Here is a 72,089-nt window from a genome sequence, read left to right on the forward strand (position 1 = left end):
GCCTCCTTCTATTTACCTTAGTCTCCCTTTGTGTATGAAACCTTCAGAGTTATTCTGGAATAGTCTTGTGGATAGATTCAGTAAGAAGCTGGTTGGTTGGAAAGATACCCTTCTTATTCAAGGTGGAAAAATCCATCTTTTAAAATATTCTCTCTAGAGTCTTCTGGTGTATGCTTTAAGCCTCTTCAAAATCCCTGGAAAATTTGTTGAAGCTATTGAGAAAATCCAGAAAGCCTTCCTTTGGTCTAGGGTTGAGGAGAAGAAGAGAATGGCACTCATAGCCTGGGATAATGTGTGTAAACTCAAAAAGAAGGGGGGTCTGGGCTTAAGAAATATCACAACCTTGAACAAAACTCCTCTTTCCAAACAAATCTATAGAACCTATTAGGGAAATGGAGATTAGAGTGATATCTTGAAGGCTAAGTACTTACGGAAGGTTCCTACCATAGAATATTTTCTTGCCTCTGATCAGATACCAAGTGGCTCTTTTATTTGGAATAGTGTTATTTAGGCTAAAGGTATTTTTAGTTTAGGCAATGTTTGGGCCATAGGTGATGGCAGGAAGGTGGATTTTTGGGCTGATTCTTAGATTGGAGGAGCTCCTCTTAATAAGTGTGCTTCTCAGATGCTCATCCAGAACTGTAAGGAGAAGTTCGGTGCTAAAGTGGTTGATTACTGGAAAGGTCAAAAGTGGGTGGACCTCAGCTCTATTGATCCCAACCTAAAGTAGGTAAACTTAATGATCAACCATGTTGTCTTAAATACCAGAAGAGAATACCACATGGTGTGGAGTGGGACCTCTTTAGGGACTTATTCTATTTCATCTATTATCCTTTTGTTGGCTCAGTCCCAAAACCCTACTCCTTGCTAGGCTAAGGCATGGTATCCAGGTTTGACTCCTAAAATCAATATCTTTTTAAGGATTCTTTTGCAAAATAAGATTCTAACTACTGATAATTTGAGAAAGAGGGGCTTTTGTATCCCTAGCAGGTGCTATCTTTATCTCAATAATGAGGAATCTATGAACCATATTTTTATACATTGTACTTTTGTCCTTCCTATCTGGGGGATGTTTTTTTAACTTTGGGGGTTGAATTGGGATTTCCTAGAGGAGATTCAAGACTATTTCAGAAGGTGACACTACACTACCAATAATCCAACCATAAGAAATTTATAGAATTTTTCCTTTGCTCATATCCTTTGGGGTATATGGAAAGATAAGAATAACAAAATATTAAGGAATGATATTAACACCTCTGAAGTGGTGTGGGCCAAGATAAAATATAATTGTGTTCAAAATGTGATGGACAGGGGAGATCATTTTTGTAATAATAAGGAGGACTTTGATGTTCTCAGGAGCTGGAATATCCCAGCCTACATGGGCACCAACATCAACCAAATCAAAATAAGTTTGTGTAGCTGGTCTTTTCCACCTAATGATTGGTTTAAGGCCAACTTTGATGGTGCTGCTAAAGGGACCCCTAGACTTGCTGGTTGTGGTGGAGTTATCCGGAATGGTGCTGGCTTTTGTACTAGGGTGGTTTCCTATCCCTTGGGGATTTGGAATAATCATTTGGCTAAAGCTATTGGCACCCTCCAAACTATTAAATTAGCTTATAATTTGGGTGTCAAAATGTTATGGTTGGAAGGTGACTCTAAAAACATTATTAATTGCCTCCTTGCTAAAAACCAACCCTCGTGGACAATTAAAAACATCAATGATTCTGCTAGGGAGTTTCTTCAAGGTTTTGATAAGTACCACATTTCCCATGATTATAGAGAGGCCAATAGGTGTGCTGACTGGGCTACTAATGAGGCCGTATGGAGTGAGAAAATCAAGATCTAGAATTGCAAGGGGGAGCTCCCTTGTGCGGCACATGATATCTTAACTTATGAAAGATTTCATGGTAAGCAGTGCCAGATTTAAAATCATCTCTCAAGATGATAGGGGAGGTCTTGGTAGCAGGATTTGGTTTTGTATGCAGCCGAGAAGGAGGTGCAGTAATAATTGCAAGATCACTTCACATGCTTTATGGGCATTTTTTCCCCCTATAGAACGAAAGTATTAGAAATTTTCATAGGCTTCTAGTGGTTTCTCACTAAAATTTCATTGTGAAGAAAGGTATTTGTAGGAATTTACAATTGATAGACATCAATAATAATATGGGGGGAAATTGCAATAGAACAGAGGCTACCACTATTGATAAATGGAGGAACTGTCCTCAAGTCTGGGCAGTACTTCAAGCTACCAAGATGACTAATTTCATGGAGAGAATGTAGGAGAAATGACTCAAAATTACAAGAATTTGCAAGAAGGTTTGGAATAAAGGCACATTGACCATTGGCAACATGAAGGTCAAGGTGACTGAAAATATGATCACTAAGGCTATGAGTCTTCCAATAGATGACATCAAGTTCTATACATATAGGAATATTTTAGATGTTGCCGTGAAGAAATTTCCAAAGGATGAGGAGGAGAAAGCTATATTGGTGAAGGGAAGCCATATTTACTACTCGCCAAAGGTAATTAAGATAATTTGGTGAAGGGTTTTGCTTGCTATTATGGAATTTATCACTCTAGATGGTAGATTTACTAGGGTTTACAACTATCATTTTGTCATTCTCAACTACTTTCGATATAAAAAGAAAATTTTCATTCCATATTATCTTTTATGTGCCCTAAATGTTGGGATCAAGGATGCAATATCCAACCCCAATACCAATCTAGCAATGCACGAGGGTTTGATGGTGATTCTATATAATCACATCAAGAACACTACTGTCCATCTGAACATTGTTGAGGTCTTTGAGTCCAAAGAGGATCTCGATGACTTTGATGATGAGGAAGGCGAAGGCTATGACACAAAATCTGAGGCAGAGGATGATCCTTAGATTGTTGGGTTGAGTAGGAAAAAAAGAAAAATAGGGCATGAGCTATAGAACAAAGGGTCAACCAAAAGGAAGTAGAGAGGGGAGGATAAGGATAACTAGTATGAAGAGGATAATGAGACTGATAATGACATGGATATTGAAAGTGAGGAGGTCAAAATCCTCTCGATCTAGAAGTAAAAAAGGAAAAGTCCTAAAATTAAGGATGTGGGAACCAAGAATTGGTCGCCTCTCAAGATTGAGTCTAAGGATAAGGGCCTGATGGGGGAGGACATGGCCATAAAAGAAGCTCAGAGCTTTGATGTTAGGGAGGTGGGTTTTGAGGTGAATTTAGAGTCTAGTGGAGACAAGACCCGGGAAGATCATCACCTAGATATCGACCTATGCATCAATAATGGCACGGGTATCTTCAACAAGGTGCTCCACTGGATGCAAAAGGAAATTACTGACATAAAAACCAAGAAAACCCAGGAAGCCAAAAAAATTGAGACTTTAGAAGCTGTAGGCTCGAGTAAATTCAACTCCCTCCCAAATTATCTCAGCGAGCTTACCAAAGCTATTAGTAATGCAGAGGAGATCATCAATGCTAATCAGAATAGCTTTCTTACCTTGGAGAACAGAGCAGGGGCTACTGAAAAAAGACTCAAAGGAGTTGAGAACATGCTCAAAAATATTGGAGAGCAAAGTCATAAGATCCTTAAGGCCACTTTAGCTAGTATGAAGGCTCTTATTTGTAAGCTGAGGGTATGATGAAAGAATAATTATCTGATAGATTACTGAGAGGGGGGGTGAATCAGTAAATAGAAAAATTGATACAAACTTCCCAATCTCAATCTCAATCACACAAAGTAAACTTATCAAATGAAATACCACTATAAATACTCATAAGAAAATCCAATTGACTATTACAACAACTTAATAGTAAACAACATTAAACTTGTAAACATCCAAATGCTTTATCATATGTCAACATATTCTATTTCTCAATGCTTCCAGTTATCATGCCTTATCAGAATAGTTAAGTAGTTAATCAAATCAACCATAATATCATAACCACAAAAAAAAACATTCACCATATGACACAAATATTTTTCATGTGGAAACCCAAATAGGTAAAAACCACGGTGAGATGGGACTCACAAGATAATATTTGAACTCTTCTAAATTTTGCCATGTTAAAAGCCAAGCCTGTTAAATCATGTTAAGAACTAATCCTTTTAGGAATCACCTGATTAAGGGATTGACTACAAATGCCTTGTTATAAGAAAATACCCTGTAAGGAGTAACCTCAGTAGAGGATTTGAAAATCCAATATAATGGATCACCTTGTTAGAGGATTCAATAAGTAACCAAGCTTGTTAGAGCTTTCCCGGTTAGGGGATTTTAATTATGCTGTAATTGTTAGAGAACAATAGGAGTTTTCTTGATCTATCTGAATATCACTACACTTTCTTGATTAGATCCTTTTAAGCTCCTATCTACCTTTACTCAAACTATAGACTCATTATCTAGATTGGCAACCACACACTCAATTGATTTCTGCCAACTCTTGCCAACTCTAAACAAAACAACTTCATCAACCTTCAATATAAATCAATTAGGTCAGTAACACAATAAAAACCTAATTCTCTCATCAAGATTACAAACAAGTCGTTACAAGTATGACCCTTGGATTTCATAGCAATCTCTACACATCAATTAATAAAACCTCAACCGCTCCTTGACTACCGCATCATCGAGCTTAGTAACTCATCACATGCTTTGCATTAGATGCAATAAATTTTTCTCATTCCCTAGACAAAAAAATGTGCCAAAACATTTTGAACTTGACTTCATACAATGGCCATACGTGTCACCATCATTACTGCTTAACATTAGATCATAACTTACATACCAGTTTACAATATCCTTCACAAAGCTCTTCCTACCGATTACAAGACATTATCAACAATATCAACAATATCATTACCAGATAATTGACATCAATGACAACATGACATATCATTAATACAACCTTCATGCAAATTCCAATATAAGCTTAAGACTGACCATGGGGTCAAGGCTTTTGCGAGCATCAATGATGTGAAGGAAGATACCCCTGTTGATAAGGAGACTGGGCTTGGTAGAAGAATGTGTGCAAGCAGAATAAAGATGCAAACCCAAAGAAAGGAAATTAAGGATATCAAGCGAGCAGTTGATAATATGGAACAATTAGAGCTAGAATCCACTGAGATGCTTTAGAACTTAACCTAACATTGGGCTCTTTCTTTGTCGTTCATGTTTGTTTTTGTTAGTTATCTCTAGTTTGCTAGCTTTTTGCTAGTTAGTTGTCATTTTCTTTGTTGTTGTCTTTTGATCTTTTGGTTGTAATGGGTTTCAGGGGCCCAGGAAAACCTATTTTCCCTTATTTAAAAACATTTACTACCAAAGATTCTAAAATACCTAACTGTAGGTGTAGTGTCAAACCATAATTCACAAGGTGTCTTATTGGTTTCCCCTTTGATATGAACTCTGTTGAATGTATAGACTGTTGTGCTCACTGCTTCTCTCTAGTAGATATGAGGTAGATTAGCTTCCATCCTCATGGTTCTAGTAGCATCCAAGATAGTTATGTTCTTTCTTTCCACAACTCCATTCTACTGTGGTGTCCAGGGAGCAGAAAATTGTCTCCTTATGCCATGCTTCCCAAAAAAGTTATTAAACTCACCAGATGTGAATTCTCCACCATGATCTGACGTTAAAAACTAAATCTTTGATCATGTCTTAGTTTCAACATTATCTTTAAATATTTTAAACTTTTCGAAAGCCTCATATTTCTCCCTTAGAAAAGTAACCCACATCATTCTAGAATAATCATCAATGATTAGCATAAAATATCTATCACCTTGAAAACTTTTGTTTCTAGTAGGGCCACACAAATAAGTATGAATAAGATCAAGAACATCATGAGATTTGTCTTGTATAATCTTAACAGAGGTTCTGACCTATTTTCCCATTTGACATTCCTTACATACTAGATTATAGGGCTTCACAATCTTAGGTATATCTCTAATAGCCTTAGTTGAACTGATCTTTACCATGTAATCAAAATTCACATGACATAGCCTTTAATGGCACAATAAACTCTCATCAATTTGTGCAATCAAACATGTCTTCTCACCAGAATTCAAATGAAATATATTACCTTTTGTTTGAGTACTGGTTGCAATCTCCAATCTAGATCTATTAATGATTTTGCATTTTCCATCCTTGAATTGTAATTGAAATCTCTTATCCACCAATTGTCCTACACTCAAAATATTATGCCTTAAACCTTCAAAATAATAAACATTATCATTATTTTTCTTACCATCTAATGATATAGTTCCTTTTCGTTTGATCATATATTCTTTGTCGTCTCCAAATCTAACCAAACTGCCATCAAATTCTTGCAAAGATGGAAACTTCCTTTTATCTCTAGTCATATGATGTGAACATCCACTATCAATTACCCATTCATCCTTATCTTCAATTTTAGCAACAAGTGCCTTCTCTTCAAGTAAATTCTCTTCCAGTGCCATAACATATTCCTTGATATATAGGAACACACGTTCCTTTCTATTGCCAGAACCACTAGCAAAGTCTTGTGTCGGTTCATCATCAGAATTAGTCACACCTTCCTCATCCACAATGTACCATGATTTATCTTTGTTTTTCCTATACTTATACTTGTTTGGATATCCAGGGTTAGGATTAAAAGATCTTCTATCTCTTTCTCCAAATCTTGAATTCCTTTCAAGACATCTAGATGCAAAATGACCTATCTTATTACATGCAAAACATTTAAAAGGTCATTTTCATTCATACTTACTTCCTCTAAGTCCTTTAGGTACTCTTCTAGCAAATAGGGCTTCAAGCTGCTCAAATTCTTCATCTTCTCTCTTCATATCATCTAGTTAATTTTCATACAAAGGTTTCCAATCTTGCATGTTGGTTGATGAAAAAATGCATGAAAACAATGTTCAAACTTCACAGCTCCAGAAGGTCCAAATTATTCAAGCTCAAAAGAAGATAATTTCCCAACCAAGATATCTCTATCGACAAAAGTATTAGCCATTTTTCTCAATTCATTACTTGCAGTAGCCTTCATCTTGTAAGTCGGTGGAAAACCTATAAGAACTTTAGAAACTATTTCATCTTCACTCAGAGATCCACCACAACATTGAATTCCCATAACAATTTCATTTACCCTTTCCATGAATGCAGTAATCCTTTCATCTTCTTCCATCTTCAAGTTTTTATATCTCACTCGGTAACCATCAAGTTTACCAATCTTAATAGTAGGGTCACCTTCATTAAGAGTCTCCAACTTGTCCCATATAGCCTTTCTTGTTGATTTGTCAGTTAATCCTATTATTTATTGATCAGAAAGTACACACAAGAGGGCTTTTCTAGCTCTACAATCATTCTCAATCTCCTTATCCAAATTTTCCTAAGGAGGATTGCCAGATACCAGATTAAAAGGTGTAACTCCATTCTCTATGATCTCCTAAATTTGCTTACCAAGACATCTTAGATGAGTCTCCACCTGAATCTTCCATACTCTATAATTTTTTCCATCAAGCCTACAAATATCTCTCTGAAAGATAGCAGCTGATGAACTAGATGAACTTGAACTGCTAGTAACCATAGGATCTTCCTCAAGCAGTTAAGCTTCTATAGAGAGGACCACCGGATCTCTAATACTAGTTGTTAGATAGTTCAAATAACTGGAAGACAACTCAGAGGGGGGATGAATCAGTTGTCACCAGATTACCAGAACCTTAGGCAATTAAAACTTTAATACCAAAACCCAAAAGATCAATATCAAAATGCATAAACCAATTACCGAAATAGTAGATATACCAATTAAGTATAAACAATAATTAGAGAATAAATACCATCCACATGACACCAAGATTTGTACGTGGAAAACTCAATAAAGTGAAAAACCACATTGGGAAGCCTATCCATAGTCAAATAATTCTTCTATAGTAAGTACGTGAGTACAAATAAGGGTCCTGCACTTGTAGGAAGGCCAATAGCCTAGAGCACACTACTCATTACAAAAGGAGTCTCACTAACTACATAAAAATCCAGACTGCAATCCGGAAGAGTGAATGAACTGCAATGATAGCATCTCATATGCCTGAATATAGTTCTAGTTAAGCTCAATACCAAAGGAGTTAATCCTCTTAAATAAACCCAACTTGATCACCAATGATCGAGTAAATATTTTGCATGAATTTTTATTACATTATTTGCTAATTACATATCCATACATCTGCATATGATCTACAATGAGATCCTATATCATAAATATACAAACCCCCAACCACAAACAATAAGGTTGGCCACCTGACAATAAAGCATTTACATAATTACAAAATATGTTGGCCTAAGACCAAACAAATAATATCCAACCCATAAGGAATCCCGAAGCACATTGAGAAGTCTAATCAACACGTTACATTAAGCTGGTCCAAATCCTAGATAAACCCAAACCCAATTTAGGTCCACACATGCTAAAGAAATTATCCCAATTAGCCAAGTCTTGAAAATGATCACCATCAGCATCCTGAATCTCTACTAGAAGCTGCACCAACACCACTTATGCATAACATCAAAGATCTTCAACAAATCTCTCCTGGTGAAACCCTCACCAGATCAACAAACCAAGCTTACCAGCATACAAGATAACATCTGATCACTAAATCAAAACCAACTGACTAAACATGAATTTGAGTAGCATGAATAGTAGATCCAAGCCAATTTCCAAAAGCCAAAACACATCGAAGCATACCGGATCATCATGATCTAATCCAACCAGAAACCAAATAATCTACTAGGACCAGAAGCATACTGGTAAAGCAACCAAAACAGTTAGTGTTGACATCAATGACAAAACATCAATGTAACACATAATCAATTCCTCCAAATGGCCAATAATCAAATCTCTGGAATCAGTCTTGGATGCTTATTCTGGATGGTTACATGATTTCTATATTCTATTGGCTCATGATTTGGTGCTTTGGCTATTATCACTTTTGGTATTTTCTTTTACCGGATTGCCTCTAGCTATCCCATCTAGCTTTACTGGTATGCAGTATTTGGTGACTTGGTCAGTGGATTTTGGGTCCGGCTAATGGAATTAGTTTCTTTCATGCTGAAGGTGTTTCTTTCTTAGGACAAATTTTGGTGACTTTTCATTGGATGGCATGTTGTTATGATGGTCCTATTTGGATCCAGTTAAACTTTTTGTTATTTCACTGAGGGTTTCTACCGATTGGTGAAGCATGTTTGATTTTGGTCTTAGTGGAATTTTCAGTGGATATAATTATTTGGATATTTGATTTAGGTCCATGTTATGTAATTTAAATCATAATATTAGTCTGGTGGTATCATGTGATGTAATTTTTGTAATTATGGGTTTATGGGTTTAGGGTTTAGCCAACCTTGTCAATAAGGTTGATGATCTGTATTTATAGGTAGCTTATTCATGTAATTTGGAATTGATGGTTATGGGAGGCTATGTTTTCATTATAAGTGAGAGGATTATGTGAGAATAGAGTCATATCCTTTCAGTGAAGGTTGGAAAGATTTTGTGTTGCAGAGTAGACATCAGTGCTTAATCAGAACTATATCAGGCATTAGTAGATGCTACTTTCATGGTTCATTTATTTCTGGATTGTAGTCCAATGTTTACGTAAGTCAATGATACTTCCCTTTGTGATGAGCAATGCGCTCTAGGTTGTTGGTCTTTTTGCAAGTGCAGACCCCATTGCAATTATTCATAATACTACTCCAGAGTATTCCTTTGATTGTGGGCAAGGTTTCCCACCATGGTTTTTCCCTTTCCGGGCATTCCACATAAAAATATTGGTGTTATGTGTGTTGTGCTCTGGTTTAAGGTTTTCAATTGAATTAATTGATGTACTTGTGAGTAAACCGATTCACCCCCCCCCCCCACTCTCAATTTACTGTCGGTATCAATGCATTCCAATAATTGGTATCAGAGCAAGGTCCCCTTTGCAGAAGCTTAACCACTTGAGGAGATCTAATGGCATTAGAATCTAGTTCTACATTCAATCTCTACCAGAAGGAGAGTCCCATATTTAATGGTACTAATTATAAAATATGGAAGGAGCTAATGAAGATCCATCTCAGATATCTTGGAGCTAAAGTTTGGGAGATAGTGGAGAAAGGGCATATACCTCATGATCCTAATTCTAGAACACCGACACCTACTGATGAACAAAAGAGAGTTGAAAATGATGTGAGAGAAAAAGAAGCATTGTTAAGCACCCTATCTAATGAAAAGCTATTGAATGTCATAGAATTGGAAAATTCTAAGCAGATCTTGTTGAAGCTTGAAACTCTTTATGGAGGTGACCAGGCAGTAAAGATTGCTAAACTTGAAGGTTTCTGGGTAAGGTATGAAACTTTGAAGATGGAAGAAGATGAGAAGATAAGTTCTTTCAAGGATAGAGTCAATGAGATTGCCATGGGTATCAAATCCTACAACGGATCAATTAGTGAGGATGACATAGTGTCAAAAGTTCTAACATTTCTACCTTCATCTTACAAGATGAAGGCTACTGCTATCAATGAACTCTGGACAATGTCAAGTACCCCTATGACTAGAGATACATTAATTGTGAAATTGACTACTTTTGAACTTGAATAACTTGGAGATCAGAGTGCTACTAAAACTAAGACTACATTTAAAGCATCTACCTTTGGTAAGAAGAAGATAGATTGGAAAGAGATGTATGCTAAGGATATGGAGGAAATTGACAAATAAGAAAGAGAACTTGAAGAGATGGAAACCCTGATTACTAGAAGAATTCCTAAAGGACCAACAAGAAGTAAGTATGAAGGAAAAGTCCCTTTTAAATATTTTTCATGCAATAAGATTGGTCATTTTGCATCTAGATGTCTTGAAATATTTATGAGGAATTATAAGCCTAATCCTGAATATCATAGTAGACTTAGATTCAAAAGAGATAAGAATAAATCATGGTATTATGTTGGTGATGATGATGGTGATTAACCTATGAGTGGATCTGGTAATGGAGCCTCATCTAGAAAAGATTGGGTCTTTATTGCTATTAAGGATGATTCTCCAAAATCTATCATTGAAACAACTCATACTGAAGAAAAGGCTTTAGCTACCAAAATTGAAGAGAAGGATGAATGGGTTATAGAAAGTGGATACTCACATCACATGACTGGTGACAAGAGAAATTTTTTATTATTGCAAGAATTTGATGGTGGATTGGTCATATTTGGAGACAACAAGGCATATAAGATCAAAGGCAAAGTAACAACATCATTGTATGGTAAGACTAATATTGATAATGTGTAATGCCCCACCAGGAACCCTAAAGGAAAACAACACAAATAGGCAACTAAAGGGTGAATTTTTTTTTTTAAAAGATAAGTGCATTAATTATAACAATTGCACGTTTAATAACACATTGGAAGTCTAACACATGATTTCCTAAGGGTTACCAACAAAGATTAATTCACAGATTATATTAACACCATGGTTAATCCGATTGTCCATCTAAATAGGAAAATTAAATGCCTAAATTAAAAACATACTCATACATCTAAATTCCATAATGAAAGAATCAAAGTATTCCAATGCATTTATTTTTCCATGGATCATTTATACAAAAGATTAAAGCAACTGAATTAACATACATTCCATTGATATAATATTACAATATCTATAAATACATGGCTTCCAAAAATACCACATAATACAAAAGTTACAATGCCAAGGTAACATAAATGTTTGATACAATGATCGCAAGGTCTCAACTGAACAATGATCATGAACATGAGCTGGTACATGAACCATGAACTAAGAAACACCGGCGAAGCCTTTCCTCACCTGAAGATACAATCAAGGATATCCGATGGGAAGTGGCATTACCACCCGACCATGTGATCCCAAAATGGAACCACCCCACCATGCTAGGAGATAGTAAAAGACACTCAAGCAAGCAAAATAAGACAAGTATAATAGAACTACATGACTCTGTAACCTCCATGTGACTCAACTCACAACACTAGTGACTCTAAGGAGAGAGTGTCATCGCATGGCTCATGGTGGTTACCCTAGGTAGGCCTCCATAGGTCCTGACCCCCATCCTGGGTTATTCTGGTAACCTCTCCTGAACCCCGACTCCATCTAAGCATCATGCGGACCCTACCAACTCTTTCGTGAAGACAAGGTGATAGGTTTTCTATTCTAGGTCTTCTCACAACATCCTAAGCCTATACAAGCACTCAACCATGTGCGAGGCACATTATCTTAATTTAATAATTTAGCTACCCACCCCCTAATTAATTATTAGGTTATCACTTCTTAATTGACTTTCGAGGGGTTATCCTGCCATCCTCTTTGGGCGCGACCCCCGCTCAAAAGCCACTCTCTCTCATAGGACACTAACATGAATGTTTTCTCTCTATGAGAACACTATGGCGAAACTGATAGCCATAACTAATCCTGACCAATTACAGGTGAAAGGTACACTATCCATAAGCCAGGATTGACCATATGGGATAGACACACAATGGCTCACATCGATAGGTTTACAAAACAACACCTAACCATGGGGTATATCCATAGATGACCTGACAACAACTCAACCAAAATTGCAATGAAATAACACTTGACTGAAAATGTCATTAACACTAAGATTCTAAAACAGGCAATCTTTTCATAAAATAGCCAAAAGCATAATTAATTTGCAATTTAAGTTATTTCAGAAAATAAGATAATACACTCTATCATAAAGGAAATTCCATGTTGCCATTTGTACAAAAGCTAAATTTATCACATTGAAATAATCTCCCCTAGTCATATGTTTAAGAACAATATCCAAATATTCCAATTAAAAAGGTTTCCGTATCCTAGATTATATTCCAAATTAGAATATATATAATAATATAATATAATTGCATGAGTATATATATTCTTCGAATATAAACCATGTAATTAAATCGTATTTAAAATATATATGTTAAAAAGAATATTTAATTTTCAATAATAAAAATTTGCATACTGAATTCAAAGATTTTCTTTCCAAAAATAACATCTACATATTAAAAGAAACTTTAACTTTCAATTTCCAATATTTAAAATTTACAAAGAAATCATATTTTAACCCAAAGCATATTAAACAAAATGCTTTTAATAAATCTATGTTTATATACCCATAAATATATATTTTTTTTTGTTTATAAAAAAAAAGGTAGCTACGAGCTACCACAAGGTAGCTGCTACCATATGGTATCATGTGCTACCTGTAGTAGCATAGGTACCATATGGTAGCAATTACTACCTTATGGTAGTGCCCGCTACCCTTGGGTAGCGGTGTTACCTTATGGTAGCATCTATTACCGTGGGTAGCAGGCTCTGCCTCCCCATAGCACACAAAACCAAAAATCCACCTCCCCACAGCACACAGAACCAAAAAAAATTAAATTAAATTAATTCCCCAAAATAATTAATTAAAACAAATTCCCCATAACTTTTAATCAACCAATAATTAAATTTATTGCCATAGTAAACTAAGTAATTTACACAGAGATGCACAAATATTTAAAGAACAGCCATAGCAAATAACATAGATAATCAAATCTCTGGATAAATCTCTGAGATAGTATAGGGAAGAGAAAAACTCCATCACAGTCCAAAATATCGAAACAAATACCAAAACAAGAAGACATTTTCTTTGGTAAATCCCATTTCTCCCAAAACTTGCAGCTCTTATGCACAATAAAAAAATCTTGGCAAAATTTTGTCAGAATAAATTTTCCAAATTCCTCAAGATTTTTAAATATACAAACACTCATGGAAATAACTTCTTTCCAAAATCTAAAAACAAATTTCAAGAAAGGATTTTAGCCGAGAACAGGAAATAACCAGAAAGGGATTTTAGATTTGAAAATTTATTTTTAACATACAGAGACTGAAATTTTTTAATAACTTTCATAGTATTCATTCCAAAACTACTACACACATTCTAACCATCTATATTTTTTTTTAAAAAAAACACACATCATTCATTATGAGGGAAGAAATAAAAAAAATTTCTTTAAAAACAACCAGAAAAGGCCACCCAACCTATATAGCTTTCCTAGAAGAACTTTGTTGGAGAGATTTTATCCTTCAACAAGCTTCCAATCCTGAAGTCCGAACCTCCTTCCCCACAACTCCAAAATCTTCACCTTCTCAAGAACAAGCACTCCAGAAAATTTCAAAAATTCCTTTCATGCACAACCGCCTCCTTCCCGTGAACTCTCAAAAAGAAAAAGATATAATCCCTTTAACCTAAACTTTTAGGTTGCACAAATTTTTCCCAAAAAACCTAATATTTAATTTTAGTAATAAAAAGGAATTTTATTTTCTTTTCTAATTCCCACCAAAAGGATAAATTAAAATGCAATAAGCAAAAATCATAATACTTTCTTTTTTTTGTTTTTCTTTTCTTTTGTCATGCTAAATAATTAATTTCCTTAAAAAGAAATTAAAGCAATACTTTAATTCTAATTTATTATTTTATTCATTTATTTTTTATTTTTTTTAAATCCTAGGAAATAATAAATGAAATTAATCTAGTTTATTTTTCACCAAAATTTAAATAAGATATATTTCTAATATAATGCAACTTGCAACTTAATTTAATAACTTCTTTTAATTAATTAAATTTATAAACTCAATGCATAAAATACATAATTCAAAAATACCAACTATGAGATACCTCCATAAATTTAATCAATTAATCAAATCTAATAAACACACACACAAAGCAAACCCCAAGCAAGGACTCAGAAAAAGTCAAATGACAATACATGAAGGCCGAACAAAATGACAGGACGACCAACTGACGACACTCACAAGAGTGTAACTGGGTAAAATAGGGTCAACTACTACCTCCTCCACTTCCATCAAACAAATATAAAGCACACTTAGACCTGTGAAGCCAGGTGGAGATGATACCCCATACCTACCTGATACTTGTACCTGCAATATCCTGCATCACCGAACCACACCTACATATATACAATATAGAAAACATGACATGCACACCGATGAAGGAGAATCATGGCATTCCCTGTCTCACCAGAGTGAGTGAAGGAAAATCATCCCCTCACATCCAATACACTTGTATACATGCAACAAACAATTTTACATCGCATAGATAAAGTAAAGTGTGAGTACATAACAATAATCCATAGAATACCACACATCATAAGTACTGAAATACTGCAAATAAATTATGCATCTCATATCAAATAAAGCATGAAATAATGTCATATAAGTCTGAATAACACATAATGGTAATGTATCCACTGAAAGTAAACAATAATAAAATAAGAGTCTAAAGAGTTCCATCGAGGAGGGGTACTACATAATGTTTATTATGTTGAAGGCTTAAAGCATAATATTTTAAGTGTAGGTCAGATGGTGGATACAGGATTTCATTTACAATTCAAGGATGGAAAATGTAAGATCATCAATAGATATGGATTGGAGATTGCCTTCGGAACTCAGACCAAAGGTAATATCTTTCATTTTAACTCTAGTGAGAAGGCTTTCTAGATTGATCAGATTGACAAAATTTGGTTATGGCATAAGAGGATGTGTCATGTAAATTTTGATTTCATAGTAAAGATCAGTTCAATACCAGTAGTCAAATATTTTCCCAAGATTGTTAAACCTCATAATCTGGTATATAGAGAATGTTAAATGGGTAAGCAAGTTAGAACTTCTTTTAGAAGTATACATGATAAATCTAATAAAATTCTTGATCTTATTCATACTGATTTGTGTGGACCAGCAAGGACTAAAAGCTTTCAAGGTGATAGATATTTTATGTTACTTATTGATGACCATTCTAGAATGATGTGGGTAGCATTTTTGAAGGAAAAATATGAAGCTCTTGAGAAATTCAAAATCTTTAAAGCTATGGTTGAGATTGAGAGAGGGTTGAAGATAAAATGCTTGAGATCAAATCATGACGATGAGTTTACATCCGATGAGTTCAACAACTTTTGTGAAAGGAATGGTATTAGGAGACAGTTTTTTGCACCTAGGACTCCACAACAGAACAGATTAGTGGAAAGGAAGAACATAACAATATTGGATGTAGCAAGGACAATGATGACAAAAGCTAGATTACCTAATATCTATTGGAGGGAAGCTATCAATACAGCTATATACACTTTCAATAGAGTACACATTAAAGGTGATACTAATAAGGCCCTTATGAATTATGGTTTGATCATACTCCTACTACCAGATATTTCTGAATTTTTGGAAAAAAAAGTTACATTAGAAGAGATGATGCATTAGGAAAGTTTGATCATAGAAGTGATGAAGGAATATTTTTGGGTTATTCTACTAAGAGAAAAGCATATAGATGTTATAACAAAATATTGAATAGGATAATGGAAAGTATAAAAGTCAACGTGGATGGGCATGGAAGTAATTAGACCAGATCATTTGATTATGGACCGGAAGATGAATTTATCAGACCAGAATTGGTAATGCAAGAATTAGTTCACAACAATGAACCAGTGACATTGGTAGCATCAAAAAATTCAATGATGACAGATGAACAACAGAATGAGTCAGCAAATCAAGAAAATTCAAAGACTCCCAGGTATGTAAAACTAAATCATTCTGAAGATCAAATTATTGAAGATAAAAGGAAAGGTGTGATGACTAGGAGAAGGTTAGGTGCTAAAGAGTTATGTTTAATTTCTTAAATTGATCCGGAATCATTTATTGAAGAAAGTAAGGATATAAATTGGATAAAAGCAATGGAAGAGGAATTAGATCAGATTGAAAGAATAAGACATGGGAACTAGTACCTAGACCTAAAGACAAGAACATTATTGAAACTAAATGGGTTTTTAGGAACAAATTGAATGAGGAAGGTCAAGTTGTAAGGAACAAGGCTAGATTGGTTTGCAAAGGTTATTCACATGAAGAAGGAATTGATTATGGAGAGACTTATGCCCCGATTGCTAGAATTGAAGCGGTAAGAATTTTTCTTGCTTATGTTGCACACAAGAACTATAAAGTATATCAGATGGATGTTAAATATGAATTTCTGAATGGATATCTTGAAGAGGAAGTTTACATTTAGCAACCAGATGGATTTTATTTATTAGAAGACAAGGACATGGTTTGCAAACTGAAGAAAGCTTTATATGGACTAAAATAGGCCCCTAGAGCATGGTATGCTAGATTGGATAAGTATCTTTCAAAAACTTGTTTCCAGTAAAGGTAATGCTGATAGTAACTTCTATTAAAAATTTTATCATGATGACATACTGATTATTGAAGTCTTTGTGGATGATATCTTTTTTGGAGGAGAAGAAGGTCTATGCATGAAATTTGCTAATGATATGAAGAATGAATTTGAAATGTCTATGATTGGTGAGATGAAATTTTTCTTAGGTTTGCAGATTACTCGAACTGATAAAGGTATTTTAATTTTTCAAACTAAGTATGTAAAGGAGTTACTTAAGAAATTTGGACTTGATAAATCTAAACATGTCTGTACTCCTATGATAACTGATTGAAAATTATCAAAGGATGATGAATCACTTAAAGTGAATCTGAGCAGATACAAATCAATGATTGGTGGTTTGTTGTACCTAACTCAAACAAGACCTGATATAATGAATGCTTTTTGTATTGCCTCTATATTTTAGGAAGATCCTAGAGAAACTCATGATATTGTTGTCAAGAGGATATTCAGATATTTGGCAGGTACAACAGACTTTGGGTTATGGTATCCAAAGAATGATGACTTCACATTATGTGCATATATAGATTTTGATTGGGCATGTGGATGGCACTACATATAGTGCATTCTTTCTTGGGAAGAAGTTAGTTTTATGGTTGAGTAAAATAATCATGCACTTCATTATCTACTGCTAAAGCAAAATATGTTACAGTTGCTACCAACTATACTCAGATTTTATGGATGAAACAAATGCTAAAGGATATAAAGATAAGTTATGATGAGCCTATTATTATTCATTGTGATAATACTGTTGCTATTGATATGTCAAAGAATCTAGTATTTTATTCCAAATAAAAACACATTTCTATAAGGTATAATTCCTTGAAAGAAAAAGTTAAAGCAAAGGAAGTCAGATTGGTTTATGTGCCTACTAAGCAACAGATTATAGATATTCTAATAAAACCATTTCCTAAAGAAACTTTTGAATATCTCAGAGATTAGTTAGGGGTTACCAATCCTCTATAAGAGAATTAGAGATGCAAAGATGCATCAATCCGGTGAGCTTATCGGACATACTTTTCTAATCTAGGTTGATGATGTTGGGATCCAAGAACATTGAGAGGGGGGGTGAATCAATGTTCTACCAAAATGGAGAAATTTAACCTTATTAACACAAAAACTCAGCAATCGATAAACATAAAAAACATATAATAATAAGTAAAAATGCAACCACAAAGATGAACACCATAACATCACATATTTATATGTGGAAAACCTCAATGAGGAAAAACCATGATGGGATTGAAGACCAACAATATCTATCCACTGATTAGATGAATAAATATTACAATAAGGGGCTTGCACATGCAGGAAGGCCAACACCCTAGAGGGCACTACTCATCACAAAAGGAATCTCACTTACTACTAAAAACATCGGACTACAATCCAGAATGAAGATTGAATTGCAATAATAGCATCTCCTATGTCTGAGTACAATTTTGCTTAAGCTCAATACCGGAGGTCTTAAACCTCTTACACAAACCCAATTCGATCACCTATGATCGACCAAAACCTCTACATATGATTAAAACCTTATTCACATACAAATAATCTCGTAACCCACATACCATGATCTACAAAGAGATCTTACATCATATTTATACCAACCTAGGACCTAAACAATTAGGTCAGCCACCTAAAAGATAATACAATAAATTTGTTACATAGTCCTACAAACCAATGATAAAAAAAGTCAGCCTAAGACCAAAACAACATAAACCAAACAATAAATCCAATTGGTAACGCATCTGGAGCATCAACCAACATGTTACATAAATCGGTCCATAACCTAGCAGAATAAGATAGAATAGAATAGGTCTAGTGCTAACTACAATACCACCAATCAACTGGAACACGAACAAGATAAACATCAGCATCCTGATAACCTTCTAGAAGTCGTACTAACACCACTTATTGGATTCATCAAAAAATATTCAACAAAGCTATGTCGATAAAACCCTTATCGGTAACCAAAAGGCTTACTAGAAAAAATGATAGCATCTGGATCATCGAGTCCCAAACCAACTGAATGTGATATGCATCTGGAACCATGAATAACCAATCCAAACCAATTCCACAAGTCAGAGCATACCAGAGAAGATCTCCAGGTCAACATCACAAACCAACCACTCTACCAAAACCCGATAGACATCAGAATAGCTATTGTTGACATCAATGACAAACATCAATGCAACACATAATCAATTCCTTCAAATTGCCAACAATCTCCCCCTTTGGCATTGATGGCAATTCTAGATGTGAAAAACATCCAAGTGTGAAGAAATGCCAAACAAGTCTCCCGCAAAGGAAGACATCCAACAATCTCCCCAAAATGATATGATAATGTTCTGAAACAAATATATTTGTACCAATTAATTATCCATAGACCTGAACCAAACTCCCCCAATGGGATACAACCAATCTGAAATTATCTTCCTCCCCCTTTGACTAATATCTTTGTTAAGATTTATTTTTCACATATATATCTCTCTCCCTTTGACATCAATGCCATAAATCTAACATAAACATCAAAGAAAAATCATAAATCCTCTGAACCACACAACTGACTACTCCCCTAGAGTAGTAGCACCAACTCATCAATCTAGAATGAATAATAGCTCTAATAAATGCATACCAGACTGATGTTAATCAACATCACTCAAATCTCTATCGGAGGGGCAAAGACCCCCAATTTGTCTTTGAAGTACATTCCATAGGAAAAGGTTTAGTGAAGATATCTGTAATCTTCTCTTTAGTGTTCACATGAACCAATCTGACTTCATTTGCATCCACCTTATCCATCAAAAAATTATACTTGATAGAAATTTACTTAGTCATGCAATCAAATACCAGATTCTTTGATATGTCAATAGCAGCAGAGTTATCATAGTGAATAACTGTCGGTTCATTACAATCTACCTTTATGTGCTTTAACATTTGCTTCATCCATAGAACTTGTGTACAGTTAGTAGAAGCAGCAACATACTCAGCTTCAATAGTAGATAAAGAAGTACATGACTATTTCTTATTGATCCATGAAACAACTTTATTTCCAAGAAATAAAGCTTTACTAGATGAGCCTATACGGTTATCTATATCTCTAGCCTAATCTGCATCTGTATATTATGCTCATAGTGTAAATTCATCATAAACCAAAAACCATACTTGAAAATCCTTGAAAATATCTTAAAATCCTAGCTACCCGAGCAAGGATTCAACATAATCAATTCCTTCCTTTTGAGAATATCCTTTCTAAACTAGTCAAGCCAAGTTCCAATAACATCCAATTCCATGTGTTGTCCTTTCCTATCTAATCCAATTCCCCTTCTATAGCTTACATCCAACATCCATCCTTATATGCTTCATCCACTGATGTTGGTACAATTAAAGAAATTAAGCATATCTCATTAGCTGCCAACCTTCTTCTTGTCAAATTATCTGATCTTGTGAATGATTCAACCTTACATACCTAGGAGTCTTCTGACTTTCTATTCCTCTTCCTTGATCTTCAACTACTATTGAATTTTTTGATACTGTTGGAGTAACTGGTTTAACATTTTGTTCTGGTACAAGTGCTACTGGTTCAGTTATAACCATTTCCACTTTTGATTCCCTCTCATAAGTTCTTGTTTGACCTTTGTACTAGTCATCCATCTTGACATTAGCACTCTCCATAATTCTCTGCAATCTTTTGTTATAACATCTATATACTTTGCCTCCATTATAATAACCAAGAAATATCCCTTCATCACATCTAGGATCAAACTTTCCAATGGAATCATCTCTTTTGATATAACATTTACTACCAAAGATTCTGAAATACTTAACTGTAGGTGTATGACCAAACCATAACTCATAAAGTGACTTACCAGTAAACTAAACTAGATCCAAGAACCAACAAATCTTCGTTAGTTATCCTTCAAACTGACTTCTCCAAAGTCTAAAATAGGCTTTTAGACTACTACCAGGGGCAATGCAAGATTTTTCATCAATTTGCCTCCCCCTAAGGTGAATGCCTTAGTTACCAGATGAGTTTCCTATCGGTGCAGGAACATTTTTCTCTACCGGTTGAGTAATCGGGGAATTTTCCTCTGTCGATTGATCTTTAGACTTCCTAACCCAGTTTTTAGCATAAGCTTGCTGGATTTCATCAACTTTTTGCTTTCCCTTCTCATTAGATTTATCACTTCTTGCTGGTAGGTTCTTGCATCTGCAAAATTTAGCAATATGTCCTACTTTGTTGCATGCATAGCAAGTAGCATTGTTCTTTTAAATTGTCATGTTGTATCCTTGATCATTCCTTTACCTATATTTATTAGCCATATGTCCAAACTTTCCACATGCATGATATCTCACATTCATTCTACAATATTTTGTCCTATGACCATACTTTTTACAATTTGAACACTAATCGGAAATTGAATTATTCTTCTGATTTTCTCTATTCCTGCATTGACTTGCTCTATGACCAAACTTATTGCAAACAAAGCATCTACCATTAAATTTATGTGCATTGGGTTGTCTTACTAGTGATTTTTTATTTCACTTGACCTTCTAACCGGATGTATCATCCTAATTTGCAGTACTGGAGCTTTCTCCATTCTTGAATCTAAGACCTCTAGTGTCTCCAGTGTCTCTTTGATCCTTCAATAATTCATCAAGCTTTGCAAAACTAGCCTTAAACTTGTGTTTGTATTCATTTGCAGCATCCAGTTCACTTCTTAGGATTATCCCCATTCTTTCCAACTCTTGCTCATTGTTCTATGATTGTACCAATTCAGTTCTCAACACATCATTCTCATGTGCCAACGTAATGCATTCCTCAAATCTATCTTTCAAAGATATAGCAAGATTTTATTCATTCTTATTCCAGTCTTTAATCTCCTTGGACATCCTCATGGTTATGGCTTGCATTTGATTCTTCATGACACCATTCTCTTGACTCAATTTCTGACATAATTCCTTTAAATCATTCTTCTCTCCATCATCCCATTTTTGTAATTGATCCCAAAGCTCTTTCCTTTTATCTTGTGCAAATGACAACCTCTCCTACAGAGTAAAAATGAATTCCTTCACAGATCTCAGCTCATCGTGCAACTTTATGTTCCTCAAACTTTTAGCATCATAGTCTTCAAGTGATACTTGAAGTTCCTTCCTCAAAATTATCTCCATGGATTCTGGATACATCTTCCTCAAGCTATTATACTTACTCCAAGGCACCAAGCTTTGATACCGATTGTTGGGATCCAAGAACACTAAAAGGGGGGGTGAATTGGTGTTCTACCAGAATGAAGAAATTTAACCTTGTTAACATAACAACTTAGCAACCGGTAAACATAAAATCATATAACAATAAGTAACAATGCATCCACAAAGATGAACACCATAACATCACATATTTATACGTGGAAAACCTCAATGAGGAAAAACCACGGTGGGATTGGAGACCCACAATATCTATCCACTGATTAGATGAATAAATATTACAATAAGGGGCCTGCACATGCAGGAAGGACAATAGCCTAGGGCACACTACTCATCACAAAAGGAGTCTCACTGACTACATAAAACAACATACTACAATCCGGAATGAAGATTTAACTGCAAGAATAGCATCTCCTATGCTTGAGTATAGTTCCGATTAAGCTCAATACCAGAGGTCTTAAACCTCTTAGACAAACCCAATTCGGTCACCTATGATCGACCAAAACCTATGCATATGATTACAACCTTATTCGCACACAAATAATCCCATAAACCACATACCATGATCTACAAAGAGATCTTAAATCATATTTATACCAACTCGGGACCTAAACAATTAGGTTGGCTACCTAGAAGATAATACAATAAATCCATTATATAGTCCTACAAACCAATGATAAACCAATTTAGCCTAAGACTAAACCAACATAAACCAAACAATAAATCCAACTAGTAACGTATCGGAAGCATCAACCAACACATTACATAAATAGGTTCATAACCTAGGAGAATAAGATAGAATAGAATAGATCTAGTGCTAGAACTGCAACACCAGCGATCAACTGGAACACGAATAAGATAACCATTAGCATCTTGATAACCTTCTAGAAGTTGCACCATCACCACTTATTAGATTCATCAAAAGAACTTCAACAAAGCTTTGTCAGTAAAACCCTTACCGGTAACCAATAGGCTTACTAGAACAAATGATAGCATCCAGATCATCAAGTCCTAAACCAACTAAATGTGATATGCATCAAGAACACATGAATAACCAATCCAAACCAATTCCACAGGCTAGAGCATATCAGAGAAGATCTCTAAATCAAAATCATAAACCAACCACTCTACTAGAACCTAGTAGACAACATAACAACTAGTGTTGACATCAATGACAAACATCAATGCAACACATAATCAATTCCTCCAAATTGCAAACAAATGAAGATGATGCTACTACTCAGGGGGAGTAGTCAACTATTTGGTTTAGTACTCTTGGTTTAGTATCCACCCTTTTTCATTGATGTCAAAGGGGGAGAAGGTATTCATGTGAAAAATTGTCACATCTTTAGGGAGATGGTGTTTATTTCAGATCAATCTTTTCTCTTTTGGGAGATTGTTGGCATTCCTTGGCACTTGGATGTTTTTCACATTCAGTGCTGCCATTAATTCCGAAGTGGGATATTTTTTGAAATATGTTGGATTTGGTTAAGTATTGTCATTGATGTCAACACTGTATCCCAATTGGAGACTATCTCGGTTGGATCTATCTCGGTTAGTCTTGGTGATCTTCTTGGTTTCAGCTATGATTCTAATCCGGCATTATCTGATCTATGGAATTGGTCTTTTATGCTTATTCTAGATGATTACATTCTTTCTATATTCTATTGGTTCATGATTTGTTACTTTGGTTGTTATCGCTTTTGGTATTTACCTTTATCGACTTCCCTCTAGCTATCCCGGTATGCGATATCTGGTGACTTGGTCAGTGGATTTTGGGTCTGGCTTATGGAATTGGTTTCTTTCATGTTGAAGGTGTTTCTTGCTCAGGACAACTTTTGGTGACTTCATATTGTATTACATGTTGTTATGATGGTCCTATTTGGATCCGATTAAACTTTATGTGATTTCACTGAGGGTTTCTACTGGTTGGTGAAGCGTGTTGGATTTTGGTCTTAGCGGAATTTTTAGGGGATATAATTATTTGGACATTTGATTTAGGTCCATGCTATGTAATGTAAATCATAATATTGGTCCAGTGGTAGTGTGTGATGTAATTTTTGTAATTATGGGTTTATGGGTTTAGGGTTTAGTCGACCTTGTCAATAAGGTTGATGATCTATATTTATAGGTGACTTATTCATGTAATTTGGAATCAATGGTTATGGGAGGTCATGTCTGCATTATTAGTGAGAGGATTATGTGTGAATAGAGTCATATCATTCCAGTGAAGGTTTTGTGTTGCAGAGCAAACATCAATGTTTAACCGGAACTATATCAAGCATTAGTAGATGCTACTTTCATAGTTCATTTCTTTCTAGATTGTAGTCCGATCTTTTATGTAAGTCGATGAGACTTCCCTTTGTGATGAGCAGTGTGCTCTAGGATGTTGGCCTTTCTGCAAGTGCAGACACCATTGTAATTATTCATAATACTACTGCAAAGTATTCATCTAATTATGGGTAGGTTTTCCCACCTTGGTTTTTCCCTTTTTGGGTTTTCCGCATCAAAACATTGGTGTTATGTGTGGTGTGCTTTCATGTTATATCTTTCATTTTTTTGTGTTCTGATTTAAGGTTTTCAATTGAATTAATTGTTGTACTTATGAGTAAGTTGATTCACCTCCCCCGCCCCCTCTCAGTTTACTGTCGGTATCAGTGCATTCCAACATATTTTCCCCAAGATTTATTCATTCATTGGTAGACTATACTTGCTATTGTTAAATATGCAAATAAAAATGGTGACTATATGTGTATAAATCTATGAAACCATTTCCCATCAATGTTAAGTGAAGTTTAATACATGGTCATTAAAGGCTCGGGTTAATTTATAGTTGATGAATGATAATGATGTAACTTATTATTGTTAATTAGAGAAAGAGTAGTTAATCAACACTTCGACTTGCTTGGGAAGAGGTTTCATTAATTAAGTAAAAGAGATAGGATTGTAATTATTATACTATTTGAAGTTTAAATAAATTCTCATTATATTTTATTGTTTAAACCAATACTGCATTATAGGCTATCCACCTTAGATGAACCGGTCATTTTATGTTCATGGTAGGTTGAAGCAATCAAGTATTTGCCTAATAAATTATATATTGAATTTAATAAGAGTTAGAACCATACATTCAGATTTGTCTCTTGTGCTAGAACTTAAGAAGTACAACCATATTCTAGTATATTCATAACATATTATCAAGTGTTTTGGATAGTAGAATGAAATCTACATATAGCTTCATTAAATAATATCAACATAGCTTATAATCAGCCCTTAGATTGTTGGGGACCATAATCTTTATTCTAATAGTCCTATTTATTCATTGGAAGCTCATTTAAGAAGATAAAGGGATAAACAAAATAACTTTTGTAAATAAACCATAACTATGCATATTCAACTACTTGTTTGGAAGGTTATACCATAAAATAAATAAGTAAACTTGAGGAAAGTATTAAAAGGCAATGGTAGCTATGGGTAAACATTCTATAGGAATTACTAAATTAAGGTGAAATGTGATAGAATTTGAAAAAAAGTATATATATAAACCACAAAATAAAATTGATTAAGTGTATGTTCACTCAATAGCCTTTGAGGGAAAGTAAGAACTCTCTTCAACTCACACTTAGCATTCTATTTGACCAACAAACCCTGAAATCAGACGTAGAACAACTGCATTAGTTTTAATCAAAGTGTGGGGTAGTAACAAGCAGTCACTGGGCATTCAACAATTTACTGACCTTATTGGATTTTATTTAGACAATGTTGGAAGCTACTATTGGTTGGAAGTTGGTGTAATATATTAGGTATAAATAACCCAATTAAACTTCCTTAATGTAATAACTCTAAAATTATAAACCAAACCATAGAAGGGGTTGGTTGGGAAACTACCTATTTTGAAATTAAGATTATCTTTCTAGGTATAGCACTAAGCTAAGTACAGGTGCTAGCTTTTATAGCAATAGATAGAGTTAGGACCTTATCAGAGTAGGTAGAGGATGGTATTCCTCTAAGATGTAGACTAGTCTTCTCTATCTGAGGTGATCACCAAGGGAAAATTCCTATGACCCACTCAAGATAAGCTTATCTGCTTGAGATTGACTCTAGTCTGTTCTAATCAATAGATTGTCATTCATACCCCTAGTTAGAAAAGGGATGTGGCCAGTTGCATGTGCAGATGAGGGATACTGTGTTGATGTAGTGTAATTGGAAAGATTTTACTAGGAGCGTGAGGGCCTAAAGGCTATCTGCATGTCAACGATGGATTTCCTCATTTCTTAGTCATTTAATGGACTACAAGGAAAGGAGAATTTATAATGGGAATGGATATATAACAATCTTAATAATCTCATAGTATGGAATTACATGTTGTAGACATATAAAATTGACCACTTTCCTAAGTGAATATTTAATATTCATTTTAACCTCACTCCTCCATTTAATTAAATTTTATTTAATTCAATTATTCACATTCATCTATTTGATTAAATAAGTTATTCAATTTTTTTAATTAAATTCACCTAAGTCTTTTCTACCCCTTTAATTAAATAAAACATTTTATTTAATTCCCCTTTCTCCCCTTTTAATTAAATTTGCATTTAATTAAATTGCTCATTGCAAATAAATAAATCTAATTTATTTATTTAAATCCCCCACTTGTATTTATGCAAGTTGCATCTATTTTTAGTTGAAATAAAGTAATTTATTTTAATTAAAATTACCCACCATCCATTTGCATTCTCCTACATCTCCCACTTGCCTCCCTAAACCCTCTTCTAGATTCTTCTAATTCCTTCTAAATTAGCCTAACCCATTCCCTAAATATTGTCACATCCCTAAGTAAAGGGAAGTCACTTCTCAAACCCTCAAAGTCTTTGAAAATCATTAAAGGCTTTATGTCTTTGACAAGTTAACCTTGAAAGTCTTCTAAACCATTAATGATTAACTCAATCCTCTTCTATGATTAGAGACTTTCTCTCTAACTCTACCCTCATCTAACCCCAGGGTCTCATCAAGCATTCATTTCTTTGAACATGGTTATTTCTGTAACCCTTGCACAAGAGTTTATCCTTTGGGTAAAATCTTTATCCAATGGATAACCCTAACCTAATCTTAACTCTTACCCCCTAGGGTAACCATGAGGTCTTCTCAAGAATTTAATTCTTCTTACATCTCCTCTCAAACAATCTTATGTTGACAATTGTCACCATTTCATTGGTGAGAATTGTAAACATGGATTGATAACTTTCAATCCTAACCCTTGATAAGATCATCCAATCCTAACCATTCATTGCCCTATTTTTCCCATAAATAGAGTCCATTCCTTCTTCAAAATAATCAAGTCTTTAGTATCAAACTTACAGACATTTTACTAAGCAGCTAATCTAAATCATTTTAATCAAGCATTTAGCCTCTCTTTGATAGAAATAATCTTCATAGCATCTTAAATAGGCATTTGCATTATCACATAATAATCATGGTAGACTAGTATAGCATGCTAGGATAGTTTTTTTACTAAGCCTTTCATTTTTTATCATATCCATGCTAGTTTAAATCATGTTAGACTTAATATCATGTATAACTAGGAATGCATCCATGTGAGATTGATCAATTGATGAATACTAAGAGGGGGGGTGAATTAGTATGCCAAAAATCTTTGCACTTAAACACTTTGCAAGACTAATAGTAAACCGGTAAAATAATTTAGCAGACAAACCGGTTAACAAACATGCAAACCAAATAGCTAATATGCATTCACCCACAGAAGCACAAACACCATAACACAAGAGATTTTGACGTGGAAACCCAAATGGGAAAAACCATGGTGTGATGGAACTCACAAGTAACTATCTATAGAATAGAAACTAGACCAGTTAAGGTCTTACAACATTCTTTACCAGAACAGATCCTCTTAGGAATCTCAATCTCTATTAGGAGATAAGTCCGATTAAAGACTACCTTGCTAGAGGATTTTAGATTCACAGATGTGAACCACCTTGTTAGAGGATTTACAAAAGGCTTTTGGCCTACCTGGTTAAGCACTACAGACTTGTCAAAGATGTGAGTAATCAACAAGTGTTTGATCTATCTAATAGCATAGACTGCTCGGTTAGATCCTTGATAGCTCGTTCTTAATGCAATCCTACATTACTTCAGTCTTCTACACATTCATATTCTTTCCAACTCCTCAACCACCTTAAACCCTAGCAACAACATAAACTCTTTGTTGTGACCTCATCAACAACCTAAAACCCTAGACATGATGTCCTTATAAAGGAATTTTATTTCATGTTGGTCCAATAGGATTACATTACAATTTTCTAGGTTCAATGAATCTAGACATACTCAGTAACACGACACAAAAAGCACTGCCAGTGTGTTAGCACTGTCAAAAAATTAGTGGATTGGTAACTCATCACAAAATGCCAATTGGTAACTCATCATAGAGTATTACCGGTTGCCAGTTTGTCAAAATGAAGACTGGTAAAAATGTGTTATGCCGCTTTAATCCCTTGTACCGCTTGGTATCCATGAACCGCTTGGGGTCAACATGTTGCTTCAGACTGGGAAACACATTCTACAAAACATCAATAGTCTAAAGACTATAATACAACATACCAGTTGGAACAAATACCGGTTGAGCTTTAACTCATACATATAAAGGAGAACTTAATGCAAGTGTGTGTCCATCAATGACAATCACAACATAAACATAAAAAATGCCAACATCAATATCCCTCATTTTCATGATTATCATCCCTAAGTCACTTTGCTCAGTGATCTGAGAGAAAAGGTATTGGCTTGAGGGGTCTTGTGAGATAGAGAACAATGGAACATCCCTTGGGAAGTTGAGTTATTCAATATAACTCCATAACCTTTAGGAGGTGGATCAAATCAATGTCTCTCTCTCACTACATGCCACAAAATCCACTTGAAGGGGTGTATAGGGACTAAATCTACTATGGATTATTTATATTCCACCTCAAGTGATCCATAGAAAATTATGGATGAGAAGCCAATATTATCTCATATGGCTCATGATGTATGCTTCCAAGTATTGCTAATTTTTTTAACTCCATTATCATCTATGATGTAATTGAAATTATGAATTGTGAATTTTAATTGATTTCTACCCTGACTATATGTTACTTGATATCTTTTTCTCATGTATTGATTAGATTGTTACAAGAAAAAAGAAATTGTGTGTAAATTTTGGATCCTTTTGGGTTGTCATTACATGTAGTAGTAGTTGGATTTTGGCATGGATTAACCAAGGGTCTAGTGAAACATGTTGTTTTGAGTCCATGCCATATATTTTGGGGTGAGGTATATTTAGAATATCTTAGAGTTAATATGATCTAGATAAATTATAATTTCTTTGTTATCTTTGATTGTACTTTCTCTTGAGGATGTTTCATAACTCCTTTTATTTTGACTATTATGATTATTTTGAAGATTATTGATTTTTTGGTTAATTTGATCTAGTTTAGGTGCAATTCCTTTATTATTCTCTAATAAACCCTTTAATTAAGAGCATATCAAGGCATATTAGAGTAAATCCTTAAAATTCAACTTTTTAGATGAATATAAGTATTAGAAAGCGCAATTGTACATCTTATTCTCCAAAGATACAAAATAATATGTCCTAGAGAATCTATAATATTATCTCTTGGTCTTAGACCAAATAAAGCCACTTTCTAGTTCAAATGATATATAAATAATCTCTAAACACACAATACCACTATTTTAGCAAATTTTTATGAACCTAAAACAAATATTGCATGGTTTTAGTTGCATGAGAATAGTGACATTTAATTAGCTAGATGAGAAAAAATATTAATCTCACCAAGTAGTAATTTATGTGCAATATTTTTCAAGCAAGTATTTGAGTATCTACATCATCTTCGAAATTTCAAATTTTGAAACTCAGTTTAGTCAAATTTTTGTGATTAAATTCGCAAATTGTTGGTTGGAAATTTTGTAAACTAGAAAGGTTTACAAAATGTGAGTTTCGGCCACAGTGTGTGAGATTGAATTTCTCCTCACAAAGGGGAGGCTACCTTCTTATTACTTTTCCACTTAGGAAACTAGTATCTACTCTAAAATAAACTCTATTATATCCAAGGACATTATAATCATTCAATTCTCTTTCTTCAGAATGAATGATTTCTTATTGTCTTTCTTTCGAATAAAGGGTTTTACTTCTTAAAATACTTGGAACTTTCAAGAAACTAGCCTGAGCAATAATAACCAATAAAGAATTAAACTAAACTAAAGAACAACCTAACAATGTACCAATGCAATTTATACAATTTAAGAGCTTGTGTAGCACAAAGACTTCCAAAATTTCTTGTCTACTTCTAGATAACAAAGACAGTATTGTATTGAAGAAAAAAACCATTCAGATATAATATCACCTAAAACATATGAGAAAGAAACCTTGTAGCTCAAAGACTTATCAGAATTTTTTTATCTCTTGACTCTAACTTCTAATTGCTAAACTTGATATTGTAGCTCAAAGACTTGCAAATATCAAATTCTAATCTCTTTTAAAACTCACAACAATAATCATTTACTTAAATTATATTCAAGGTTATATAATTGAATTGACATAAGAATATTGCACTCATATGAAATAATGCTTCATAAAAGGTTTGAAGGCAAAACTGCTCCTTTATTCACTTGAAAAGATGTTTCACAAAATAAGCACAAAGTCTCAAAATACTACACAATTCAAAATATTTTTGTTGCAATGCTAAAACATCATTATTTACAATGAGCTCCCTCATATATATAATTGAGGGGCTATGAGCAAAATAGGAAAAGTACAACTAGCTATGATTTTTTCAAAAAAAAAGACCTGTTTGACTTAGGACTTGTGCAATCTTACATGCAAAAATGTATATAAAAAATGACACTTAAAGTGTCTAAGGTCAAATAAAAAATGCACTTAAACTAAAAAGAATGAAAATTCACTAAGTGTCCTATGACACTTAAATTATTTTGATCTTGTTTCAAGAATTCTTCAAATTTCTGTAGAGAAATCTTCATCTAGGACTCATCAGGACCTTGAGTATGACTAGAGATAACTCTAACCTGAGTGATAGAATCTCTCAAACCACATAGCATTTCTTGTGTTTCTTTAGGAGAGATTCTAAGTTATCTAGGATGACTTGTAGGTCTACTATTTTATCAATTGAGGACATGGAAAAATCCCCCTAATCAACTTTTGCACAAACTAGTATAGTGAGTTCCTTGACAATTCCATCTACATGAAGAATCCCTTGATTTTAATCTAGGAGTGTACATGGAAACTCTAATGATTTCCCTACAATTTCCTTTTTATTATCAACACACTCCTTGTATGATTTTTTCATATCTTTAATGAGTAACTCTAGGGCATTCATCTGATGTTTCAGTGTCTCTTGCTACTTAATGTATATATCATGGGTTAGAAACATTCCATTTTCAACCAAGGTTTGTAAATCAAAGCCTTCTAGGTTTAACCAAGAATCAAAGTTCTCCTATGTTTCCAGTTCCTGTGAAAGAAGATCTAGTGTTTTATCTACTTCAGACTTCACACTTTCTACATTATTAATTAGTGTGACTGTAGAGCTTAGGAGATTTGTTCACTAACTAAGAATTATATCTATCCACTCACCAATTTCCCTCCTTCTTGAAGTGACCAATTTTGCTTTCTTTATCACTTGCTCATCCACTGATGAAGTTACTAGCTTGATTATTTTTTAAGACTTTGTTATCTTTGTCAACACCATGGTGAGTTATTCCACTTATGCCTTAAGTTTATCCTTTTTTATTCTCTTCATTATATCTAGCCACAAGTGTATAAAAAGTCGACTCAACATCTTCTATAGTACCTTCATGAGTTTGTTTTTCATGTTCAACTCTGTTGATGAAATAATTTGTGGGATGAAACTTCTCAATGTTTGTATTTGGAAGAGCTACAACAATCTCAACATACTTGTTATTGGCCTTGTCCACCTTGACTTGAGAAATAATCTTAGCCTTATTTGTAGTTTTAGGATTTATTGGGATCAACTAGCTAAAGTCAAAGTAATCTGGTAAGATCACTTATTTCTTCCTTTTTTTGAGTATTTAAAGAAACCAAGGGAGTAAGGAAAAATCATCTTCAGCCCCTACAACCAATGTCTAGGATGGAATTTCCTATCATTGTATTGTAGTGGTTGTTAGACTCGTGTAAATATTATTGTCATTGATATCAAACTAGCTATCCAATTTTGATTGAATGGTATATGAAGTTCTATGTTATCCGGATTGTTCTTGATTCTATATGTAGTTGACATGTGCAGTTCTTTGTTATGGACAAATGTTATTATGTAGTTAGATAGGAGGTGATATGATGAGGTAATCTCTAGAAGATATTCATTCTAAAATTTTGAGTTCTCATTAGTCCCAGTATCATTTGAGTTCCAGTCATGATAATAGTATCTCTTCAAGTTTCATGTTGCAGTATTCTTGGTATACATGGAGTCAATATCATTGGAAGATTGGATATGTTATGCTTAATTTTGTAATAATGGGTTAGTATCTTTGGGTTTGGATGACCCTTCCCTATTCTAGTAATATCAGTATATGCATTGGCAAATGAAGTATGAAAAAGGAAGTGTGTATAGACTATGTGGAGGCCAAAATGAGTATCTCATTTATATTGGATAATGTGTTGGGCTTGGCTGACACACTATTTTATGTTTGTATCCTCTGGTTTATATATATATATATATATGTAGTATCATGTGTGTGGTAGAGAGAGTATGTGTGAAAATAGATTGAGAAAGTATATGCGGTGTGTATGCAGAAGATAGCAGTGAAGAAGAGTGTGTAGTGTGAGTTGCAGATAGAGAAAGCAAATATTATTACAATTGCAGTAGTTCTTCATCAAACCTATTGTAGGACAATCATACAAAGATCTTTAACTAGATCTACTGTAGGGTTTTTGAATTGTGATCTCAACTTAATCTTAGAACTAATCTCATGCATTTGGAGATGCAATCCTTTTTAACCCAACCCATTTTGTTGTAGTGAGAATTCCAGCAGTGAGTCATTCTTTTGTATCTTTGTAGTGAGCAGTGCAATAGTGAACCATTTTTTTAATCTAGCAGTGAACCACACAATAGTGAGCCACTCCTTTGTAAATACCATATAACTAGTTATATTCTCTTGATAGTTAACACTCTCTACGTTTTTTTCCCATTTGGGTTTTCCACGTATAAAATTTGTTGTTTCTCTTGTGGTTGTGTTCTTCATGATTATTTTACTTTTGTAGTTTTATGTTTGTTAAGTATGATAGATGAAGTTTGATATTTCTACAGAATATGAAAGTATTGCTGAAAGTTTCTTTTTATATATATCTATGGGAATATTGATTCACCCCCCTCTCAGTATTCTATTCCTTTCAACCAAGTCAACAATTGGTATCAGAGCTTTGGTACCTTAATTGAAAGCTTGACCACTTGAAGGAGATCTATGTGGGTTGAATCATGGCACCTATATACATAACTAGAGATTTTCATTTGGATGAAGATTTGGAAAGTGTTAAATCAGATAATGAAGAATTGAAAGAGAATGTGAAGATAGCAAATGAATGTGTGCAAAAGATGAGAGAGAAAATCTAGAAATTCAAATTGAGGCATAAGGAAGTTAACAATCAGTTGAAGTAGTTAAACAAGACTATTAAAGATCTGATGTGGAAGATTGAGGAGAAAGAGAAAATAGAGCAATCCCTGACAGAAATAGTCAAGTATAAGTCTGAAGAATGTAAAAATCTAGAGCAAGAGGTGAAGAATTTGAAAGCAAAAAATAAAATCCTTGCCAATAGTAAGCTCCTAGAAGATTTGATTAGCATGTAGCAAGTTAACTTGGATAAGATCAGACTTGGGTTTCAACCTGCTATGTGTTTAGATCAAAATGACAAAAAGGAAAAAAAAGAAGTCAAAAGATGAGAGAAAATCCTGAAATCATAATTTTAATGCAAGCAGACCACCAGTTTGATGACCTAATGCAAAAAGGTACCCATATTTTAATGACTATTGTTTTCAATTAAAATAAATTTGGATATAATCTGATAAGTTGTATAAGCATTCAATGTTATAGTTGCAAGAGATTTGGTCATAAAGCAATTCATTGTAGAAACCATTGTATGAGTTAGAATCATAATCTGGTTGAAGCAAATAGGAAGAGTTACAACTTTCATGGATACTATTATATTTGCAATAACTATGGACATAACACTAATCAATACAGAAATAGATCACATTTGGTAAGATCAGAAAGGAAGGATATTAGTTTTTTCAAATGCAAACAGTCCAAACATTATGCTAATCAATGTAGAAATAGAAATATAGAGAAATTTGCTCAGAAAAGTGTAATGAAGAATGACAAATCAAAGAAGAAATAAAATTTGGTCTGGAGAAAGAAGAGTGAGAACAAAGGAAGTGAGCCTAATGTACTAGAATCCAGTATAGGCACCTCTTCCTCTGGTAACTAAGTATAGTGCTTTGGGTTGGGGGGAGTTCCTTTTAAAAGAAAAATCTAATGTCCTCCCCGTCTTAGTGGATCATAGTGTTGATCCCACATGACTATGCTTTAAGTTATTTAAAGGCTATCTAGTAATCGAATGAATTTTGTTGACATCATCAATAAGACAATTCTTGGCGAAAGAACCATAAGGGAAGTGTTTTGACAAGATAAGTATCAAATTTTTTAATTCATTCTTTCATTATCAGTTATTCATGCTTAAGAATATTAGGAATAGTAGAGGAGTAGCGAAACAAGAAATTGGTGCAAGCAATCATGGAAGGAAAAATGATCATTAGAAAATCTAGTAATGAATAATTTTAGATTTTGGATAAGGTATTCCTAGATGAATTTAACTTGAAGAAAATTAGAGAGGTTGAAGCTGGTTTGAGTGATGTTGATTTACAAAAAGTCAAAATATTGGAAAGCAAAGGTCTAAATCTTTGGACAAAATTTCCTTGGTTTGATAATGTGGAGGTTATCAAGATGATCCTTAGTCATGTATGAGATGACAATATTATGTTAGATAAATCCTACCTCATCTCAAAGGAGGTTATCTCTAGGATCACCTATTTGCACGACAGTGGAGAAGTTCTGACAAAGAATTCAATCTTCAATAGAGAAGTGGAAGCCCTAACTGGTGTGAAGGGTGATCAATGAGCATTAATCATTAACACTATCATCAACCCTATGGTGAGGTATGTATCCTATGCCATTTCTTATTAATCTATTTTAGGAATAGGGAAGGTGCCACCTTGACAATTGTAGTATATATGGCACATATGCTTGTGATGGAAAAAAAATCATTCAACTTGTGTGAATTGTTGTTAGAGAATGTTAAGATGACAAAAGAAAGAAATTATCCTTTCCAATTTAGTTCATTGCTTGTGAGTTTGGTTATGTATTGTTTAGGATCCCTTCCGGCAATCGACAATATTATATGGGAGTCTGGTGTTCTGACTACAAGACAAATATTTAGATAGTTGAACAGTCTAAATAATAAAGAGGAAGTCTATGATGCCTATTTCAAATCCTTTCTGGATACATGGAGTGTTGGACCGATATCTTTTGTTTTTTATTCTGGAGGCTCTTCTTCTAGAAAGAAGAAAACAAGACAATCTATTCCTATCATTATTTTAAAGTCAAAGAAAAGAAAAGTAGAGGATATTTTAGTAATTGAAGATTTGACTCCTATAGTTGGAGGAGATTCGACAGTTGCAAAGCAGCAAGCTAGAGAATTAGATGATGAATCTAATCTACTAAAATTAGTGGACAACATGGATGGAATCAAGAAAATTGGTGTGATGTGGCTAACTTTAGTTGAGTCAAATATAATTGAAATAATTCTATTGAATCATTTGATCTGGAATAACATGACCATTGAGAATATCAGTAATTTCCTTTCAGAATCCTTGAATGAAATTCTAAAGTAGAAATTCTCTGAGTAGTCTATTGAGGGTACAATATCTAAAGAAAAAGGTTTGGAAATGCAGAATCTGTTGAATGAATGTGTTCATGCACAAAAGAACTTATCAGCATGTATTGAGTAATTAAGTAACTATATCCATAGTGCTAGCAAAGTCTATAGGTATTGTATATCTTGGTTGGAAGCTGCAGTGAAGCACAAAAGCAAAATTTGTTGGATTACTGGGGAGATTGTTGGATTTGGGTGTTCATTTTTGTTGCTAGGATATGTTGTTGTCATTGATACCAACATATTCTTGTGAGTTATTTCGGAGAGTTTGGGAAGAGTTTTTTTTATCTGTTTTTGTAGTTTGGTTTTGTTGATCACTGTTTTGAGGAATCCAGTATTTTCTTCGGTATATTCTGGTGAAATCAAATCTTGTGCCAAAAATTTGGATTATTGTTTGGGATGATCTTGTGTATCTTCATTTCAAATGGTTTGTGATTTGGTGCTCTGTAATTTATCTTTCCTTGTGACGGTTGTTGATTGGTTGTGTTCTTGATCTTTGAGACATAAACCTATAAAGATTTAAAAATAGGTGTTGGTGCAACTGTTTCAGATGATTCTAACATTCTTTTTGGTGTTTCCTAGTCATGTCTTATTTATTTTGGTGATATGCATTGATCATTGTGCAATTTTTTGGTGATTTCTTTGAATCGGTGATGATTTGCATTTTATGCAGTACTTATGGTGGTTTAGTGTGTTGTGGTTGATCTTGGCAAGATTTCTGGTGGATGTAATCATTTGGGAATTTGGATTAGGTCCATGATATGTATTGTAAATCATAATATTGGTCTGGTGGTTGATCTTTGTATCATGCAATGTAATTTTTGTAATTGTGAGTTGAGAGTTGAGGGTTTAGTCGACCTTGTTATCAAGGTTGATGATTTGTATATATAGGTGAGATGCTTATGTAATTTAGGTGTTGGTATTGTGTTTGCATTATCAAAGAAAGATGAATGTGTGAACAAGGATATATCATTCAGCAAAGTGTTGAGGTGTGTTTGGTGTTGTTGAGCAGACAACTATGCTTAACCAAAACTTTCATCAGGCATTTGTAAATGATATAATTGCAGTTCATTCATTCTGGATTGTAGTCCAAATCATATTGTAAGTCAGTGAGACTTCCCTAAGGGTTGTAGCCTTTTGGGCATATATCTTTTGAGTAGTGAACTTTAGGTAGTGTTCCTAAATGCAAGCGCATTCCCCATTGTAATATTTTCACATACTACTACAGAGTATCATCTTACTTTGGGTAGGTTCCCATCATGATTTTTCCCTTAACCAGGTTTTCTATGTCAAAATCTTTGTGTTGTGTGTTGTGCTGGTAATTTTCTTATATATTTATTGCTACAATTTACCATTTTATGTTTTGGAGTTTAATTTGTTGTGATCCAGTGAAGATTGATTCACCTCCCCCCCCTCTTAGTCTTCCTTCTTGATTGTTACAAACAATTGGTATTAGATCTTGATCCTCTAGTAAAACCTTAATGACTTGTGGAGATCCCAGATAATAGCTCAAGGTATTCTTTTCAAGAAGGAAATTATGAGGTTTGATGGAAGCAACTATACTATGTGGAAGAGATCGATGGAGGTGCATTTGAAATGTCTTGGAGAAGATTATTGGAAGATTACTAATAATGCCTATGTTGTTCCTCATAATGGACCATCCATTCCAGATGAGGTTAAGGAAGTTGAATATAACATCAAAGCGAAGGAAGCATTTCTCAATGCACTGACTAATTTTGAAATGACAAATGTTATGGAACTAGATTGCACATGAAATATGGGTGAAGCTTTAAATCCTATATGAAGGTGATAGTCAAGTGAAAGTTGCTAAGTTGCAGAGTTTAAAAGGAAAGTATGAGAAATTGAAGATTGAAGAAGATGAGAACATATATTCATGCATGGCTAAGGTGAATGATCTTGTCCTTGGTATCAGATCTATCGGTGGAAAGATTGAAGAAGATGAGATTGTTGCTAAGGTGCTCAGATCTTTCTCTCCTACTTATAAGCATAAGGTTGTCGCTATTGATGAGATCTAGAGTGTACATACAGTGATAAGAGATGTATTGGTTTGAAAACTTGTTGCGTTTGAGTTGAGAAAATTTGGAGAATCACATGGAAAGTACGAGACAACATTCAAAGCATCATCACCTATGTTCAGTAAGTAGAAATATGATCCTGATGAGTGCAGGATATCCAGATATTAAAGAGAAAGAAGAGATATATAATAGAAAAAAAGAGAGCTTGATGAGCTTGAAGCACTAATTGCTCGGAGATTGCCTAAAGGTGTTAGTAAGTATGATGGAAAGTGTCCCTTGAAATAGTGTCCCTTGAAATGTTTTTCTTGTAATAAGATAAGACATTTTGCTTCTAGATGTCTGGAGAGAATGGCTAAGTATGACAGACATGATAAGTTTGATGTTTGATAGGAATGATAGATATGAGAAGCATGAAAAGTATGATAAACCTTATAAGTCTAATCAGAAGTTTAGGAACTAGAAGAACTATTATTATGATGTAGATGTAGGTGTTACAGATGATAAATCAAAAGGAGATGAAGTTGTGTTTATTGTTATTAAAGAAGATAGATCTGTGCCTATTGATTCCACTAGTTGTTATATTGAAGAGAAAGCTTTGGTTGTTGGGGTAGAAGAAAAGGGTGCATGGGTGATTGATAGTGGTTATTCACATCACATGACCAGTGACAAACCAGAATTTGTAAGCATGGAAAGGTATGATGGTGGAATAGTTAGATTTGGAGATGACAAAGATCTTGTAATCTATGAGAGAGGATCTATTTCTTTTCATGGTAAGCTTAACATTAATGATGTCTTGTATGTTGAAGGTTTGAAGCATAATATTTTGAGTGTTGGATAGATGGTTGATAAGGGTTATGATCTACAATTCAAATATGGTAAATGCAAGATCTTGAATGCCTTCAATATAGAGATTGCATATGGGACTAAGACTAAAGGTAACTATTTTCATTTGAATGTTGGTAAGAAAAGTTGTTTGATTGATAAAATAGACGAGAGTTAGTTGTGGCATAGAAGAATGTGTCATGTAAAATTTGATTCATTGATCAAGATCAGTTCTACACAAGTTGTTAGGGATCTACCTAAGATTATTAAACATGTTAATCTAGTATGTAAGGAATGCCAGTTGGGTAAGCAAACAAGGATTTCTTTTAAGAGTAAATAGTATACATTAGATGGATTGTTCAATCTTGTGCATACTGATCTGTGTGGACCTACAAATGTTAGAAGTGTGCAAGGTGATATATACTTTATGCTGCTAATTGATCATTATTCCAGAATGATGTGGGTTTTCTTTTTAAGGGAAAAATTGGAAGCATTTGATAAATTCAAGATATTCAAAGCTAAAGTTGAAACTGAGTCCGGATTGGAGATGAAGTGTCTAAGATCTGATAGAGGTGGAGAATTATGTTCCAGTGAGTTCAATTATTTCTTTGAGATACATGGAATCAGAAAATAACTATCTACTCTTAGGACCCCACAGTAGAATAGGATTGTTGAAAGGAAGAACCGTATTGTTTTAGATGTTTCGAGAACTATATTGATTGAAGGAAATGTTCTGAAGGTCTACTGGAGAGAAACAAATGTGGTACCAGTAAGACCCCTTATGAGCTTTGGTCTGGTCATGTTCCTACTATAAAATATTTCATAAAATGCTATATCAAGAGAGATAAGGATATTGGAAAGTTTGAAGCTAGAAGTGATGAAGGTATCCTTTTGGGATATTCTACAAATAGCAAAGCCTACTGGTGCTATAAAAAGAGAATGAGAAAGATAGTTGAGAGTGAAAATGTGAAGGTGGATGAAAACCTTGGGAAGGAGATCAAAACTTATGATGAAGGTCAACGTGTTGTTTTAACTCCTATTCAGTCTAAAGAACCTAAGTAGAATGATCTAGTAGAGACTATTAATCTAGATGTTGTTGCTAATGATGATGTGTAGGAACCTAAAGATCAGAACATTCAAAAGACTTTGAGGTATATTAGACTAAATTATTCTAAGAATAAAATTATTGGTGATAATAATAAAGGTGTGATGACTAGAAGAAGGTTAGCTATAGAAGAAGTATGTTTGATTTCTAAATTTGAACCTAAAGATGTTGTTGAATCTTGTAAAGATGAAACCTAGATTAGAGCCATGGAAGAAGAATTAGATCAGATTAAAAAGAACAACACTTGGGAACTTGTGCCTAGACCTCATGACAAAAATGTTATTGGTACTAAATGGGTTTTTTAGGAACAAATTGAATGAAGTCGATGAATTAGTTACAAATAAAGTCAGACTCGTCTGCAAAGGATATTCATAGAAAGAAAGGATTGATTATGAAGAAACTTTTGCTCTAGTTTCCAGAATTGAAGTTGTTCGATTGTTTCATACTTATGTTTCTTATAAAGATTTCAAGGTATATCAAATGGATGTCAAATCTGCATTTTTGAATAGTGGTCTAGAAGAAGAAGTTTACATTGAATGGGTTGATGGATTTTCATTGTCAAATGATGGAGACATGGTATGTAAGTTGAAGAAAGCACTTTATGGATTGAAACAAACCCCTAGAGCCTGATATGCTAGATTAGACAAATATTAGCTAAAATTGGGATTTATCAAAGGTGTTGTTGATAGTAATCTATACTTTGAGATTGAAAATGATAACATTTTGATTGTTGAAGTATTTTTTGATGACATTATCTTTGGTGGTGATGATGATATGAGTATGAAGTTTGTCGGTGATATGAAAAAAGAATTTGAGATATCTATGATTGGTGAGATGAAATTTTTCTTAGGTTTGCAGATTGCACAAACAAAAAAGGGTATTTTTTATATCTCAAACTAAGTATGTGAAGGAATTGTTGAAGAAGTTTGGACTAGATGATTCCAAACCGGTTGGAACTCCTATGCTGACTAGTTGTAAATTGCCTAAAAATGATGAATCGCCTAAAGCTAATCAGAGTTTATATAGATCTATGGTTGGTGGACTGCTATATCTTACTCAGACTAGGGTTGACATTATGCATGTTGTGTGTATGGCTTCTAGATATCAAGTTGATCCGAAGGAGAGTCATGTCACTATTGTTAAAATAATATTCAGATATCTAAAGGGAACTAAGGATTATAGTTTATGGTATCCAAATAATGATGATTTCATGTTGTGTGCTTACACTGATGCAGATTGGGCTAGTGATGTTGATGACCAGAAGAGTACTATCAGTGGAGCATTCTTTTTAGGTAAGAAGTTGGTCTCATGGGCTATAAAGAAACACAATTCAGTATCTTAATCTATTGTTGAAGTTGGGTACATTGTTGCTACTAGTAATTGCACTTAGATAGTTTGGATGAAGCAAATATTGAAAGATATTAGAGTTATTTATGATGAGCCTACAGTTATATACTATGATAATTCCAGTGCTATAAACATGTCAAAGAATCCACTGGAAAATTCAAAGACTAAGCATATATCAATTAAATATAATTACTTGAGAGAGCAAGTCAATGAACAAAAGGTGAAGTTGGAGTATGTATCTTCAAAGGAGAAAATTGCTGATATTTTCACTAAACCTTTGCCTGCACATACATTTGTCTATTTGAGAGATGAGTTAGGGGTATCCACCCCTCCTAATGAGAATTAGATGCATTGAGTTGCATCAATCTGGTGCAACTTAGAGCCTTATTCTTTTATCTGGGTTGATGAGTCGGTGTTTCTCCTCTCGTAGAGTAGTCTGTGTTTTGGGAGAGAGATTTCTAAGATTTTTGGTTATGTGTTTTAGGGGGAGAGAGTTTGATTTTCTATTTTGGTGATCTTTGGCATTACTATCAAAGGGGGAGAGAGATCATGTGAAAAACTACTTTATCTATCTTGATATTAGGGGGAGTTTGCTGGTGATATCTTCTTTCTTTGCATTAACTATTTTTCACATTCATATGTTGCAATCAATGTCAAAGGGGGAGATTGTTGGATTTGGTTGTTCATGTTAGATAGTTCAAATAACCAGAAGACAACTTAGAGGGGGGGTGAATCAATTGTCACCAAACTACCGGAACCTTAAGCAATTAAAACTTTAATACTAGAACCCAAAAAATCAATGCCAGAATGAATAAACCAATTACCAAAATAGAAGATATACCAATTAAGCATAAACAAAAATTAGACGATAAATACCATCACATGACACCAATATTTGTACGTGGGAAACCCAGTAAAGGGAAAAACCATGGTGGGAAGCATACCCACAGTCAAATAATACTTCTGCCAGTAAGTATGTGATTACAAATGAGGGGCCTGCACTTGCAGGAATTCCAACAGCCTAGAGCACATTACTCATTACAAAAGGAGTCTCACTGACTACATAAAAATCTAGAGTACAATTCGGAAGAGTGAACAAACTATAATGATAGCATCTCCTATGCCTGAATATAGTTTTGATTAAGCTCAATACCGAAGGAATTAATCTTCTTACATAAACCCAACTCGATCACTAATGATCGACCAAATCCTTTGTATGAATGATTATTACATTATTCACTCCTTACATATCCATTCCCATATATGATCTACAATTTGATCTTACATCATATATATACAAACCCTCGACCACAAACAATAAGGTCAGCCACCAAACATTAAAGCAATTACATAATTACAAAAGATGTCAGCCTAAGACTAAACTAATAATATCCAACCCATAAGACATCCCAGAAACATATCGAGAAGTCCAATCAACACGTTCTATTAAGCCGGTCCAAAACCTAGATAAATGCAAACTCAATTCAGGTTCACACACGCTAAAGCAATGATCTCAATCAGACAACTCTCAAACACGATCACCATCAGCATCCTGAATCTCTACTAGAAGTTACACCAACACCACTTATGCATAACATCAAAGATCTTCAACAAATCTTTGTCGGTGAAAACCTCACCAAATCAACAAACCAAGCTTACTAGCGTATAGGATAGCATCCGATCACCAAATCAAAACCAATTGACTGAACATGAATCTAAGTAGCATGAATAGCATATCTAAGCCAATTTCCAAAATCCAAAACATACCAGAGCATACCAGATCATTATGATCTAATCCAACTAGAAACCAAACAAGCTACTAGGACCAAAAAGATACCAATAAAGTAGCCAAAACAACTAGTGTTGATATCAATGACAAAACATCAATGCAACACATAATGGATTTCTCCAAATGACCAACAATCTCCCCCTTTCCAATTGATGGAAATACTAGATATGAAAAACATCCAACTCCCAAGAAATGAAGTTTTCATCCATATTCCTTGTAGATGATCTCTTAGTTAAGTTCTGCAAATTTCTCCCCCTAATGTATATATCTCCTTAAGTTTTTCAAAGGAAGATCTCTCCCCCTTTGACATCAATGACAAAAATCTAACAAAAATATCAAAGAAAAACCATAAACCACTGAATCACAAGGCTAACTACTCCCCCTGAGTAGTAGCATCACCACATCAATCCAGAATGAATAATATCTTTGATAATGTGTGAGGCCCTAACTTGAGCCGTCATAGCATTGCAGTTATTTCGCATGTTTTGGACCTATTATTGATACTTTATTTTGATGCATTATGGACATAGATTCTATATGATCCACTGATTGGTTAACATTGATATGGTGTATGTCATTTATCTATGATTTGCAATACTTTATTTTGATGCTAGAAATTATGGATGCATGCTTTATAAATGATTAAATTTCATGATGATTGTGATGATGCCAATGAGTAGATTATTTTATGTGGATTTTATTGGATAATTGAAAACTTGTTTTTTATAATTGAAAATGTATGCAAATGTCTGAATTGTATTCTTTTCATATGATAATATTATATGTGATTATTGGGATTACTAATGTGCAAAGTGACATGTGTAGGAAAACCAATCCATGTGACTGGAAACTATTTGGAGAATCAAGCTAAACCTATGTGCGTTTGTGAAGCCAAGGGTTGTCTATTTGGAGAGACAACACCTCGTGTGTAATGTGTTTTACTTGTAAATGTTTATGCTTGAATGTGTATTTAAATTGAATTTGTTAAATTTATTAATTCCAAAAAAGGGGCATTGCCATGTGTATTTAAGTATTGGGTAATTGTGTGGTGTAACTTGACACATGTGTTGTGAAGTAAGTTGGCAGTGACATGTCCCTTGGAGGGAATTTGTTTTACCAATGCATTTTTCAAAATATCCTAGTATGGTCCCAAGAAAGTCTTGGATAGGGAGCCATTAGAAATGTCAACTCAAGGTTGACCCGTAGGTAAACTTTGGGTGATTTTCTAGAGGGTTAAAATAACTTCTAAGGTTAGGCTAGGGGCATTTTTAAAGGTGCATATGTTAAACCTATGGGTAAAGGCCAATTTTATCCATGTGTCCACTTCCTAGTGACTATCTTGTCACCTCAAAATTTGAGTTTTTCAAAATGGCCAAATTTCAACTTTTGAGGATCTTACCTAAGTTAGACAACCTTCCAAATGAGTGATATTTTCTCTTCTCCATTTTCTTTTACCTTTTTGGGTTGTCTTGTTTAGAGAGCTTGTAAGATGTTGGGAAGACCAACCTAAGAAAATCACTCACTCTTTCCAAGAGGATTGGAAAGAGTGAAGAGAGTATTCTTAGGGAATGGTTTGAGAGTGAGAATTTTGATCACCCACTCTCCATTTGTTGGGGACATATAATTTTTGCTCAATTTTTTTAGTTTTTCGAGTTGAATTTTTCTAAGTCTTGAGCAGGAAAAAAAGAGTAGTGGATTGGGCAGCTCTCCTACAACTTCTCCTCATTTCTATTTGTAGATTTTAAAGTTGATTGAAATACTTCCTTACATATGCTTGTATTGTTTATGTGAAAAGATTGTTTGTGTTTTTCTATGGTTGTTTTCTTTGTAGGCTTGGGAAGATTGTTTTGAGTCCTTCCTTGTGTATTTTTCTTGCATGTTGCATGATATATGTTTTTGGGTGTTTCAAGGCCATACTCGCCCTAGGGAGGGTAGAGTAGCCTTGGGGGTGGAGGTTCTCTTTTAAAGCCTAAGAGTGTAGAGAATCTCTTCTTGGAAGAGAGTGATACACAAGGGTTATGGGACCCTTGCTACATTGTTGTTTTTATGTTTATGCAATGGGGGTCATAAGGGGAGATTTGGGGCTCATATGCCATGGGGGTCATAAGGGGAGATTTTGGGCTTGTATGCCATGAAGGTCATAAGGGTATATTTGGGACAAGTATATGACTTGTGGTGGTTCTATTTGGGCAGCCTTGCAAAGGCATTGTGTTCTCCATATTGCAAATTCTCCTATAGGTGCTTAGTCCACCTTCACCCCTCAAAGGAATAGTCACTTGGTGACTTTGTCTAACCTTGGGTTGGGAGTTCAAATGTTGTGAATCTTTCTTGTGTTGTATTTTCATATTTCTATCATGTTTATCCTTGGTTATCCTAGCTCAGGGGTGGCTTCATGTAAGCCTAGGTTGGGAGGTGAGCCTCCATGGTCACAACCTACAAATGTTATTGCAGGTTTTCTTGGGAATAAAGAATGGACTAGAGTCCTACTTGCAAGTTCCTATTTTTTTATATATTGAGTTTTAAGAAAAGAAATGTATTTTGACAAGCCCTCATTTGGTAGAAATGAAGATGCTTGAGTATGTAATCTTCCTATTTTGTGTAAGAGAAATAATAAAGAAACAAATATATTTTTATTTTGATTAGTTCCTTCAAAGAAATAAAGAGAAAGGAAAGGCATTTGAGTTACTTTTATGTATTTGTTTATTGTTTGAAAAAGATGGAAAGAAATTTGTTTTATTTTATTAGTTAATAAATTGTATGCATGCTAGAAATGGGAAAGAAAATAGATAAATATTTAAGTTGTTTCATTTTTGTTATTTTTATCATTCTGCAAAAATAAGTGTTAAGGAATGCAGTTATAAATAAAAAAAGAAAAGAAATGATATTGTTGCATATAGTTTAAAAACAAATGTAGGAAAAATAGTTTTAAGTGTTAGTTTAAATCTTCTTTTAAATTTTCATCTTGTTGCTTTATTGTTTAAATAGAAATGTGAAAGAATATAGTTGCAGTTGTTAAATAAATTATTTTGTTAAATTTTAGATTCTGGAATGAAAGTTCATCTTTGCTTTCCTATCAAACTTTACATTTATCAAATCTGAAAATGCACATTTTAGAGGGATTATTTAGACTATGCATTTGTATTTAAGTAGAAAAGACAATAGAGAGTCATTCTATTATTTGTCATACCTGGTCTAAGCTAGTGTAATAGAATATAAAAGTGCAGATTTAGGAATATAAATAAACTTACACACACACACACACACACACACACACACACACACACACACACACACACACACACACACACACACACACACACACACATGTATGTTAAATATTCTAAACACCTATTATTCTGCATCAATCTAATATGTTGTTGTAAGAAAAATTAAATAAGATGTGTGTTGTATTTAAGTCAAAAAAAAAAGATTTCATATACATTTAAATCAGAATCTTACATACATTTAATATTCTGATTAAAAAGATAGATTATTTTAGTCTGTGCAAATATATTTGTAACATTTTATATTTTGGTTAAATAGATTGGATTATTTAAATCTAAATAAATATATTTGTGCATATATATATATATGCAGCTGATTTAAAAAATTATAATTAAAAAAAGTTACATTTCAAAAAAAAATGAACCTTGCTATGAAACCATGTCCGCCACCATGGATAACCACAGTGGAGGCTCGGCTACCGCCACTATGAGTATCTATAGTGGGCGGCATTGTTGTTGCCACTGTGGGTATCCATAGTGGGCGACATCGTGCCCACCATTGTGGATAACCATAGTGAGCGACACTTTCACCATTGTGAGTGTCCACAGTGGTGCCCGCATGTTGTCATGCGGCTACCCCCCCCCCCCCCCCCCTCTGCAACCCCTCAATCCTTCTCAGCACTTAACCTCCGCCGCCCATCCTCCACCATGGCATGACCTCTCCTTCAACCATGCCACTGCCATGATCAACCTACACACACACACAAAGAAACAAAAATATTTGTGTAGCGAAATAAAACCCTAACCCAATTTCGGGTTAGGATAAAATAAAATGAAAAAGTAAAGAAAAAGAAGAGAGTTAATAGATTTTTAAATAAAACCCTAGTTAGGGTTAGAATAAGAGATAAAGATAAAAGAAGTAAAATAATAAAGGAGAGGGAAAAGATTTCTTTTTAAATTTGAAATAGGAATTACCCCATTTAATTTGTGTTATTATTTTAGGCTAGTTGACCTTTTAAGGGATTTTAGTTGGAGTTGTAATTAAATATTTATATAGCAATATTATTATCATATTTGGGTAGATTTATTAAAGATGTTTTCTAATGAAAATTTTAAATAGTATTATGATTAAATTTAAGGAGGTAGTTTAATGTCAAATATTAAATAATTAATATTTAATGTTTGGGAGATTTATTTCGACAATTAAATGAGGTTATTGACTAGGTTATTATTATATTTGATTTAGTTAAATTTAATAGACGGATTTAAACACATTATTACTATTGTTGAATTAGTTAATTTGAAATCATTAAAATATGTGTTAACATTATTTTAATTAGTCCATAAGCAATTAAATACTATTTGGGATGATTAGTATCTCTTGATTAATAATTGAAGAATTAATTGGGGTAAAATAATTAATTAATAAATAAAGTTGTGACGACCCTTTTGGGGTAGAATTATTCAAGTTAAAAAAAAAATTGTAAACGTTATATTTGTGGAGTTAATTAAATTAACTTTAGGAACCCATTCTTTTAACGCATGAGATAACCCTTAGCATAGACAAACTTATTTATCTCATCTTTATCGTAGAATATTAAGTATTTGTGTTGTTTAAAAAAAAAATGTTGTGTTTTTGTCCAAAAGTTTGGGCATGACATTTTGGTATCAGAGCAAGGTTTCCAACACTAGGAGCCTTTCTCCATGACGCTTTGTTTTAAATATTATTTTCTTTAAAAAATATTATTTATTTATTTACTTTATTTTATTTTTTTGATCATTAAGGATGTCACCAATTATGCGAGAAGCTCGTAGGCACGGTAGGGGTCCTAGATACGCTCACATGGCATGCGAATATGTTGTGTGTGATGAGCCAGTTCCAGAAGGGGATCATGAAGCTCCTCCCAAATAATTGATTGACCCTAACCGAGATATTTTGGTTGCACTTCAAAACCTAATAGGAATAGTTTAGGATAGACTCTCAGCAGTAGATCATCAGGCAGAACACTAGATTTCTAAGAGTTATAGATTTGCTACTAGGGAGCGGAGTAGGAGTCCACCTCCTAACCATATAGAGGCTCAGGTTGAGCATGAGCCTGAGTCAGCCCATCAACCTGAGGTACCTCCAGTTATGGCACCAATAATTTTAGACAGAGCACCCCGTGATCCTGGGGATCAGATCAGGGAGATTTTACATCTTCAACCATCATCATTTGTAGGATCTACCAATGGGATAGAGGTTGAGGCTTGGCTATTGAGTCTAGAGAGGTGCTTCGGATTGTGTCCCTATGAAAGTAATTTGAAGACATAGATTTCTATTCACCTTTTGAGAGGGATGACTTCCACATAGTAGAGGCAGGAGGAGTATAAGAATGACATAGTTGCAGACACCATCACTTGGGACATCTTTACGGAGAGATTCAGAGATAGATACCTATCAAAGCACTTTAGGCAGTGCAGGATTGATGAGTTTCATGACCTTCACTAGAAGGGTCTCTCAGTGTCCTAGTATGAGATCAAGTTCTTCGAGCTCTTACCCTATGTTGACTACTTGAAGGATGAGAAGCTACTCATCAACCAGTTTATCAGAGGATTCAATAAAGGTATAGCAAGACCAGTTAGGATGTCAGCTCCAGGAATCCTTTGAGTTTTCATGGAAAAGGCCTTGATATTAGAGGAGATTCAGGGTAGACCTCAGGACATGTAGGATCAACATCAGAACCAGAACCCTATACCTTAGTCTTTTGGGCTTCAGAAACCCCACTATAACGGTAATCACAAATATTCATCGGGGTCTTGTAAACCCCCTCCTCCTCAGTAGCCATAGTAGAATCAGAGGCAAAGACCTCCATAGGGTCAACAGGGATTTAAGCCCAAGCAGTGGTAGACATAGGGTCCTAGGCATGATCAATGACCACAGGTTCAATACACACCTCCAACATGGACTCAGCAGTCCTCCAGGGGTGGTTACAATGGATCGATTAGGACAGGAGGATAGGCATACTCTAGGCCACAGGGTGTTCAATTTCAGATATGTGGTGCTTGTTTCACTTGTGTGGCCATGGGACACATGGCAAGAGAGTATCCATAGGGTCAGATGGTAGGTAGTCAACGGATGGTAGGTTCAGAACCTACAATTGGGGACATGGGTAAGTCCCATAGAGTCTTTGCAGCGGTTGACAGCCACCAAGCAGAACATTAGGCCATAGTCATAGAGGCCATAGGTATGATCAAAGGTAGCAGTGTTTTTATCTTTTTTGATTCAAGAGCTACATATTCTTTTATATCTCTATTGTTTGTGGAGCATTTCAGGCTAGTGGCAACTAGGCAAGGCGTTAGTTGGGAAGTGGAGTTGGCTTCAGGAGATAGAGTGTCCATTGAATCGGTGGTTAGGGATAGTCAGCTTCAGATTGGGAGTACAACCACCTTAGTAGACCTTCAAGTCACACCTCTAGGACCTTATGGCATTGTTCTTGGCATGGATTGGCTATATGCCCACAAAGCCAAGATGGATTGTCACCACAAAAAGATTGAGTGTGTGGATGATCATGGTACCTGCATAGTAATTTCAGGGATTCAGAGGCTCGTATCACTTCGTATGATTTATGATATGCAACTTAAGTGGAGCATGTGAAAGGGATTCCAATTATTTGCCATCACCATCAGTGATAGAGAGGAAGAGAATGAGAAGGAGCCTTCCCTAGATTATCATCCTATCCTTAAGGAATTTGCAGACATGTTTCCTTTTGAGCTACCGGTATGCCACCTAGCAGAGAGATTGATTTTTACATAGATCTTATACCAAGAGTTGAGCCATTTTTGAGAGCACCATATAGGATGACCACTAATGAGATTAATGAGCTCAAGATGTAGCTTGAGGAACTCTTAGAGAAAGGTCACATTCTTCCTAGCGTCTCCCCTTAGGGTGCACCAGTCATCTTCGTAAAGAAAAAGGACAAATCCCTTCGGTTATGTATGGATTACAGAAAATTGAACAAAGTGACCATCAAGAACCGATACCCTTTTCCTAGGATCGACAACTTATTTGATCAGCTTCAAGGTGCCAAAGTATTTTCTAAGATAGATCTGAAGTCAGGGTACTATCAGTTGAGGATAGTAGAGAGCGATATCCACAAGACCTCTTTTCATACTAGGTATGACCACTAAGAGTTCACCGTGGTTCCATTTGGTCTTACGAATGCTCCAACTATATTCATGAGTCTCATGAATGGGGTATCTACATTTTCCTCGATGATATATTGATATATTCTCAAAATGAGAAGGAGCATGAGGAGCACTTCAGGTAGGTATTGCAGTGCTTGAGAGATAATCAGTTGTATGGTAGTTTGTCAAAGTGTGCATTCTTTAGATTAGAGGTCAGATATCTAGGGCATGTTATATTCAGTGATGGGATCTTAGTTGACCCATCGAAGATCAGAGCTATTATGGATTGGCCAGTGCCAACTAGTGTGACAAAATTTAGGAGTTTCATGCATCTTACAGGGTACTACAGATGCTTAGTTGAGGGGTTCTCTAGGGTTGCACATCCTATTACATCTCTTCAGCAAAAGGGAAAGAAATTCAAGTGGACAAAAAAGTGTGAGAGGGCCTTTCAGGAACTCAAAAAGGCACATACTAGTACACCTATTCTTGTTGTGCTAGATCCCTCAACCGATTTCATGGTATGTACAAATGCTTCCTTTGATGGTTTAGGAGCAGTCCTTATGCAAGAGGGTTGGGCTATAGCATATGAGTCTAGGAAACTTAAGACTCATGAGCTTAACTAACCTACTCATGACCTTGAGCTTGCAGTAGTGGTGCATGCACTTGTGATGTGGAGACACTTTCTTTTGGGTCATCATTTTGAGCTTCATTCAGATCATTGGAGCTTGCAGTACATATTTACTCAGCCTAATCTTAATGCTCATCAGATAACATGGATGGAGTTTTTATGTGAGTATGATTTTGATGTTCGCTACATCAAGGGGAAAGAAAATGTAGTTGTAGATGCCTTGAGTAGGAGACATCATGAGATATGCTCCGTGTCTATAGACACATATTTGAGAGATCGTATAATGCAATAGCTTCTAGAGGATGAGTTGTATTTAGAGGTATTCCAGGTAGTGTGATCTCAGGAGACCCTATAAGGGAAGCATACAGCCTATTCATTAGAGTCTGATGGACTACTATGCCATAGAGGGTGCATCTATGTACCTTCTTTCGAAAGGTTGTGTGATTTCATTGTGATGGAGGCTCATAGAGCTCCTTATGCGACACATCTCAGAGTTAAGAAGATGCATGTAGATTTGAGGCAATTATATCATTAGCTAGGTATGTGGCAATTCATTATTGTACTAGTAGCTCGATGCCTTGAGTGCCAGAGAGTCAAGGCAGAGCACCACCATCCAGGTGGGTTTCTCCAGTCTCATATGATACCAAAGTGGAAGTGGGATACTATATCAATGGATTTTGTCATTGGTCTTCCTATGTCATTGTGTCATCATGATGCCATCATGGTGACATTTGATAAGTTAACCAAAGTGGCCCACTTCTCGCCAGTTTGGACTACCTTCATAGCACCAGGAGTGGCATAGGTATTCTTGTGGAATATTGTCAGACTTCATGGCATTCCATGCAAGATTATTTCAGGAAGAGATTCTCTCTTCACTTCTTCCTTTTGGAAGGTGTTATAGGAAGCAATGGGTACCAGACTCAACTTTAGCATAGCCTATCATTCAAAAATAGATGGACAGACAGAGAGGGTAAACTAGGTGCTAGAAGACATTCTCTATATGTACATTATGGATCATCAAATTAGATGGGAAGAGTACCTTCTTTTGGTAGATTTTTCCTATAATAGAGGGCATCACACTTCTTTGGGGATGCCACTATTTTAGGTTTTGTACGACAAACCTTGCAGGACACCTTTGAGTTGGGACCGCATTGAGGATAGAGTAGCTATTGGTCCTAAGATAGTTCATGATATGGAGTAGCAGGTGGATTTGATTACACAATGCCTTAGAGAGGCATAGGATAGATAGAAGAAGTATGTAGATGCGAAGAGGATAGATCATAGCTTCATGGTTGGGGATAGAGTTTTTATTGAGAGTGCGACCGCATAAGAGTCCAATCCACTATGGAAAGGGTTCTAAGATTGCACCTCACTTTGTTGGACCATTTGAGATCCTTGAGAGGATAGGACCAGTTACATATCATCTAGCTTTGCCACCTAGCCTGTCATGCATCAATGATGTGTTTCATGTATCAGTTCTAAGGAAATATATTTATGATGAGTCTCATATTCTAGATTGGGATGCCTTGCAGGTGGAGTCGGATGGGCAGCTAGCTTTGGAGCCCATTCATATTTTGGCTCATTAGATGCTGGCTCTTTGAGACTGAGAGAGGGACCAGGTTAAGGTCCAGTGGGATTGTTATGATGAGGTTACAACATCATGGGAGCTGTCATAGGATTGCAGTTATTTCTCATGTTTTGGACCTATTATTGATACTTTATTTTGATGCATTATGGGCATAGATTCTATATGATCCAGTGATTGGTTAACATTGATATGGTGTATGCCATTTATCTCTGATTTGCAGTACTTTATTTTCATTCTAGAAATTATGGATGCATGCCTTCTAAATGATTAAATTTCATGATTGTTATGATGATGCCAATGAGTAGATTATTTTATGTGGATTTTATTGGATAATTGAAAACTTGATTTTTTATAATTGAAATTGTATGCAAATGTCTGAATTGTATTCTTTTCATATGATAATATTATATGTGATTAATGGGATTACTAATGTGCAAAGTGAGATGTGCAGGAAAACCAATCCATCTAACCATGGAAACTATTCAGAGAATCAAACTAAACCTATGAGCATTTGTGAAGCCAAGGGTTGTCTATTTGGGGAGACAACACCTCTTGTGTAATGTGTTTTCTTTGTAAATTTGTATGCTTCAATGTGTGTTTAAATTGAATTTGTTAAATTTATTAATTCCAAAAATGGGACGTTGCCATGTGTATTTAAGTATTGTGTAATGGTATAGTGTCACTTGACACATGTGTTCTGAAGTGAATTGGCAGTGACATGTCCCTTGGAGGGAATTTGTTTTACCAATGTATTTTTCAAAATATGCTAGTATGGTCCCAAGAAAGTCTTGGATAGGTTGCCATTAGAAAGGTAAACTCAAGGTTGACCCATAGGTAAACTTTGGGTGAGTTTCTAGAGGGTTAAAATAACTCCTAAGGTTAGGTTAGGGGCATTTTTAAAGGTGCATATGTTATACCTATGGGTAAAGGCCAATTTTAGCCATGTGTCCACTCCCTAGTGACTATCTAGTCACCTCAAAAGTTGAGTTTTTCAAGATGGCCGAATTTCAACTTTTGAGGATCTTACCTAGGTTAGACAACCTTCCAAATGAGTGATATTTTCTCTTCCCCATTTTCTTTTACCTTTTTGGGTTGCCTTGTGTAGAGAGCTTGTAAGATGTTGGGAAGACCAGCCTATGAAAATATCTCACTCTTTCCAAGAGGATTGGAAAGAGTGAGGAAAGTCTTCTTAGGGAATGGTTTGAGAGGGAGAATTTTGATCACCCACTCTCCATTTTTTGGGAACATAGATTTTTTGTTCAAGTTTTTTTAGTTTTCGGAGTTGGATTTTAATGTCTTGAGAAGGAAAAAAAGAGTAGTGGATTGGGCAACTCAACTACAACTTCTCCTGAATTTGATTTGTATATTTTAAGGTTGGTTGAAATACTTCCTTACATATACTTGTATTGTTTATGTTAAAAGATTGTTTGTGTTTTTCTATGGCCCTTTTCTCTGTAGGATTGGGAAGACTATTTTGAGTCCTTCCTTGTGTATTTTTCTTGCATGTTGCATGATATATGTTTTTGGGTGTTTCAAGGCCATACTCACCCTTGGGAGGGTAGAGTAGCCTTGGGGGTGGAGGGCTTTTTGATAGCGTAAGAGTGTAGAGACTCTCTTCTTGAAAGAGAGTGATACACAAGGATTATGGGACCCTTGTTGCATTGTTGTTTATATGTTTATGCAATAGGGGTCATAAGGGGAGATTTTGGGCTTGTATGCCATGGGGGTCATAAGGGTATATTTGGGACAAGTATATGGCTTGTGGTGGTTCTATTTGGGAAGCCTTGAAAAGGCATTGTGTTCTCCATATTGTAGATTCTCCTCAAAGTACTTGGTCCACCTTCACCCCTCAAAGGAATAGTCACTTGGTCACTTTGTTTAACCTTGGGTTGGGAATTTAAATGTTGTGAATATTTCTTGTGTTGTATTTGCATATTTGTATCCCATTTAGCCTTGGTTCTCCTAGCTCGGGGTGGGCTTCATGTAAGCCTAGGTTGGGAGGTGAGCCTCCATGGTAACAACCTACAAATGTTATTGCAAGTTTTCTTGGGAATAAAGAATGGAGTGGAGTCCTAATGCGAGTTCCTATATTTTTTTTATATTTAGTTTCAAGAAAAGAAATGTATTTTGACAAGCCCTTATTTGGTAGAAATGAAGAGGCTTGAGTATGTAATCTTCCTATTTTGTGTAAAGGAAATAATGAAGAAACTGTAGACGTATAAAAATGACCATATTCCTAAATGAATATTTAATGTTCATTTTATTCTCATTCCTCTATTTAGTTAAATCTAATTTAATTAAATCACCCACATTCCTCTATTTCAATTAAATAAATTATTCAATTTATTTATGTAAATTCACTTAAGCCTTTTATATCATTTAATTGAATAAATCATTTTATTTAATTAAATCCCTTCTCTCTACTTTTAATTAAATAGTTCACCCCAATTAAATAAATCTAATTTATTTAAATCCTCGCCCACTTGCAACCAAATTAAAATAAAGCAATTTATTTTAATTAAATCCTAAAATTCCTCACCCACTTGCATTTTTCTACATCTCCCACTTGCCTCCTAACCCTCTTCCTAAATTCTTCTAGAATCCCTCTAATCCTAATCAATTAACCTAAAACCCTTCAATTATCCCCTTTCCCTAAATTTGAGGAGGTCACTTCTCAAATTTGGAGTAAAGTCTTTGAAAGGCATTAAAGCCTTTATGCCTTCAACAACCTAACTTGTTGAAAAACCCCAAATTTGGAGGGACACTTACAGATTTGTCCCCAAATTATTTCAAACCATTAATGGTTAACTAGCCCTTAGTGGCATGGTTAGAGACTTTTTTCCTAACTCAACCCTCATCTAACCCAGGGGTCTCATCAAGCATTCATTTCTTTGACCATGGTCATTCCTGTAACCCTTGCACAAGAGTTTACCCCTTGGTTAAAAGCTTTATCCAATGGATAACCCTAACCTAACCTACTTGCAACCAACTTAAAATAAAGCAATTTATTTTAATTAAATCCTAAAATTCCTCACCCACTTGCATTTTTCTACATCTCCCACTTGCCTCCTAACCCTCTTCCTAAATTCTTCTAGAATCCCTCTAATCCTAATCAATTAACCTAAAGCCCTTGAATTAGTGGCATGGTTAGAGAATTTTTTCCTAACTCAACCCTCATCTAACCTAGGGGTCTCATCAAGCATTCATTGCTTTGACCATGGTTATTCCTTTAACCCTTGCACAAGAGTTTACCCCTTGGGTAAAAGCTTTATCCAATGGATAGCCCTAACCTAATCCTAACTCTTACCTCCTAAGGTAACTATGAGGTCTTCTCAAGCATTTAATTCTTCTTACTTCTCCTCTCAAGCAGTCTTATGTTGACAATTATCACCATTTCATTGGTAAGAATTGTAAACATGGATTGATAACTTTCAATCCTGACCATTGATTAGATCATTTAATCCCGACCATCCATTGCCCTGTTTCTTCTATAAATAGAGCCCTCCCCTCATTTTATCATCCAAGTCTTTAGCATCATAATTATACTCAATTGTAGCAAGCACTTAGCCTCTCTTTGCAATAGGAATAAATCTAATAATCATTTTAGAGCATTTCTATCATCTTAGATTAAATCATATAGCTATTATATCATGTTAGGATAGTATTTTTACTAACTTTGTCATCTTATCATCTAGTTTAGTTCATTTGTTATAATCATGCATAAAAAGGATGCATTCATACTAAATTTGATCAAAAGCATTCCTCATTCTTGCATTTGTCATCCCTAAGTCACTTTGCTCAATGATCTAAGAGCAAAGACATTTCCTTGAGGGACCTTGTGAGATAGAGAACCATGGAACAATCCTCAGGAAGTTGAGCTATTCCTCATGGTTCCATAACTTGCACCAAGAGTCCCATGGGTGTGTGGGCAAGTCTTTGAATATTTTCACAAATTTAGATTTCATCGAAACACTTTTCCCGCAAATATTTTTGGTGCCAACCGTGGGGCATAACCCCATTAATCAAATCGGTTTTGGAATATAATCAAGTTTGTAGGTACACGGGAAATGCGAATTGGCATGTAGGGAATATGTATTAACGCATCCAGTTAACACTTCAGTGCAACCAGTATATTGTTTAGCGCGTTGGACTCATATCTTGGTGCATGGTAAAACTTCCTTAGCGCATAGAGTTTTTGAGTCTTTCTTGTAGATTTTAGCATAGGAACTTAACCATCCAGCACATTTGGAAAACATCTTAGTGCATAGGGTCTATCTGATAGCGCATCTAGGGCTTTCTATAGCACGTACAGTGTATTTTGTAGTGCATCATAGATAGAAGACATAAAATAATTTGTAACAGAGAACTCAAAAGTTAGACTTGTGGAAGTCCACAAAGCCATTATTTTGCTAACTAGTTAGTTGTTTGTTCTGCAGGTCATTAATAGTTTAATTGCAGGTTGGAAGCTTATTTTTATTTAAGCTAGATTTAAATTAATTGGAATTTTTTACTAACTTAGCTAAGTTAGTTAAAAATTTAAATTCCTTTCATTTCTTGTTTAAAGCAAAAAATTGAACTCACACCTTATTTGGGTACCTAAAAAGAATCACAAACAAAAATCTTTCTTGCTTTCTTAGGAGAAAACTTTCATTTGGGTTTCTAAAAAGAACCAACCAATTTTCATTTTGCAAAAAGAGCTTTAAAAAAAGAACCTCACCATCCTTTGGTGTATAAAAGGATCAAATTTTAAAATTTTGCAAAGAAAAAGAACTTCACCTATCCAAATTTATTCCAAGTTAAAGAGGGAAGTTCTTCCCCTTTTATCGATTTATTTTGTGGACCAAAAATTGAAGTTTTGCTTTGTTGACCAGGTTTCTTTACTAGATCAGATAATCATTGATTTGAGGAAATAAAATAAATACCATATTTTTATGGAGAAACATCTCCATATAGATTTTAGCAAATCATTGCGATAAAAGGCTAAAAAGAACACTTGTGTGCTTCGCTTCGAAAGTGGTAGGTATATGCTTTCCCCTTAACTGGGTGATCAAAAAGCCAAAACACTCTTACACTTTTAGTATTTTTAAGCATTAAAACCTTTAGTAGGCCTGCCCTCCTAAGGAGTTGAACAACTCTTAAATCCATTCTTTGGCCAATGTGAGGGGAATGACCTAAGTGGGGAATGACTTTGATGCCAAGTGTTCCAACCCACTATAATCAAAAGTGGAAAGTCACGAAAGTCCTTTTCAATGGTTGCACACAGCGATAAGCCTTCCCCCAGTATCTTTATGATGTGCAAAGCCTTTGTTATAAAGGTTGGGAAGCCTCTTGAGGGAGTTTATCACTGACGGCCAAATGGGAAGACTGATTATGAACTTTAGCATTATAAACTTTGAGCTGAGTCAGTATCCAAACATTTGCAATATCATAGTGCAAGGATAGGGAAGAATCCACCCCCAAGATTACTCACCATATATCTCCTAAGATAACTACTCAATTGTGAAGCAATTCACTTTGAGTTAATTTCTGGCAAAAGGCAAAAAAATGGGTGCCCACTAGGGGGTGACAAGGTTGTTTGAGCTGATGGAGTATCAAGCCTAGTGAGCTATGGTATTGTCAATGACCCTTGAATAAAGATTCTGATTGAATTGTATTTTCTGTATCCAAACATGTTAAAACACTAGGGATTTGAACACATCCTCGTAGAACATACACTCATTGTTTAGACTAGGCAAAATGGTTATCTCTTTTGTGTTGTTCTTTCATTTCTTACTTCAAAAAGTCATCCATCATAGTTGAAACAAAGTTCAAGAAAATCACATAAAACCACCAAGTCAAACTACCAGGGCATTTTAGTGTGTAAGAGAAACATCTTAGCACTTTGGAACCATATATTAGCATGTGCAAGCTTCAACATAGCGCATCAATACTAAACTTTAGCGCATAATCAATCCCAAATTAGCAATTCAAACCTTAGCACTTTCTGGATACAACTTAGCGCATCAAAAAAATAGATTAGCACTTCAGGACCTAACACTAGCACGTTGAGATCAACTGTTAGCACATTAATAGAGCATATTAGCACATAACCTTTCAAAGCAAACCATAATCAAACAGACCAAGTTAGCGCATCAAAAAGGTAGCTTAGCACATGGAGACCATTCTCTAGCACGTTGTGAAAATTTGGTAGCGCATTCGGTTTTTGGCTTAGTGAATAGCCGAAACTGAGAAAATAGGGGGAAAACAGAAACTATTTTTGAAAATTCTGAAAACAATTTAGGAATCCCTTTTTCCTCGCTTGAACTACATTAGATAGAAAATCAAAATCAGAGTATCAAAACTACTCCAAAAGCAAGTTTTCCTTAAAGCAAAGTTGTCAAAATCTGAAAACTAGTCAAGAGATAAAACACATCTCTCCTATCAAAATCAAGAAACACCATCACACATATCAAAAGGTCCTTCAATCAAATGGATTTTTATCCAGAAACATACTTGTTTTAAAGTTAAAGTTGTCAAATTGAGTTTCCATATCGGGAAAGCTCTTATTCCATAACATTTGACGTGCTTTGTCGTGAGGGGGCATCTAAACCTTCATTTGATATAGTAAACTTAAGTTTCCAAACAAGATATCTAAATCCAAAACAAATCAAAGGAAACCATTGACCGCTTGTGCATGACTAATCCTCATATTCTGAGAAGAAAGAGTATTTATCATAACACTAAGTTGAGGAAACAACAACCTAGTTCTCTAAAACTTGCCAAAAGGAATATATTTTTATACATCAATCGCCAACTCTTCAAATCTCATCGAACATTCCTCCATCATATGCGCTTGTATCTTCAAGACAAGACAAACTAATTTGACAAAGAACCATTGAGGAGTAGAGCATTCTGTCAAAAATCAGCATTCAGTCAACACCTAAAGCAGGGAGGGAAGATCAATTTTGCTTTCCTCCCAGAAATTTGCATCACCTACAACACACCTCGACTAGAGCCACCAACACCTAAATGAGACCTAGAAGAGGAATTTGTTCCCTTCATCACAAAGAATTTATACCAGATGTCTACTCTCACTCGCTCTCAACGAAACAAACAAAGGGAAACACAACCAGAGTCTAGTATGGGGCGATGATTATCAAATCCTTTTGAATATCCAAATCTGGAAGACACGAAGATCACTGAAGAACTCCTTCAAGGAAAGCTAAGAAAGTGCCTCATTCCAAAGACTCATGGAAAGACTTATAGAGGTTGACAAAGAAAAATATCTACTCATGCTCGCAAGCAAAGGAGTGAGGATCCCAGAGGACTTTGATTCAAACACTTTTATAACAAGGTCTCAACTCTATACTTATCAAGAACAACAAAGAGAAGAAGACGCAGGTAACCTTGAGCAAAACATACTCGAGAAAAACATCCTTGAGCAAAACTTACCAGAGAAAAACATCCCTAAGAAAAACATACCGTTACACACACCATTTCAAACTAGACACAATGCGAAGGAAGAACTCTTCCCCCGGTAAACAAATGCACCCTTGGTTGCTCTTACACAGCAAATGCAAATGCTACCAAAACAAATGCAAGACATGCAACAAGGATCAATAGTATGGTATTTCATGAATGAAATTTGTCCTTATCCTTTTGACACAAGGTTAAACATGGTACTTTTTCCCCCAAATTTAGATATTCCCAAATTTGACAAATATGATGGGAAAAGTGATCCTCGTGATCATGTCTGAAAATTTTGTACCATGAGCCTGGAATTTTCCCATGATGACACTTATTTGATGAGATTATTCCCAAGAAGCTTGGGTGGGTAAACCATGGAATGGTTAACCAAAATCACACCTCCTATCAGATCCTTTGATGAGTTAGTCAACAAATTCATAACTCAATATTCCTACAACATTCAACATGCCATCACCATGCTAGATGTCTGCAATACCAAATAGAAAAATGACAAAACGCTCATGGTATTCCTTCAATGTTGGTGGTGAATGGTCTCAAGGTATCCTCGAGATGTGCCTGAAAAGGGAAAGATGGAAATTTTCATCAACAATTTAAATAGCGAGATTAGTTACATACTCAAACTCCAATGCATACCATCTTTTGTTAAATTGATTGAAAATGGCATCCAAGTAGAGGAGGCATGTGTCAAGAAAGGAACATTGAAATTTTTCAAAGAAGGGATGAATTCATCCAACTCTAATTAAAATAACCAAAACAACAACAACTTAGACAAATCCAAGTTCTGGACTAGAAACAAAAATACTAGAAATGAAGGAGGAAACGAAACTAATGATGTGGAATCCAAACAACCGGTGTTAGCTTTATCAAGTAATCCTTAGGCTACCAAGAATCAAAAGGGTGATAACAAAGGTACTAACACTTATGCACCAACTACAAATCAAGATCATCTTAACACAAACAACACCAACAATACCCAAGACAATAACACAAATCAAGGACCTAATACAAACTCACAAGGAAATACCAACAACTTTACAAAATGCATCTACACACCCTTAGGGAAATCATTGGAGTTAGCATTCAAAGAACTCCTGGCAAACAAAATTATCTCCTTACCAGAAATGAACAAATTTGAACCACAAATCAAACCACCCTGGTGGAATGACTCACACTTTTGTGATTTTCATCGAAACAAAGGACATCAAACAAATGATTGCATGAGACTGAAAAACATTTTTCAATACATGATTGATAGAGGCAATTTAACAGTTGATGGTCTCAAGACAAATGGTGACCATGGAACCTTTAAGAATCCTCTTCGAAACTACAACAAGGATGGAGCTTCGACTTCAAATGATACACATGGAGCTCGTATCAATCACATATACAATAACACCATCAATCATATATCAGTTGAGGACAATCAAGTAAATGTTATTACAATCAAGGACAAATGCAAACATGAATCAATCAATGTAACCAACAAAGCTCAAAAATATGTCTTGAAGGGACATACGTCAGCAACAAATACCATACCCAGGATTCAATATGACCTAGTCAGTCAACTGTGCAAAAATCCTGCTCAAATATCTATACTTAAGTTGCTGAAACTTTCACCAAAAAACAAAGACATATTGGAACAAGCATTATTGGAAACAAATGTACCCCAGGATCTGGATACTAACAAATTCCAAGCCATGATGGCTCACATGATAGGGCCTCATAATCTCACCTTTTATGAATAAGATAATATCTTATTAAGCCATCCACACAATACTCCACTCCATATTGAAGTCTTAGTCTACAAACATCGAGTCAAAAGAGTCAATATATGGAGGAGCTGGACTCAATATCTATACCTTAAAACTTATCTATGCATTAGGCTTCTCTAAGCAGTCTATTGATCCATGTAAAAAGATCACTATCAAAGCATATGATGATGAAGAAATATCATCCAAAGGAACAGTGATGTTGCCAATTCAAGTGGGACCTATACAAAAGGAAACTATGTGCCAAGTCTTAGACATCGACCTCACATATAATATTTTACTGGGTCGACCTTGGATACATGAAATGCAAGCAGTACCTTCAACTTATCACCAATATGTTAAGTTCCCATACAATGGACAAGAAATTTCTATTTTAGCAGATCATAACTCTTTTCAATATTGTAATGCTATGGGGGCAGCCCAAGACAGTTTGGTTCCATATAACAGAGAAAAACAACTTTCCTCAACATCCGATCCTCGACAGGAAAAGCCTACATCTTTAGCTATGGATTTCAAATAGAAAATGAAAATCAAAGAGCAAGGCATGGGAGAGTACTCTCTGGAACCCTTGTGTTTGGTCAACTTACCAACATCACCTAAATCTCATGGTCTACCTTCAGTGTCAACATATCAAGCAACACAACCCATCACCAAGTTTGATGGTAAGTTTATTCAACTAGGCACACTAGCACATGAATTAGAAGAAAAGGACATCCTTAGTTGGCTATACAAAGATGAAGAAGAAGACATAGAAGCTACTATGGAAGTTTCTATACCAACACATCTAATAGTTTTGATACTTAATATAAGTACAAATCCAATAGCCAACAAGATAAGAGGTGGGGGGTGAATCATACAAACTTAATCTTCCATAAAAGCATCAGATTCAACCTCGGTAACATATACTTTAGTAATATAACCAAAATTGTTAAACATGCAAACTCAAAAGCATAAAAACATCATAAACCTCATAACACCAGGTTTAATGTGGAAACCCAAATAGGGAAAAACCACTATGGGATTTCGAACCCACTAAGAAATATTATCTTCTAGAGTATGATCAGTTAAAACCAAATCCTGTTAAAGATTACAAACACATTGCTAGATGTGACTCAGTTAAGGGATTTCCCTCAAATCTATTAGGATCTTCACCCTGTTATAAGTGACCTTGTTAAAGGATTTCAAACACTCAATCACAATGTCACCTTGCTAGAGGGTTTTACAAATAAGACTATTAAGTCCACTTGGTTAAGAGATTTTCTATCACTTTTCACAAAATAACAATAATAAAAATCTATCGACAACTTCACATCTAAAATGCTAAAGCAGATTCTTATTTGTCCAATACAATCTAGACATAGAACTAATCTTGTCCATCTGCTGGGCTTCTATACTCTATTATTCAAATAGGTCTTCAAGCTTCTATGCTCAGTAATCACTATGTAGCATCCCTGTGCATATACTTGCTCGCATACACTGTTTATCAACAATTCCCTATTTATAAACAATTAGCTAACCACTTAATCTCCTTGATCACATTTCCCATGATCAATCATAGCCATTAGATCTTCAATCTTGTCTAGGTTCAATGCATCCTTCGATCTGAAATTGTTTTACCTCATCTTGGAACTTGCATACATTTCTTGGAACTTGTGTTGGGGTATTGCGATTCAATCTGAACTGTAGATCTTCCTGTCGATCTTCCTTTTCCATAGATTCATTAACAAACTATATTTATGGCATACCAATCATTTAATCAGTTCTAGCTCATCAGCTTCCCTCATTAAATAACACATGCAAACATTTAATGCATTCTGTTACATCTTGGTTACAACTCGGTTATAACTAAACTTCACTCGGTAGACATTCCACCTTCATTAACCGATAGCAATAACCTTAGGGTTTATCGACTAGGTTCCTTAGGGTTTACCGACTAGGTTCTTTGCTTGGTAACATAGTATAGTATTAACCTTACAATTTACAGCATATGTATGATGTCAAAACAATCTAAACATCATGATCTCATCATTATCTGACTCGGTAATAGTTGCCCATTGAATACCTTATTCATCCTCTTATTCATCATAATCTTTCTGTGTCTTTTACCAACATCTTTATATTCTTCAAATCATACTCCTCAAGATATGGCAACATCATACTGAATTAGAAAATCAATTTCTTGACATCAATGACAAAATAATAATATCAAGACAATAAACATCCTTAATCAGTTATATCCATAATCATCAACAACCTTCTCAATATCCTTATTGAAATGTCAACAATCCTTCCTTGTCTATTATAATGCCAAATGCTAACAATCTCCCCCTTTGGCATTGATGGCAAAACCAATTGATTTGACCTTAAAAGATTCAGATTGTTGTGATTCTGAAATGCTGAAATGCTCTCTCTTGCTATCATCAAACTTCTCCCCCATACATTAGACTTCTCCTCTTTTCTCAATTTTTTGTCCAATCTCAGTCTTCTCCCCTTTCTCAGTTTTCTCCCCCTTTGACAACAATGCCAAAAAGTAAAGAACTAAAACATAATTTCTTCCTGTATGAAGTGAATTCCTACTATAATGTGTCAATTCAGTCTTGGTCAAAGAATTTTGTCTTCAATTCTTGTTCCCTGTATTGTTTCCTGCATTATTTCCTATAATATTTCCTGTACACCTTTAGAAAACATCCTAAAGTGTGTAAATCAGCATCAACTCCTAAAAGATATTCGATACAGTCATCAGATTGATGCTTTCACCGAACTCGGTCAGTGAGTAGAAGATAGGGGTAGGACCCCTAACTTACTTCTGAGATATTCAAAAGTGTCCCTTGGTAGTGGCTTGGTGAAGATATCTGCTATTTGTGCCTTTGTGCTAACATACTCCAACACCACTTTCTTCTCTTGAGCTTCTTCTCTAAGATAATGATATTTGATAGAGATGTGCTTTGTCTTAGAGTGCATAACAGGATTCTTTGAAATGTTAATGGCACTAGTATTGTCACAAAATATAGTTATTGGCTCGGTAAATTTCTCATTTATACCTTCCAACAGTTGTTTGATACATGCAATGTTGGTACAGTTCAATGTTGCAGCAATGTATTCAGCTTCTACTGTTGACTGTGAAACACATCCTTGTTTCTTGCTAAGCCAACTCACTAGTCTTTCTCCTAAAAAAAAAGATCCTCCACTTGTGCTTTTTCTGTCATCAATGTTGCCTACCCAATCAACATCAATATAAACTTTTAAATCAAAATAATTTCCTTTCTGATATACTAAGCCATAATCTTCAGTGCCTTTCAAGTATCTAAAAATTCTTTTGATTGCTATCATGTGTGTTTCCTTAGGATCTACAAAGAATCTTGCAACTATACCTACTGTATGTGCTATGTCTGGTCTGCTGTGAACAACATATTGTAGCTTTCCAATCATGGATCGGTAAAGTGTCTCATCAACAGGTGTAGATTCATCATTCTTTGATAATTTAGAGTTGGTAGTCATAGGAGTACTTACTGGTTTTGAATCCTCCATTCCAAATTTCTTCAAGATTTCCTTTATGTACTTGGATTGAGTAATGAAAATCTCATTTTTCATTTGCAGTATCTGTAAACCTATAAAATACTTTATCTCACCGATTAATGACATCTCAAATTCTTTGCTCATTTCATTTCCAAAGTTCTTGCATAAAGAGTCATTTCCACAAAATATAATATCATCAACAAATATGGTTGAGATTAGTATTCCATTTTCATCATTCTTCATGTACATATTGTTGTTCTCACTTGTCCTTATAAAACCAATCTTAATCAAATAAGAGTGCAATCTTTCATACCATTCTCTAGGTGCTTGTTTCAAACCATATAAAGCTTTGTTCAATTTACATACCCGATCTTTATTCTTGTCTTCAACAAATATTCCATTTAGAAATGCAGATTTGACATCCATTTGATATACCTTGAAGTTTTTGAAAACATCATATGCCAACAATGTTCTTACTCCTTCAAGTCTAGCAACAGGTGCAAAAGTTTCACCATAATCAATTCTTTCTTCTTAAGCATAACCTTTGCAAACTAATCTTGCTTTGTTTTGAATGACCTCTCCTTTTTCATTTAGCTTGTTTCTGAAAATCTACTTCGTACCGATTACATTTTTGTCCTTTGGTCTTGGGATTAGTGTCCATGTGTCATTCTTCTTGATTTGATCAATCTCTTCTGTCATAGCATTTATCCAATCTTCACTGTTAAATGCCTCTTTCACTATTCTTGGTTCAAATTCAGATACCAGACATGTGTTCTATCTCAGTTTGTTCCTTTTCATCACTAGATCATCCTTATCTCCTATAATCTGACTTGGTGCATGATGTCTTTTGACATACTTGGCTAATACAAGCTCGGTAGGCTCTGTATGATCTTCTTCATCACTCGGTAACTGTATATTCTCTTCATTTTCTTCAACAATTTTCTCGGTAAGACTTGTCGGTTGAATATAGACAAATTCATCATAGTCTTTAGGTTCCTTGGAATTTCCTTCATCATTTCTTTTTGCAAATTCATCAATTCTCACACTTGCACTTTCTACTATTTTGTTAGATGATTTGATCAGACATTTAAATGCTTTGCTTCTAGAAGAATAACCTAGAAATGTTCCTTCTTCACTTTTCTGATCAAACTTGCCATTTCTATCATCTTTGTGAACATAGCATCTACTTCCAAAGATTTTAAAATAACTTACATTAGGTTTCTTATCATACCGGATTTCATATGGTTTCTTCAAAGTACCTTTCTTCAATTGTACTCAGTTCAGGGTGTAAACTGCTTTGCTTATTGCTTCTCTCCAAAATGTTTGTGATACTTTCTTTTCAACTCTTTCCTTGTACCATTTAAACATTTGAAAAGCTTCTAATTTTTATTTTAAAAACATTACTGACATCATCCTTGAATAGTCATCCACAAATAATATGAAATATTTATCACCATAATAACTTTGAACTTTCATAGGACCAGAAAGATCAGTGTGCACAAGATCTAAAATTCCCTTAGAAGTGTAAGACTTACTTGTAAAGCTTGATCTTGTCATCTTACCCATCTGGCATCCTCAACACATAGCATTGTTAGGTTTATCAAGACTCTGTAGACCTCTTACTCGGTGCTTCTTGCTTATTTTGATCAGATTATCAAAATTTACATGACAAAACATTTTATGCCATAACCAGGTATCATGTACCTTTGCATACAAACACTTGTTACGAGTTGAGTCAAGGTGAAATGTGTTATATTTTGTTTGTGTCCCGGTAGTAGCTAACTTTCCATTCTTGTCATGAACTTTGACAATTCCTTTCTAAAATTCTATTCTGTAACCTGTGTTGTTTAGCTGTGCTACACTCAACAAATTGTATTTCAAACCTTCAACCCAATAAACATCATTACATTTAGCATTGTCAAGAAGTGTTATAGATCCTTTACTTTTCACCGGACATGGTGCATCATTACCAAATCTAACATAGCCTCCATCATAATCTTCTAATATAACAAACTTGTGTTTATCTCCTGTCATATGATGTGAGCATCCACTATCTATGATCCAAGAATCATTAGTGTTTATGTGAGATATTAGGGCTTTTTCTTCATACCTTTCTTCATCTGATCCATCTTTGATAGCCACATAAACTACTTCCTCTCTATCAGTGTCATCTGATTTATTATCATTGGATTCCTCATCAGCTATTAAGCATGTCTTTCTATCTTCTTCTGAAGTCTCAATGTCCTCTATAATGATTATCTTTCTATCTATCATCTCGGTAATCTCTTTTTTCAGTAGAATCTTTGTCAGGATAGTTAGAAGCTATATGTCCTATTTTATCAAAAATTGAAACATTTCAAAGGTAATTTTCCTTTATACTTACCTTTGCCTCTCGATAACCTTCTGGCTAATAGTGCTTCAAACTCTTCCTGCTTTCTAATTTCCTCATACAGTTTGTGTACTTCTTCCATGTTCTTATGAAATCTTTCACTTGCTCCACTATGATCTCCTTCAGAGTACTTATACTTTCTTTCATTGTAATCATTAGATTCATCTAGATGAAAAGAACTAAATGCAAATTCAACTTTATTTACCAAAGATCCACTGTTATCAAAGTTACTTAACTCAAATGCATGTAGCTTACCAATAGTTGCATCTAAAGAAAATGGTATATTAGGTACAGACCTCAATTCATTGATTATAGAGACTTAAATTGCATTAGCTAGTAGAAGGGTTCTTAACAACTTACTTGTTATATCCTTTTCTTCAATAGTTCCACCTTCTCCTTTGATTTGATTGACAATCTCCTTTAGTCTTGTACTGTACTAAGTTATGTTCTCACCTTCATTCATCCTCATGGATTCAAGTTATCCTCTTAGACTATCTACTTTTGCTCTATGAACATGTTCATTTCCTCCATACATAGATATGAACTTATCCCACATTGCCTTTGCATCATTGCAGCCTTCTAGGTCATTAAACTTTGAGTCGGTCAATGGAGATGTTATTTCAATAATTGCTTGGATATGTTCTTGCTTTGCCTTTATCTCTTCCATTGTTAATGGATAGGTGCTTGGTGTAACAAGATCATTCTCTAGATAGTATACAACATATTCTCCAACTCCTAATAGATGTAGCTTCATCCTTTTTTGCCATGTAGAGAAACTTGACTTGTTCAGCTTCGGTGCATCCCTCTTATACATCTTTGGATCTTTAACTCAAGTGCCTTTAAACTTTTCTTTTGGAGTCCAAAGCTCTAATACCAATTGATAGCTCTGATACTTAATATAAGTACAGATCCAATAGCCAACAAGATGAGAGGGGGGGGGTGAATCATACAAACTTAATCTTCCATAAAAACATTAGACTCAACCTCGGTAACATATACTTTAGTAATATAACCAAAACTTTTAAACATGCAAACTCAAAAGCATATAAACATCATAAACCTCATAACACCAAATTTAACATGGAAACCCAAATAGGGAAAAACCACTGTGGGATTTTGGACCCACTAAGAAATATACTCTTCTAGAGTATGCTCAGTTAAAAGCAAATCATGTTAAAGATTACAAACACATTGCTAGATGTGACCCGGTTAAGTGATTTCCCTCAGATCTGTTAGGATCTTCACCTTGTTAGAAGTGACCTTGTTAAAGGATTTCAAACACTCAATCAGAATGTCACCTTGCTAGAGGGTTTTACAAATAAGACTGTTAATTCCACTCGGTTAAGATATTTTCTATCACTTTTCACAAAATAACAGTAATAAAAAACTATCTTCAACTTCACATCTAAAATGCTAAAGTAGATTCTTATTTGTTCAATACAATCTAGACATAGAACTAATCTTGTCCATCTGTTGGGCTTCTATACTCTATTATTCAAATAGGTCTTCAAGCTTCCATGCTCGGTAATAACTATGTAGCATCCCTGTGCATATACTTGCCCACATACATTGTTTATCAACAGTTCCCTATTTATAAACAATTAGCTAACCGCTTAATCTCCTTGATCACATTTCCCATGATCAATCATAGCCATCAGATCTTCAATCTTATCCAAGTTTAATGCATCCTTCGATCTGAAAATGTTTTACGTTGTCTTGGAACTTGCATACATTTCTTGGAACTTGTGTTGGGGTATTGCAGTTCAATCTGAACTATAGATCTTCTTGTCGATCTTCCTTTGCCATAGATTCATTAACAAACTATATTTATGGCATACCAATCATTTAATCAGTTCCATCTCATCAGCTTCCTTCATTAAATAACACATGTAAACATTTAATGCATTCTGTTACAACTTAGTTACAACTCAATTATAACTAAACTTCACTCGGTAGACATTCCACCTTCATTAACCGATAGCAATAACCTTAGGGTTTATCGACTAGGTTCCTTAGGGTTTACCGACTAGGTTCTTTGCTTGGTAACATAGTATAGTATTAACCTTACAATTTACAACATATGTATGATGTCAAAACAATCTAAACATCATGATCTCATCATTATCTGACTTGGTAATAGTTGCCCATTGAATACCTTATCCATCCTCTTATTCATCATAATCTTTCTATGTCTTTTATCGACATCTTTATATTCTTCGAATCATACTCCTCAAGATATGGCAGCATCATATTGAATTAGAAAATCAATTTCTTGACATCAATGACAAAATAATAATATCAAGACAGTAAGCATCCTTAATCAGTTATATCCATAATCATCAACAACCTTCTCAATATCCTTATTGAAATGTCAACAATCCTTCATTGTCTGTTATAATGCCAAATTCTAACAACATCTATATGGAAAAGGCTACCTAATCATGCAACAAATGGGATACAATGGCAAAGGACCTATTGTCAAGCATCGGGAAGGTGTCATAGAACAATTGGATCCTCCTTCCTAGTTTTATAAAGACAAAATAGGATTGGGCTATGAACACACTCTACCACCAAAGAAGACACCAAACAAATACCAAAAAACTTAGTGGAAAGCAAAGAAGAAATACAAGTAAGACTCATGGCAAGAGGCACTATTTGAATCATCAGAGACAATATGCAAGGAACGTGAATACCAGGAAAAAAAGAAACATCAAGAGAAATCGGTCAATCAAAAGAAGGAAGCACCTTGTGCAGAAGTACATCATGTTCAAGAACCAGTTTCAAACAATGAGGAATAACCCCCTGATAACATCATTCCTCCCCGAGGAGAGATAGTATATGAGCAAATGCAAAGAGTAGCAGCAAGATCTGATACAAAATCAGAAAAAACTATCAGACTCGTATCAATCATCAAAGACCTATTTTCACCCTACAACATACCAGTTCACAGCACTACAAGAATCTAGGATAATACCTCAGAAACTGATTCAAATCAATATGAATGGGACAGTTGTTCCAATTTTACTGAAGATATTGCTGCAAATGACAGTCATACACCCATTTCTCAAGAAGAACAAGGCACAAAACCTAGACTACTTGAATTTGGTCCACAGAATATCTATGATGCCAAGGAAAATGAGTAGCGACTTTACAAGCAAGTTTACATGGAAGATGATACCATCGAAGACCTTGGCAAAAATCATTAACTTATTTAATATCCCAGCCAACCATGATGATACCTCCATCCTAACACTTACAATAGCTGAACTCGACCCACCCAATGATTTTACCACTTATCTTTCTCAACTTCATAGACTGGGATGAACCTGAAAATCATGACATACCAATATTCCCAAATGATGAGTCCATTATCCATTAATTATGTATTGTCAACCCAGAAACAGACTCTACCAATGAACAAAGTAATGACATCTGCAATCAGGGGAGTGCCAAGTCTCTTAGTCACAAAAATGAAAGATATAAAGGATCTACTGCTGAAAACTAGTCAATGGCAGCAATAGATCACAAAAAAGTAAAAATAAAGGATGCATTTGTGGGTGAAAACCTTCTTAAGGCACCTAAAGATGGGAGCCTTGACACTCTTCTTGAACACTATTAGGAGCAATCACCCATATTGATTGAGCCTATGCAATCAATCAACATTGGTACACCAGAAGCAACGAAACACATACACCTTGTAGAATCTCTGATAGAGGAAGAAAGATTAGAGTTTATCCAATTTTTCAAAGAAAAGAAAATCAATTTTGC

The sequence above is a fragment of the Cryptomeria japonica genome, chromosome 3 (assembly GCF_030272615.1).
Source record: "Cryptomeria japonica chromosome 3, Sugi_1.0, whole genome shotgun sequence".
Classification (NCBI taxonomy): Eukaryota; Viridiplantae; Streptophyta; class Pinopsida; order Cupressales; family Cupressaceae; genus Cryptomeria; species Cryptomeria japonica.